This window comes from Cajanus cajan, chromosome 8 (genome assembly GCF_000230855.2).
Source record: "Cajanus cajan strain Asha chromosome 8, NIPB_CcT2T_4, whole genome shotgun sequence".
Lineage (NCBI taxonomy): Eukaryota > Viridiplantae > Streptophyta > Magnoliopsida > Fabales > Fabaceae > Cajanus > Cajanus cajan.
The window spans coordinates 11,598,770-11,670,858 of NC_138524.1; the positions used below are offsets into that span (position 1 = coordinate 11,598,770).

Here is a 72,089-nt window from a genome sequence, read left to right on the forward strand (position 1 = left end):
TAAAATATATAAGATGTATTTAATAATAACCTAAATTAGATAACACTTGATCCAAAGAGGTGTCTTATGACAAATTGAGGACCAATGTTTGACATGAGGTTATATTTTGGTAGAAAGCACAGACCATATTTTCTTTTCATTGCTCTAAATTTTCCAAATTGTGGTGTGATGTATTGGAGTGGTGAGAAGTATATACTGGGTTACATACAAATATTGTTGCTTTCTTTAACTAATTCAATGGCTTGATCTATGTGCTGCACAACAAAAGACAAATGTATGGTTTATTACATGGTATGCTATATTAATATTGGGTAATACCAAAGAGTATGAAAAACTATATATTTGTTGAGATTGCTACATATATACATAAGATGTTAGAAAATATCGAGTTGTTATTGTGACGATGGCTAAAAAGTTGGAATAACTTTTCCGTACTCTTTAGCAAATTGGAATGAAGATACTAAACACGGTATTCATCCAAGAAGGAGTACAGGGAAATACTGTGAAGCAGCTATTCATGCTTATTTTTATAAATGTTAATCATGTTTTTATTAATGTTTTCTTAGCTGGAATTCATAGTTAGATAATGTTTTATGTGATAGGTGGGGTCTTGACATGATGATATGTTGTAAGTGTAATACTGTAATAATGCTATTATCTTTACCCAATAAAATTAGGTTAAAAACTTCTTTTTTATTCCTTATAATATTTTTTTTTTCAATTTAGTCTCACTTTAATTTTAGGTCTCAATTTGATTTTCAATAATTTAAATCATTGCAATTTGGAACTTCCATCTAAATGATTTAAACAAAGTTAACTGGTGGCCACGTGGATGCTAGGTGGATGCCACGTAGATGTCACGTAGGTGGATCCCAAAATACTTTAATACACCTGGAACCAGAATGGTCCGTTCTGGTTATATTATTGGTGTGTAAATTTTGTACCTGGAACGGGCCGTTCCAGATACAAAATTAACACACCAACAATGTAACCAGAACGGGCTGTTCTGGTTCCAGAATTTCGTGCACAAAAAAACCAAAGTACAAACTATTTCAATTGCTAAACATTTGGGCTATACAGTGTATCATTAAGGGCGATGCAGTGTATCACTAAGGACAATGGTAACAAGTTTTATTTCATTGTTAGTCAAATTGGAGTGAACCACTTACTACCAAATTGACACTATACAATCAAGGATGAAATGAAACGGTGTTTCCCCTTGAAGTCATTGACGATGTACCCCAACAATAACAACCTGTTCTTGAGGAGGTACAACCTGAATTTTTGTGGTTTAGGGTTTCCCTTCAGCGTTACGTACCCAGATGATTTCCTTTCTCAATAATTTCTTTGAACTTTTTTAGTATATGTTATGTTCTGAATTTTTGTTTTCAGTTTCTGAACCATGTTTCTATCTTTGAATTTATGATATATTATGAATTTTTATTTTCAATTTTTGAATCACATTGCGGCATTTTAGTCAAGATTTTGAACTGGATAAGTTCAAATCAAAGAAGGATTTTGGAAGGTCTTATCTTATTTGATTCTCTTTTTTTTTTATATAGTTTTATTCATAAATGAATATTAAATTATTGTATTTTTTATTTATTATATTTTTATTAATATAGATATAATAAAAAAATACAATAAAAAGCATGAAGTTGGTTTTCTGGAACGGGCCGTTCTGAATTCAGAACGACCTGTTCTAACAGCAGAACGACCCGTTCTGGTTTCAGAACGTCCCGTTCTGCTGTACTCATGTTGTGTTAAATTTGCATTTGGAACGGTCCGTTCCAGTTGCAAAATTAACACATAACATGTGCATGCATAACGGGTCGTTCTGGTTCCAGGTGTATTCATGACATTTGGCATCCACCTATGCATCTACGTGACATCCACCTGGCATCCACGTCAGCAAGAGTTAACTCCGTTTAAATCATTTGGATGAAAGTTCCAAATTGTAATGATTTAAATTATTGGGGACCAAATTGAGACCTAAAATTAAAGTGGGACTAAATTGAAACAAAAAAAATATTATCAGGGACCAAAAGAAGTTTTTAACCATAAAATTATTATTTTTTTTAAAAAGAAATACATTCTAACTCTTTTGATAAACATATTTTTTTTTTCTGTTAACGATACTTATTTTATCATTATAATTTATATAAAAAAATTTGAATGATAAAAATATAAGATGGAAAGAGCTTAAGAAATGTTGTAGACAGATGAATTTGGTTGCAAATAAGCAGAAGCTGCCTGGTTCATACGCAGACAAATACCAAACCGAACGAATCTCTGAATATGATGAGTGAGGGACAGAAATGAAAGGGTAATGGGAAGCATATGGTTAATTAAGATATTTGGCTGTTACTACTTCCTCCCTTCTCCTTTTTCTTAGATATCTTACTACTCTTCACCTTCACGCACTAAAATCTATCAGATTAATCAAAAACAGTTAGATGGTTTTATTTGAGCTTATATTTTACAGAGTGAGAGTAGCATTCGATATGACTGAATGTGAATTTAAATACACTCTAAGTGCGTGTTTGGTTTCAATGTTGAAACGCAAATTCTTATCTCTTTCCATGTCTAATTATCAATTTACTGAAAAGTTACTATTTTTTCCTTCCGATTAAACGTGAAAAACCACGTTTTGACGCAAATACAAACACATGGTAATAGCGTGTTTGCAGCCATGTCTTTGTCAGTGAATTTTCACGTCCAACTCAAACTACCTATTCTTGCTTTTTGTATATTATACATTCTAGGTATCGTGAGAGAATATAGGATCCGCGTTTTCAAATCTAATCCAAACATGCACTAACACGTTTCACTACATAACAAAATAATGAAAACAAATTATTTCATGAGACAAAATTAACATTTATATGAGTTAAAAACAAGATTTTAGAGAAATTAAAATGAGAGAATTTATATAAGTTTATTTACACATAAAGTAATTTTAATTTATAAAAAAATTATTTCTTTTTTCTTTCTTAGTTTTATTTTTTTAGAAGTACTTTTAGAGAAGGTTCATACCACCTTTGGTACTACATTCCAAGTACCCTATAACTATATATATATATATATATATATATATATATATATATATATATATATATATATATATATATAAATCGAAGATAGTATTATTTTGAATAAATGGAGTGGTACTATTTTAATTCTAAATCTATTGTTTTTTTTTTAAAACATCTATGGGTTACTCTATTTTAAAATCCACTCAAACAGTTTTATAGTATTTTAGACCATGTAGGGTTTAAAAATCCTTAGTTTACATTGACAAGGGAGTTGGACCGGGACTTAACGAAAGTTGAAAATATGATTAATTATACCAAATACCGTTTACATATCAATTAAATATTGAAAATATAATTTATGAACTTAGTTTCTTTAAATCAGATATCAAGTTTGAATTTTATGTCATGGTTGAGAAGGGAGACTTAATTAAATATGGTATATCAAGTTTTATTAGTTATTGATAAAATATGTAGATATTTAGTACCAATTACATGATTACAAAAAATAAATAAGTTAATTTCTGTTAAAAAATACAATAACTCCCTGACTAATGGGTCAGCCCACATTCTAAATGTTTCCTTTTCAATAGCCCATGATCCGTTCGGATCACAGGCTAAATAGACCATTGGCAGGCTATATTCAATGCAAAGAATGTATAACCTAAACTAGCATAGTGTTGAGGTTGAACTGGCAAGCATTAATCTTTTTAATAGTTAAGGGTCCATTTTGCAGTTAGAATATAATAAAATAGGATATAATATAAGAGTATAGTAGAATATTAGTCCAAACTTTAAAATGGTCTATAAGTCTCGTAGCTCTCTTCACTTTTGAACTTTGGGCTCGAAGTGTCAAGTCCATATACAAGTATAGGACACACCATAACTACAGTTAGTATGTTTTACTTGTGAATTGGTAATCTATTATAGGTTTTTGATTTTTCTATATTTGGTTAGTCTTGTGGTGATGGTTGAATGATGGTTACGTTGATGTTCATGCTTATTTCTTGAATTTTGTTTTATTATTGTTCTCATTTCATCGATCAATGTAGGGTGCCATCAGAACCCATTGATAGAAGCAAAATGTAGTTCGAGAATTCTATATTTGTGGTATAAATATTAAGGATAAATGATCCTTCAAAATGTGTCTGTAAGTAATTTTATTTTTTTTATGCTTATGCCATTTTTTATGCATTTGAAAAGTGCACAAAAAACTTCTACACCCTAGACATTTTGTGTGTAATTTTGAAATGCACAAAAAGCATCTATTCTAAGTGTTTTATGTTCATTTAAAAATACACAGAAAACGTTTAGGTATGTGCATTTAAAAGTACACAGAAAACATTTAGGAAATACATACTTTTTTGTGTTTTTTGTACCGTGTCCAAAAACTATTTATTTTGATAAATTGTTTAAAAATTATTTATTTATGATTTTTTAAAATTTAGTATCGTAAAAACGATTCATGCTACCTAAACAATTGAAACTCGCTTATAGAAATTCAAGACACATCAACATGTTTTATTAAGTTCAACAGTTTCGATCAAATTATGGTCTGCTATTCAAAATGGCACACCCTTGTGAAGAGGATTATCGGATGAGCATCATTTAATTACTAAATCCATTTTCACACAAAAACTAAAGACTTTTGAACATGAAAAAGGTTGGAGAGAATACAAAACAAAGACCATTTTCATTACATTAAACACAAAAGGTTCAAAACATAGAAATTATGATTCAACCTTTATTTAATATTGATAACTGCAGTTGTATAATTGTGTCAATTGTTGTAAAAGGAGTGTTCATGGGATTTCTTAAAAACTATGATATAAAAATTTAAAATTGAAGTAATGAAATTATGTTAGTTTCAGGGGTACTTTTATAATTCTACTCCTTTATTTACCCTTTTTTTTAAAATTAGTTTACCAAGTTTTAAGACAAAAAGTTAGAATGAAGTATTACTCTGTATGTTACACTAAATTGATGGTACACTTGTTAAAATCTCAATTGAACATAATGAACTAAATGGTCTTTTTGACCATCCCTACATTTGTGTGGCTGTTCTTAGAGACGAATTGGCCAAAATTAGTATTGGTATAATGGAAATAATTTCCTTTCCCGTTGAATTTTACCTCATAGATCCGTGTTTTTTTTTTTTTTTTTTTTTTTTAATTTTTTTTAGAACAAGGTCCGTGGATTTAATAGCCATTGAAAGTTTGAAACAATCGATTATATGTTATAAAATTTAAATATGCATTTTTGATTATTTTGCCAATAGTCTTATCACTGTAAATTTTCATTTTTTTTATAACTAATAAATTATGTAATAATTACGTGATACAGTGATTTAAATTAAATAAATAACAACATGCTTATCACATTAAAAAATTTTCGTAAGAGTGTGGACCTTTTCATTCCTCGTATTGGCATTTATGACATTAAAATTAAAATAAATCTTATATAATTGTGATTTCATTGTTATTTGTCATTTAATACGTTATATACCCACTATAACTACTTTTTATTAAATACTTTTTAAAAATCTATTAATTAATCAATTCAATTTATTTATTTAATGATAATTAATTAATCACATAATTATATAAATTTTTCGTTTATAATACCAAATAAATAAAATATTTGGGCCTCTCAAACTCCTCTTCCATCTAGCTAGCTTTAAATGGATTGTATGTTTTCAATAAATAAATTTTGTGGACAATTTTCATGTAGAACATAAATAGTAGTTTAAATAAATAACAATTAATTTTTTTAATTTTATGCTTAATCAACCTTTTTTCTCAATTATATACAATTTATTAGCAAGTTATGTCAATTTAAAAAAGTTGGAGGAAGGACCTTTATGTTTGTTGATTTTCTATACTTTGATCACATCTTGGGAAAATGTCACGGGACATTTTTTCTATGAAGGATAGCTTTTAAAAGAACTTCTGCAATTAGTTATTTGTTTGAATTAGTTATATATTAAATTTTTGGTTTAAATTACCAATTTTATGATAATATTTATTCATCATCGATCTATTGTCAATTTCAAGAATTAGTTTAGATATTTGAGAATCAATTTGTATTAATAAATATATCAATAATATTTAATCATAATTGATAAAGAAGGTAAAAAGTTTACATGTGAAATAAGAAGAGACAAGAGAAAAAGAAGTTGATTTGAAAGCTAGTAAAAAAAATATAGTGTGAAAAACAAGTTAAAAAAAGATAGGAAAATTGAAATTGTGTTGTGAACTCAAATTCTCTACTAAATATTAAAGTTAGAATTATGTCTATTTAAGGGATTTGAAGGGCTATTAATTAAATTTTAAAGTTCTAACTTTGTTTTATGGTTATCTTGGAACAATTAAGCAAGTAATTATACCCTTAATTTGAAGTGCAAAATTAGATTAATATGTTTTTTAGGTTATGATTGTATGTTATGAATTACACTTTTCAAAATATGATTATCATATAGTAATATGTTAGGCTTTAAAGTTAGTGGGAGGAAATACAATTTTTTTTTTGTAATTAAAAAGTAACACATTATAAGTTAATGATATAATAATAATATTTTGAGTTGATTAAAAATATGATTATAAGTGAATGCTATCTACAGTCCCTAATCACATAGAGGCTTTTATTTATTTACTTATATAATTATTTATTTCATTATTCTTAATATATTTATTTTATGAATTAAAATTTAGAAAATAAACCAAATTAATTACAAAATTTCGAAATTATAAAAATATTTTTCACCAAAAAATATCATGCAGATAATTTTTCTAGAACTTGTTCAGAATAGTTAGATTTTTATAGTCAAGCAGAAGAATTTTTATTATTTTAAAATATTCCAATTAAATGTTAAGATATTTATAAAGTTATATTTTAATATTTTAGTCACATTTCAAGCTTAAAAATATTATCATTTTCAAATATTTTTATTTTTAGGTTTAAATTAAAAATAGAAATAAAATGGTCATTTTAACATTCTTATAATTTAAATATAAATTAAATATTAAAAATCACTCATTATTCTTGTAACGACCCGTTGTGACCTTTATATTAAATGAAATTATTATAATTAGGAGCGAAAACTAAACTACTAGAATATACATGATTAAAGGAGGAAACGTGTCATAACATGTATAGAACATACATATAAAATCAAAACACTTGAACTAATATAATCAAGTTATATACATGTATATAATAATCCCAAATAATCCTATGTTTTAGTGTCGATCAAGTACAATTATACAAGCTATCACAGTAGTGCCAACACCAACCAAAAAGGCATCACCAACCTCCAAGTAGCAACTGCTCCTTTAGCACAACCCTTATCTGCTATCATACAATATCACTAGTGGAAAATTAGGATATTACGTCACCCCTTTTACGTCAGAAATACGAAAATCCGACGTAAAAAAAATGCGGTGGCATTTTTGTAATTTTTGCGAACTTTTTTACGTCGGACCTGGTAGGGTCCGACGTAAAAAGTCCAATCTACGTTGGAGGTGTGTTGCATCCGACGTAGATTGGACTTTTTACGTCGGACCCTACCAGGTCCGACGTAAAAAAGGACGCAAATTTGAATAAGAGAGCGCGAGGCACACCGCGCCCATTTACTCTTAATCACTTTTCATTTTTTTCTCTCTAAACCCTCTCCCTCTCCTTTGTTACTGAATTGTTTTTTTGTCTTTTGCAGAGGGATGAACTCTTTGTTACTCATTTACACATTGTTGCTGCTTCTCAGGTATGAATCAAGGTTTCGTTAGCACTTTTCTACTGCGCATTGCTACTCTGGCTATCTATTTTATTTGATTTTTTGGTTGTTCTATTTGTATAGGTAGTGGGCGTTTTCTTTTGGGTTGTTATACGAAGCTGAATGGCTTGTTCTGCAAACAGAACGGCCTGTTCTGCTTGGAGAACGGGCTGTTCTGCTTGCAGAACAGGCCGTTCTGCTTGCAGAACAGGCCGTTCTGCTTGCATTTTTATGTTTTTTTTTTAATATTTTTTTCCTACTTTTTTACGTCGGATGTCTTAATGTCCGACGTAAATTTACGTCGGTTTTGAAGATCCGACGTAAAATTTACGTCTCCCGCTTTTACTTCGGTACGTTTTCTGACGTAAAAAGCTGAAAATGTACGACGTAATACACCTCTTTTGTACTAGTGTATATGATCATCGTAGTATAGACCACAATGAAAATATAAGGGTAAGCTAGATTTCAAAAATGTAATTATAGAAAATAATTTTATATCATACAACATCATATTGTAAACATACATGAAAGTTAAACATTCTAATGGTAACATATATCTCATCCAAACCATATCATACAAGACATCCAACAATGGGTAGTCTAAGTGGTTTGTTCCTATCGAATCTACCCAATCATCTCTAGACTAAATAGACTCATCAACATGATCATGTCTAAAATATATAGACCGATCAACAAATTGGATTGCCAATCCCAGGAACATAATTTCTTAGATTTTTCCACTTACATTGAGTAAATTTGATTCTACTATTAGGATTGGTACAACTAGGTATAGACGTATCACAACCTTCATATGTATTACCAAGTCACATGTGGAGTTCACTCACTAGTCATCCTTAAGGAACCATGCAACCTTTTTGGATACTTGGTTAAGGATTGTAGTCCTCGACCTCTTACTTTACTCAACCAATAATTAAGAATCTATAAGAGACTCAACACACTTCAAAACCCACTCTAAGAGATACATTTACTCATAGAGGATTTTTCAAACAGTGGCCTACCCGAGCACCACTCCAATATTCCCTATGTGTGATCTTTATTTTTCAAAATAATTTATTGTCCTCAAGTCCTAAGTTAGTCAATCATGCTATAATATCATACCTATTCACAACATCCACACCTCATGCATACATAAACTATATATATCACATCCAATATATATATATAGAGATCAACAACAATATGCTCATCATCACCCAACACCACACAAACATCTATATATGTTATATGCAATCAACATACATGGAACAATCATCATACATCATACAACATGCAATAGAACTCAAAACATTTATTCATGTTCATCATACAACATTTTAAAACCACACAATCATCCAAACATCCCGTTCTTAATGCAACATACCTCAAATCCAACACCATTGAGGCAGGAAGCTCTCTACCTCACTCATGCCTGATGCCATCCAAACTACGCTCGGTGTAACTGAGGAGATCCCCTAGAACCTCACACTCGACATGACAAAACCTATGTCCGACCTCATATAAGGCAGAGAATCTCTGCTTGACTCACGCCTGACATCACCTCAGTGGCACCTGATGTCACCAAGTCAAAGACTCCCCAACCTCTCACGCTCAATGTCATTCGAACTATGCCTAGCGTCATCCCAATCCGAAATGAATCTCTCTCCTCACGCTTGGCACCACCAATCTTGCGCTCGGCATGACCAAGATAGAGCTCTCTTGTTGGAACTACGTTTGGTGCCACAAAGGAACGTCCTGCATCATATCAGAAATTTGTCATTGCAGACTTCAAAAATTGCCTCAAACACTTGAAAAATAGGAAGTCCTAAGCATGCAAAGCATCCAGAAATCCACACAACTCATGTATGACTCAAAATCAAGCCAAAACAACACATGCAACCATAAGTCAAAGAAATCATCAATTTCACCTCCATGAACCCAACCATTCAGCCCCAAATTCATATAGTTTCACCATACACACACATGTAATTTGCAATTCTTTTTAATGTACTCAACTCAACCATTCATTGAAACATTTCCTAGCTTTTCTTATCTCGACCCCACACTCTCCAAACCGCAAAAGATGAAGAAGGAGAATTTGAACTTCAAAGCTTCGCACCTGGATAAGCCCAACACCATTCCACCACTCCAAGCCTCCCAAGTTTTAATAACACTTCCAAGGACTTCCAACAACAAAACCTTCAGTATGAATGTTGTGGACCTAAGCAAAGAAGAAGTCTCAAATTCTCAACTTTAATTTCTTCCTATCGACAACACCCCTCATAAGGATATCAAATTCCTAGTGTTACGATTCTAGTTACAACCATGAATATATCATAATTTTGAGATTCTCATTTGATTGCTCATAAATCAATATAGAATAATTAATATAACTTACAATAAAATAGTATTAAAAATCAGATAAGAAAATGATAAACAGCTTTGAAATTTTTAAAACGTATTAGTAGAGTGTTTCATCCAATGTTATTAGATCTGTAATATTCGCCATAGACTCGGTTAATATATTGGATTGGTAGATTACTAGTAAAAGTTAGTTACTAACTGAACTACATGAGTTAGTACTTAACTAATGTGTCTAATTGTATATTGATGTTGTATATATAAATTATACTTCTTTTAAAAAAAAAACACCTTTTAACTTTTGATTCAAATGAAATTTACTTGTAATTATATTTAACAAATATAGAAAATATTATCAAATGTATAAATACTACATTTGAGAATGCATATATATAAAATGACAATTTTTTAAAGTATACGTAAATTATTATAAATAAAAAAAAAGAGTGATCTAATTGTTATTTGAAACAAGAACTAATGCTTGGCATCTATAAATAACTGTGATCACCCTACAATCATAAGTGAAGTTCATAGAGCTGAAAATTATTTGATAGCATTTGTAAGTGTGAGGCAACCTTCGAAATATAATGACTCTGGTGAGCCCCACGTGGCTAAAATTTTGTTGCATCTCGCTTGTTAGTTTTGGCAAACATCAAAACCCAGGAGGGCCTAATCTTCTGGTGCGTAAAATTTGCTCCACCTTGTACTGCTCGCCAAGCACAAACGTTCCTCAAAGAAAATCTGCCAATTACCAGCCCAACCTTTGGAATTTTGAGTTTTTGCAGTCTTTTGAACGATGACTTTGCGGTGATTAAATCTTATAGAGACCTTTAATTAATTCAAAGATTGTTTTCTTGCTATCACTATATTTGTAATATATACGTTACTCATGTCATGTATTACAATGAAAGAAAAAATAAATTATGAGAAAAAATACACAATAAGTAGATATTAAAAATAAGATAAAGTAATAGTAAATACATAGACATTATACGAAATTAATTTTCATCATTATTATTTTCAAAACGTTCCTAAATATGTTCAATAAGATCTGCTTGAAATCTAGTAAGGAACGGTTGCTTGAGAAAGCAACTCTCTCTTCTTCAAGCAACTCATGTTCCCATGTCAGAGTTTTCCAATGACAAGAAATCGAGACTTGAGTTACTTCATGGCACAAGCAACTCCCATTAGAGTTGCGTTGCGATCTAACTTCCCCGGTTTACACCACTCTTTTAAAGACTAAGAGTATGAGATGTCTCTCATCAAAGTAACTAAGGTCGGTGGAAATATTTTGTGAAAAATATATAAAAAAAAATTGGATTTTGTAGATAAATTATAATTAAAATTAAAGATAAAAAATTATCATTAAAATAATTATTAAATTTTTTAATAAATCTTATTTACTAATAATTATACTCGATGAGATTATATTGAATAACTAAAAATAAAATATAAAAGATAAAATTGTAATAATAACAAATATTCCTAAAATTTATTTAAAATTCAAAATTTAAATAAAAAATTTTATAAATCTAAAACTCTTCATTGAAATTTGTCATAAACATCACAAATTTTAATTTTATGAACTCCAAAATTTAATTTTTGAAACGCCATATCATCAAGTTAAAATTAGAATCTTGTAAAAAACTAAAATATAAAATAAGTTAGAATCAATTTTTATAAAATCAAGCATAGTTATTTTTACTTTTATATTAATATTAACTTATTATAAAATATTTAAGCAGACTTGAAGTCTAAACTAGACTTTTATATATTGAGACCAATTCATACCTTTTAAAAAGGCTTATAATTGATAATATATGAGACTCAAGTCAAATATTTTCAACTTTTAAATAAGGTTAAATTTAAGTTTAATAAAACTTAGTTTAATCTAACTTATTTACATTCTTATATCTTTTTTCTTACCTATGGATATAATAATAATAATAATTTTTTTTAATTTTAATTTTTATAAAAAAATTACTTTTACCTCTCTAAAATTTTAAACTATTATTTTTAATGTCTACTATTATATCCAATCCTTATTCTAGTGTTCACGAGGAATATATGAACACAACGGGTGAAGTTTCGCTAAGTGTATGTTAATCGTTTGTCCAAAGAAGATAAAACATATTCCAAAAACGAAAACAATCAACGTTCATCTTAATTTAGGTGGAAAAAGAGATGACAAGTGAGATATATGATGGATAAAAAATGAATAAAAAAAGCAAGAAAAAATGAGTTGTCACTAGTACAAAAGAGGTGTACTACGTCGAATATTTTAAGTTTTTTACATCAGAAAACATATCGACGTAAAAGTGGAAGACGTAAATTTTACGTCGGACCTGCAAAACCGACGTAAATTTACGTCAGACATTACGAAATTTGACGTAAAAAAAGTAGTAAAAAAACAAAAAAAAACATAAGAATGCAAGCAGTACAGGCCGTTCTGCTTGTAGAACAGGCCGTTTTGATTGTAGAATAAGTCATTCTGCTTCGTAGAACAACCCAAAAGAAAACGCACACTACCTATACAAATAGAACAACCAAAAAATTGAATAAAACAGATAGCCAGAGTAGCAATGCGAAGTAGAAAAGTGCTAACGAAACCTTGATTCATACCTGAGGAGCAGCAACAATGTGCGAATGAGTAACAAAGAGTTCATCCCTCTGCAAAAGACAAAAAATGATTCAGTAACAAAGGAGAGGGAGAGAGTTTACAAAGAAAAAAATGAAAAGTGATGAAGAGTGAATGCGCGTGGTGTGCCTCGCGCTCTCTTATTAAAATTTACGTCCTTTTTTATGTCGAACCTGGTAGGGTCCGACGTAAAATGTCAAATCTACGTCGGATACAACGTACCTCCGACATAGATTTGACTTTTTACGCCATACCCTACCAGGTCCGACGTAAAAAAATTCGCGAAAATTGCAAAAATATCACCGCATTTTTTTTACGTCGGATTTTCGTATTTCTGACATAAAAGGGGTGACGTAATATGCTGATTTTCCACTAGTGTGTAATAAATGACATCTTCCCTCCATGATTGTCAAGATGATTAGATTTGAATAATTTTTTCTTTAAAAAAATTGAATGAATTATATTTATATAAACTTTTAATAGATTTAAATAAATTAATAAATTATTTTTATTTAATTAATTATGATCCTATAAAATATCATCGGATTCATTTATTTCTGATTATAACCTTTTCCTTCCTCTATCTTCTATCACTTTCCAAACCAGCACGGAAAGTCACTGCTAGCCCTTCCTTGTCTCACATCAGTACATTGAATTACTATTGTTTTGTCCCACATTAATTAATTAATACATTGAAGTGAAAAAGCTAATTTCTTCATGCAATTTTTTTTTTTTTTACTTTAAAAAGGTGATTGTGCTGATATCACTTTTTACCTTGCGAGGGAGTGTTAAAAGTAGTTTAATTGTTAAATATATTATTTAATTTGTTATTAGTTTGTTAGAGAGTTGATATTGTTACATATGAGTTATATAAATAGATGACTCATTGTATATTTCATTCAATCAATTCCAAAACAATTTTGTATGCTACTCTTTTACTTAATTTGTTTCGAACTCTAATATTTTATCTCATTAAGTTGTAGTCACTTGTATTTCATCTTCTCAATTTTCTGATGAGATAAAAGAGAAAGTAAGAATATCAATGAAATTAAATGACACTTAAAAAAAAAAAAAACTAACATGGTTAATTACTTTCTTACTTTTTGTTTAGGGCTGTTGATATATACACCTCCAATTTTTTATACATACACCTCCTTTTTCTAAAAAAAAATTAAATTCTTAAATTATCCTTAATATTATTTGAAATAAAAAAAAATTATCTTAGAAAATTTTTTTCGGAGGTGTATTTGTACATAATTATGGAAAGTTCTTTTCAGAATATTAAAATTACTATTTCGGAAATAACTTCCCGACGGAATAATTTTGGAAAGTACTTTCCATAACACTAAAATTACTATTACGGAAAGTTCTTTCCGGAGTTATGGTAACAAATACACACTGTTAATATTCCGGAAAGAATTTTTCGCAATAGTAATTCTAGTGTTACGGAAAGTATTTTCCATAATTATTTTGACGGAAATTTATTTCCGGAATAGTAATTTTAGTATTCTGGAAAGTACTTTCTATAATTATTCTGACGAAAATTTCTTTTCGAAAGACTCATGATATATACACCTCCTGTTTTTTTTTATAAGTATACCTTCTTTATTTTTTTAAAATAATTATAAAATATTATATATATTTTTTAATTTTATACCTTTAACTTTCAATTTTCTATTTTTTTCTTTTTTTTCACACACTTTTTTTTTTCTCTTTCAATTTTTACATGCTACCAAAATAGGTGGGGTGAAGAAAAGATAACGGGGTGCATGTAAAAATTGAAAAAAGAAAAAAAAAGAAAAAAGAAAGATTTATAAAAAAAAGTACTAAATTAAATGTTGTAAAGGCGCGCAGGGTGAATGTATCACTTCTTGGGAAGTTAGTTTGGGATCTGCTTTCGGCCCCGCAGAAGCCTTGGGTTCAACTTCTCAGCAGCCTCTATCTACATGGAGACTCTATCCTGTGTGCTCAAAATAAACGGGGTGCTTCTCCAATCTGGTCGAGTATTATGAAGGCCCTGCCTTCACTCCGTGAGGGATTCCAGCCTCATCTTGGTTCGGGCGCCTCATCACTTTGGTACACGGATTGGTCAGGTAATGGGCTTTGGTGTGGGAAAGTCCCTTTTGTTCACATTGCGGACACTACCAAAACGGTTGCCGACTGCTGGAGTAGTGGAGAGTGGCGTTTCAATGCCTTGTATACGGTTCTTCCGACCGAACTGATAAACTCGGTCCAACAGTTGAGTGTTGTCCAATCCCCTTTGGGGTTAGATCACTTTGTGTGGGGAAGTGATATCTCAGGTTGCTATACAGCGACATCTGGATATCGTTTTCCAACCCCAGGGTTGGAAGCGGAGGGGGATGCAGTTTGGAAGAAGCTTTGGAGGATAAGGATCCCTGAGAAGATTAAGTTCTTTCTGTGGCAATGCCTTCACTCAGCCCTCCCAACGAATCAGGTTCGGGCAGATAGGAGGTTGGCCGAGTCAGGTGCATGCTCGCGTTGCTCGTGCCCTCATGAGACCATTCTACACGCTCTTCGGGATTGCCTATATTCGCGAGAGGTGCTCACGGCTGGCGGATGCAGTGTGGGGTGGTCCTTCTCTATAATGGATTGTTTTCAGTGGATAAAGGGGATTGTCTTGCACAAGGATGCTATTCCGATATCCATCATATTGTGGTGGATTTGGCGCTTTAGGAATAACATGGTGTTTAATGATGAGCTTTGGCAAATCTCGGCGGTCTGTCGGAAGATGATACTATCTATGGTAGAGAACAGTGTGTATAACGCTAAGAGGCGTTTATGGGTGGAGCAAGCCCTTTGGAGGCCTCCGGAGCACCCATGGGTCAAGTTAAACACAGACGGGAGTTGGTTGAGTGAGACTTCTGCTATGGGGATGGGTGGAGCTATTCGTGATTGGGCAGGTATGTGGCGGGGGGGCTTTTCGCGAAGCGCCTTAACTGGTGATGCGTTACGTGCTGAGTTGTTGGCTCTGGAGGAGGGTCTCTCGATTTGTTGGAAAGGTGGGTTTCGGAAGGTGAACTGCGAATGTGACTGCCTGGGAGCTGTTAAGTTGTTTCAAGATCGGCCAACGGATAGGGATTATCTGCACAAGCACTATGATGTTATTCGGCGTGTTCAGCGATGGCTAGCCAGGGATTGGGTAGTTTACGTAAGTCATATCCCTAGAGAAATAAACTCAGTAGCTCATACGCTTGCTAGTTGGGGTGTAAGGAACCTAGGTTCCAATGTATTTTGGAGGAGTCCTCCAGATTTTGTTTTGTTTCCGTTAGGGAGAGACTCTATGTCTTGAGCTGTGTGCTTTGTTTAGTTTTCCTACTTTACCAAAAAAAAAATTAAATGTTGTAAATGTAAAATTAAAAAAAAAAGTAAAAAATTAAGAATATTTTAAAATTTTAATTATTTTTTTTTGAAAAGGAGGTGTACTTATAGAAAAAAGGAGGTGATAAATTTTTTTTATTCCAAATAATATTAAGAATAATTTAGGAATTTAATATTTTTTTAAAAGGAGGTGTATGTATAAAAAAATGGAGGTGTATATATGATCAACCTTTGTCTAGTTCTTCGTTACTTCTACCTCCACTTTTGCATTGTCACAGCCCAGCACTTCCAAACTCATTGCAAATTGCAACCAGAAAAAACACAATTGACTAGAACCCCACTAATTAAATCATATGCATATATAATAAAAATCCTATTGCACTTATTAATATTATAGAAATCCGATCGTGCAGAGATTAAATACTAATTTCTTTTTTCCTCAAGATTCTGTAATCTAAAGTACTGTCCCACATGTCCCCTTCACTTGAATTAGGACAAGAATCAAACAGTGTCGAATTTCGAACACAATAATCATGTTCGTTTTAAAAATGCAAATTTAACACCTAATAGATGTGCCAAATGCTCTTATTCTTAACACAAGGAGGAACACATAGATTTAGAGAACAGTTACTTAAAGGCCCGCGTTTTGGTGAATTAGCTAGAAAGCATGCGTGGGATCAATTCCTTATAATGTTTTTATTTGTTTGAAATATTTTGCCTCTCTTTAAATTTTATTGGGAAACAACATATGCATGGTCGATACCCTTAGATATTTATTGAGCATCATGGGTGAGATATTTGTTGAATTTTTTTTAATGAAAGATGAACTCCTTAATATATAAATGTGGTAGCAGGTTCTGAAATTGGAGAGATCTTGATCGCACTTAATTTGTAAGTAGAAGAGCACGCGTGGTTGGCTAAGAGGTTCACATGGTGTAGTAAATAGGGACATAGCTAGGGTTGAAAGGACCGAAGGTACCAGATACAGGAACACTATACAATTACAAGTAGGTAGTATCAATTACAAGATGTTTTTTAAAGGGTATCATGTGATTCAAGATCCGGGAAATTAGTTGGGGTAATTGGGAAAGTTCTCTAAATATGAAAAGAGTTATTTAATTTATACATTAACTTCTCTTCTCGACCACTTTTATTTTACTCTTTTCCTATCTCTTCGTCATTTTTTATTCCATTATTTATTGTAAGCTTAATGTCAACTTTAATTCCTCTAATTTAACTAACTTTTTTTACTTTTTTAATCATTATAGTTATCATATAAATTAGATTAATTTTTATATTGTACTAGGAGGAAGAGGCACTTTGGGTCTCTAAATAATTTTAAAAGTAAAATAAACAAAAAAAATATAATAATATGAGTGATTTTTAAAGTTGGTTATTGATAGTTTTTAAAAACATTTAGAGAATTTCTACCGTACCCTCCTATTTTGGGAGGGTTTTGAAACTGTTTGCCACATCATTATTTTTCAGCCACATCATTATTTTGTGTTTGTATATTTTAATTTGATTTTTGATTTATTTTATTAAAAAATCATATTTTTTATTTTATTTTTGAGAACACTAACTTAAACATATACTCCTGGCAAGATCGAGAACGATGACGCTGGTATTGTAACCCATGCCGCCAAGGTTGAAGTTTTTGATGTTGCCCCAAAACTTGTAGCAGTTCATGATCATGGGGAAAAGGGAAGGGGTGGGGTTGAAGAGGTTGTGATTGACGACGAGGATTCGAATGTGTTTGGGTTTGATCGTGGGTGTTGGCAAAGAGGTTAACGGAGAGCACAACCTGCTTGACTTTCTCCTTAACGACGGCCATGGAGTGATGGAGGGGTTGGGGGATGGCGTGGACGGAGGCAGATTTGGGTCGGGTCATGATGCAGATGATGGATATGAAGCTTACCTAAACCCTAAAAATAAATAATATAAAAAAGTTAAATAAAAATATATAATTTATTTAAATGACGTGTATATCTACGTTAAATACAGTATCAAAACCCCTTTATATTGAGGGTACAATAGTAACTCCCTTTAAATAATTAAAAAAATTATAAATGATTTAGATTTACACGTAAGTGACACGTCATCGACAGTACCAGTACCCCTCATTTATCAGGGGTACAGTAGCAACACCCAAACATTTATTTATTTTTCTTAAAAATTAAGGGTATAATCGTCCATAAAAAAATGGTTATGAGAAGAATTCTTTTTTTTTTATCTATTAGTATAGATAATTCATTGATTTTATTTGCTTGTTCTCTCACGTTTGTGAAGATTAAATGCATTTAATAAATTTTCTTAATCTAATTTTTTTAATCTATATGAAATTGATTTTATTTGTTTGTTCTCTCACGTTTGTGAAGATTAAATGCATTTAATAAATTTTATATATATCATAAATGTAGTTAAAGATATTTTATAAAATGTGATGTATATTTTATGTGAAATTGTGAAGATTAAATGCATTTAATAAATTTTCTTAATTTATATGAAATTGATTTTATTTGCTTTTTCTCTCATGTTTGTGAAGATTAAATGCATTTAATAATTTTTCTTAATCTAATTTTCTTAATTTATATGAAATTGATTTTATTTGCTTGTTCTCTCACGTTTGTGAAGATTAAATGCATTTAATAAATTTTATATCTATCATAAATGTGGTTAAAAATATTTTAGAAAATGTGATGTATATTTTATGTGAAATTGTGAAGATTAAATGTATTTAATAAATTTTCTTAATCTATGAAATTGATTTTATTTGCTTGTTCTCTCACGTTTGTGAAGATTAAATGCATTTAATAAATTTTCTTAATCTAATTTTCTTAATCTATATAAAATTGATTTTATTTGCTTGTTCTCTCACGTTTGTGAATATTAAATGCATTTAATAAATTTTATATCTATCATGTGGTTAAAGATATTTTAGAAAATGTGATGTATATTTTATGTGAAATTGTGAAGATTAAATGCATTTAATACATTTTCTTAATCTATATGAAATTGATTTTATTTGCTTGTTTAACTTTGTATTATAGCTTGAAGTCTGAAGAGACTTTATTATAAAAAAAATATTTGGTTGTTGAAGTTTAAAGAGATTTCATTGTGAAAGGATACTTAAGTAATCCCTTATAGAAACAAATAAAAAAATATTTAGATTAAGACATAAATAACTTATAAAAAAATACTTATATTTTTAGAAAATAGTAAAATTTGATCAAATTAATTAAAAATTAGACGTATTCTAGATAATTGAGACAAACTACTGTAATTTGTTTTTATTTATCACCTTATCTACTACCTTAAGATTTAGGTACTACTCGTTAATTCGAAAAGTTGATAAATTTTTTATTGATATAATTTAAACTTTATCTTTTAATACCTGCCTTTTCTCCTCATATAATATGGGCCACTAAATATACAATAAAAAATTTTAGGAGACTAGTATCACACAATCACAAAACTATAGGAACAAAAGTGATTTTAATCCAATAATTAATGGCACATCAAATATTTATGTGACATAAATTGTCCAACTTACCAAGAAAATTTAGTTTACTTAATTGAATAATGTGTAAAGGACTTTTGTTTCGTACAGATGCTATAGTATAAATATTGCTCGGTGGGTGCTCAACACCAAGAGGATACCAGGCAAAAATAGACGAGTCCTTCTTTGCTCGCTTCTCAACCACTAAATGTGAATGTGACCACCATCCGTACTTGGAAGCTCCATATTTTTTGTTGGATGGGTTGTATTTGTATCCAAGAGTCAGCATATTAGGATTGTAGAAAATGGAAAGAAAGGTATGAAACCCATAAGAAGAAGCAGATCTAAACTATGCTTTACTCTTCAATTCAGAACCTCAAACCATCATTGGTTTCTACTCACTCTTGGTTGCCACCAAGATACCGTACTACAAAATTTATATAAGGAAGTATATTGTTAATATTTTTTATTAAATAAAATTATTCACAAATTTTAAATTTAAGATTTTATATATATTATTTTAGAGAGAATGACACTGGGTCCGTGAGCTCCTTTCTCTCCCAAATTTCTCTAGTTAATTCTTCTTCTTCTCTAGATCACTAACTTCTTCTGTCTTTTCTTGAAATTCAGGCTAGAAAGCTGGTTTTCGGAGGATTGAATTTCGCGGGTAGAGCTTTGGGAAAAATTCTTCTTCTTCTCAAATTCTTGGTTGTTCGGAGCCAATCTTCAGGTGAGGAAAACTAAAATGAAGGTTGTTTGATTGCATGAGTTTAGGAACTCCATTGATGCATGAAATTCGAGAAGAAGTGGTTGAATTGGGTGATTTCTCATTTTTGGAGTTTCGGGAAATAATGAGATTTTTGGGTGATTTTGATGCTTGAAGGGTTGCATGTTGAATCTAAGCTCATTTTTTAGTTGTATGGAGTTTATGTGTTGCATTTCTTGGATTGCATGTGGTGGTAATCTTCTGATTTTCAGGTTTTTGATGAAACTTTTGAAGTTGGGAGGTTGCTGTTTGAACTTGCGCGGGCGTGCTTTCATCAGGGACCTCCATTATCAAATCACGCCAGGCACGAGGTTAGTCACGCCGGGCACAATTTCAAATGAGAATCTCTGATGGTGGCTCATTGTGGTGTTTTACTGATATAGAGCTAGGCGCGTGAAAGGTGCGTCCGGCGCAGGGTGATTGCGCCGGGCGTGGAGACTCCTATGAGTCTTTGTCTCAATGATGTCGGGCGTGGGGATTCTACGCCGGGCGTGGAGGAGTTTTAGAACTCTCTGCTTGAGCTTAGGCCGGGCGCAAGATGGTTGCCCCGGGCGTGAGTACGTTGAATTATTTGGTTAAGTTGTGGAGTTGCCTAATGAAGATGAGTTGAGTAGTTGTTGATCTAAGTTGTTTATATGTTGTTATTGATGAAATTTGTATAAGTTGAAGTAGTCTATTGATGTAAAGTTGTAAGTTGCTCTAAAGTTGTTGAAGTTGAGATTTTGATGACTATAGTTGCTTAAATTATTTACTCAAGATGTTATTATGTTGCTTATTGTTGTAAAGATGACTATTGTTGTAAAGTTGTTAAGATGCCTATTGTTGTAAAGTTGTAAAGTTGGGGACATATGGTGAAGATATATGACATGTGTTGAGATACATCGTACTAAGGTGCTAAGTTGAAAGTTGTTTTAAAACACTACAAAAAAAGTCAATTTAGCCACCGAAATTAGTGACCAATTTTTTTCGTCGCTAATAGCGACATAATTAGCAACCGAATCTGATTTGGTTACAAATTTTATTTAGCGACTGAATTTTTTAGTGAAATATAATCGGTCGCTAAAATAATAATTGTTGGTTAAAATAGCAAAGAAACCGTTTCGATCGCTAAAAAAATAAAAAAAATATTAATATTTATAATAATTTTAGCAACCAAATTAAAATTGGTCGCTAAAAAATAAAAGAAATATTATTATTTATAATAACTTTAGCGACTAAATTAAAATCGGTCGCTAAAAAAATAAAAATACTATTATTTATAATAATTTTAGCGACCAAATTAAAATTGATCGCTAAAAAAATAAAAAAAAATATTATTATTTATAATAATTTTAGAAACCAAATTAAAATCGGTCGCTAAAGAAATAAAAATATTATTATTTATAATAATTTTAGCGACCAAATTAAAATCGATCGCTAAAAAAATAAAAAATATTATTATTTATAATAATTTTAGCGACTAAATTAAAATCGGTCGCTAAAAAAATAAAAATAGTACTATTGATAAAATAGTACTATTGATAATAATTTTAACGACCAAATTAAAATCGGTTACTAAAAAAATAAAAATATTATTATTTATAATAATTTTAGCGACCAAATTAAAATCGATCGCTAAATATAAATTTTTTAAAAATTTAGAAATATATTTCTTTAAATGAAAGCAAATATAAAAATATATAATATTATTTTTATAATGATAAAATATTAATGATAAGAAATAAAAATCATTACCCTGCCAATAAAATTAATTTGTTTTTTAAAATATTACAAATTATATAATTTAAAATAGATAATTAATATATCATGATGTATTAAAAAATGAGAAACATAATGCTATAAAAGAAAATTAAATAATAATCTTTTTAATTGAGTTTTTTTTTAAAAAAATTAAACTAATTTAAATAATAATTTATCTAAAAAATTTATTTATTTTTCTCTTGAGAAATTTATTTCTCTTTTACCATGTTTAATATTTTATTACATTATCAGATAATATGAAAATACATAATTTATTATGCTTTCCAATTTTGTTAAGATAAATAAACTTCTTTTCATAAATCTTATTTTATTTTTATTATTATTTTAAAAATTGACTTAAACATCTTGTTCAATTGATATAAACACGTTAGTTCCATTAAATTAAAAATAATTGACTTATATAACGATTAATAAAAATTTATCAAACAAATCTAAAATGATAAAATCTAATTAATGTTACATTAGTTTAATAAAGAAAAATTATAAAATAAATTATATATATAAATATATACACCAATAACACATGAGATCAATTACTTAAAATATGTTATATCATCTATCTTCGATTATGCTCGTACTACTTTGAGGTAGATATCACTTTTTTGAGGAGACATAATTCTATTATTATATATGAATATGATCTCACCATGGGAAACTGATTTAAAACAACCACATTTTTAAATATTTTTATTTTGTTTAATGATAAATTAATTTTTAATATAAAAATATTTCTTTAAAATATATATAATTATACATATATATTTTAAAATTATATTAATTAAATATGTATATAATAGTTCGTCTTAAAAATTAATTCATTTAGATATTATAAAATATTTTATTTTAAACATCAATTAAATAATACCTTGCTACTTATAATTTATTTAAATATTTATAAATGAATATTATATTAACTCCATTGATTATTTTAATCCTTGTCTTTAATTTTATTATATATAAAAATTATTTACCTAATATATTTTGAAATTATTTTCATGAATCTTATTTTATTTCAATTGTTATTTTAAAAGTTAGGCTTAACCGTTCAATTCAATTGATACAATCGTGCTAGTTTCATTGTTTAAAAGCAATTGACTTATACAAAAATTAGTAAGAATTTGTGAAACAATTATAAAATGAAATATTTTTTAGTAATTTAAAAAAATTATTATCTTTTGATTTTAATTTACTCAAAGATGTTCATAGTATTTAACTTATGATATATACACCTCCTTTTTATTACAATTACACCTCCTTTGTTTAAAAAGGCTAAAATTGTTGACAGTAGAGCTCGAATCCATACACATACTTACGTGGAAAAAATCTTAAGTCATCCCCCTTAACTAATTCGGCAAAACCACCCGCTTGTTCTTTTTGATCAGCTTTTAATACATCACAATGCGTTTCGTTGCTTTTTTCTCTATCAAATAGAATACGTGACTGTTTTAAAGGAGTTTTTTTATTCGCACATTTATTTTAAAGTTTCATGTTGAAATAAAATTCCAACACAAATTAACATATTTTATAACTAATATCTGGTTTTAAACTTGATATGAAAGTATTATGATATAACTTGATAAGATTTTAAATTAATATTTTATTAATGGTTGATAATTAGAAAATAAAACAAGGATAAATATATTTTTTGAATTTTATATCTTAGATTTAAGATGAATAAATATATTGTTAATTAATAATTTATTTAAAATGTTAAAATTTAATTTATAAAAATAATATTTTAAAAGAGAAGTGTTATAATAACACAAGTGTAACTTTTATTAAATATTACATCGCTTAATAACTTTATATTAAATGTTTTATAAATTCAACCGTTAGATTGAAAGTTTTTTACTCTTAGATCATATATACAAAATTTTATATATGAATTCAAGATGATTTGATACTTCATTCTTGTAAAATAAAATTGACGTAATATGTACATTATAAAATATATTAAAATATGAGCACTTTGATTACCTTCAAGTTGTTGTTCAATTTTAACAAAACTTGATACAAACATATAAAGTGATATGAACTTTCAATCTAATGGTTAGATTTATAAAATTCATATTTAATATAAAGTTATTGAACAATGTAATACTTAGTAAAAGTTATACCAGTGTTATTATAACCCTTCTCATTTTAAAATATAAAAATTATTATTTAAACTTTTAAATTTATAATAGATAATTTAAATTGTATCATAATATTAATTTTAAATAGAAATAAGTAGATTGTTAATTATAAAAATAAGTATATATATAAATAAATATTAATTAAATATAATATAATTATTATTATTAGTAATATAATTATTATATATATTATTATATATTATAACGGTCTAGACACATCAAAATGAGAAAGATCCAAAGATAGTATAAGTTGAGATTGTATAATTGAGGATGACTTAAATAAATTAATTTGTGCTACCTAAACTAACAACATGTATCTGCTTTTCCGTAGCTTATCTCATCAGAACTCCATAGTTAAGCGTGCTTGACTTGAAGTAATATAGGGATGGGTGACCTTCTGGGAAATTTCCCAAAAATTGTGTAATTAAGGACAAAACATGCTAAAAAGTGAAGTATTGTGAAATAGAATCCTTGAGGCCAAATATGAGTGTTTCGTAGCGACCGAATTTGCGACGTCTATAAAATTTAATAAAATAAAAAATAAATCTTTAGCGACCGATTTATTCGGTCGCTAATTTGGTCCCCATACACATCAGCAACCAAAATCATTGTAGCCATTTTGCGACCAAAATTTTCGGTCGCTATATAGCTTTGCAACTAGGGTTTTTGCGACTACTTAAATTCAGTCGCTAAGGTAAATAGTGACCGATTTTGGTGGTCGCTAAATGCAATTTTTTTGTAGTGAAAGTTGAATCCCTTAGTACGGTGTGGGCGATATGGAAGTAGTTGATCCATGTCATGGTTGAATGATCAATTTGAGTAAGGTATCTAGTTAGAAATGTAGTCTTTGACTAGGTACTGGAGGGTGCGTGGTACTTGGAGGGCAGTGGGTGGGCTAATTCCATATGTAGATTGGTGATGCAAGCCAAGGCCGTGGTAGGCCCATACCCAAATCCTTCTGTCCTGACAGTAATATTGAACCTCCGAGTCTAAGTGGCACACTTGAGCAATCGCCTATTATTTTCTATTCCTGATTCTCTTTGGAGTTCCTAACGTTGCCCTATACCTAACCTGGTTAAGATAGGTCAAACGTTGGATTCCGTAGGGTTTATGCCACCTAGACTGCTCAACCTCAGTTGTTGGAGATCTCCTAGTTGTATATGCATGACGACGCACTAGTTGATGTTGTGTTGTTACATTCAAGTTGCATATTAAGTTGTATGAATGAGTTGATAGTTGAGCTTTTATGATGAACTTTGTGATTGTGTTGTGATGATGATTGGATGAATAAGTAGTATAGATTATTGTTCTATACTTGTATGGTTGTTTATTGAACTCTAGCTTACCCTTTTGTTTTCATGTGGATGGATTGCAATGATCATATTGTGTATAGGAGCATATCAGGGTTAGGTTGGAGATGGTTGTTGTGACCATTGTGAGACGAGGCGTTTGTCTTCGTGTCAGAGTTACCATCTTGGATAATTATCTGTTGGTGCTTGACCAGCACTAGGATAATATAATTATTTTAGATGACTGTATATGCATAGTATGATATTTTGTTTATAAATATTTATTATTCTTATCTCTTCTTATATATGTATATTCTGTCATCCAGTCTAATATTTTACTTTAGTTCACTAGTATATTAGTGCGATTCCACTAAGTGGGTCGTTACAATATATAATTAAAATTTTAAATAAATTATGTATATAAAAAAATATTATATTTGAATATATAAACTATATTTAAAATTTGAATAAATATAATTTTTAAATATATAAACCATATTTAATATTTATAATAAATAATTTATATTATAGTACAATATTATTTTTATTTATTAATAATTTATTTTAAAATATTAAAATTTAATTTATAAATAATTATAATAAATAAAAATTAAATTAAATCTTAAACCTTAAATCTCTAAATATTAAATTCTTAATTCTGAATAATTTATATTGTAGTCTAATATTATTTTTATTTATTAATAATTCATTTTTAAAATATTAAAATTTAATTTATAAATAATTATAATAAATAAAAAAACAAAATTAGATATAAAATTAAAAGAATTATTAAAAAAATCTCTTGTCAAAAAAAATTCTTAAAAATAAATAATCGTTCGTATTTTATTTATATTTTATATATAAAAGTTGCCATTAAATTTTTTTTCACTATTCATTGAGATTGATTAACCGACATGATCAACATTATAAGTTGATCTGTCAATTTTAAAGTGGACTTCACATGCTGTGCAAAGCTCAATTATTTTTTTTGGTCCGGTACAAAATTGCCACGTATAATTTAATAAATATTTTAAATTTTTTTCAAAAAGCTGTCACATTAATTCTAATTCACTTTATGAATTACTTAAATTTTAGTAAAATTACTTTTAAATGTAGCACAAAAAAATTGCTTATAAGCAATTCTATTAAAGATGCTCTTAATTTTTTCCGACATGTTGTCAGTTGCATAATCCTTAATTATTATCCCACGTTTCAATTTTGTGGAATCTAGGAAACCCGAAAGGCAACTGCGAATTCTAAAGTCATATTCATGATGCTAGCATGAAAAACGTGACCAAGTTATTATTACTTTATTGCCAAATGCCAATAGCTCTGCATTGCAGTGCCTAGCTAATGCCTATATATTTAAATGTCATCAACCCAACATTGAATTAACATTCGCAGTCGCAAGCGTAATTAAGCCAATAACCAAACATAAAATGACCCTTCTAACTCCCACGTTTCATAGTTCCTTCTTCTTTTCACCTCTTACTTTTCGCAAACCACAAGGCCCTAATCTTCCCCACCAAACAATTATTTTCCCTCTCCGATGCAACGCAACCACAAACGTTGCCGTTTCTGAAAGAAAATCGGCCAAATACCAGCCAAACCTCTGGAATTACGATTTTCTGCAGTCCTTGAAGCATGACTATGTGGTGATTAATCAAACCATACTAAAAACTTGTTTGTTTGGATACATGTTTAGAAAACTTGGCAAAGGTTCTTCTATTATATATCCAAACATGTTCTAATTATAGTGTCTCATCAGTTCTTTTCTTTGTTTTTGATTAACTTTACTCACGTGATTTTGCATGCTCTTAATTTGTTTAGATATATATGTATTTATATTATAGGATACAAGATATGAGGAGAGGGCAAGGAAGCTGGAAGAGGAAGTGAGGAGAATGATAAAGGATGAAAATAGAAACATATGGGTGAAACTTGAACTGATTGATGAAGTGAAACGCTTAGGCATCGGATACCACTTTGACAAGGAGATAGGAGAAGCCCTTCATAGGTGGGTCTCTTCTCAAAGATTCAGTGGTGCAATCACTGATCACAGAAGCTTGCATGAAATTGCTTTAAGCTTCAGGCTCCTCAGAGAATATGGCTATGATGTCACAGCAGGTAAATACAATGGAAAACGATTCATTCACATACAACATGGCATAGAGATAAGAATGGAAGAAAGATAAGTAATTAATCAATGAGAAAAGAAATACACAGATAGAGATAAAAGATTTTATAAAATCGAGTTTAAGAATAAAGGTTATCACTCCAATTATATATATTAATTATATGTTAATTTTATCTTTAATTGATGTTAAACTTAATATTTTTTTTCTAATGAAAAGTGTCAACCGTTAAAGGTTGTGCATTGTTTGGCTGTCAAAGAATATATAAGAACTATATCCAAAAAGAAATATTCATGGGAATCTTAAAAGGCATGTAGACACACTCAAATAGAAATAAAAGATTAGTGGTTGATAAAATTAATTATTTAATGTGATAAAAAGAAGAAAATAGAATAAATAAATAAAGGTGTCAAGTGACTGTGAATACACAACTCACTAATTCCGAAGAAAAAAAATAATTCATAAACACTTAAGGAGTGTTGATAATCAGAAAAGATAACAAAAAATAGATAGGTAATTAATAAAATTAAATTAGTGGTATATATTGTGATAAAAAAAAATTAGGAGAGTCTACTCATTGTTTAGATGAGTTAATCACTTATACACCGTTAGTGTAAAAAAAATTTTATACTAACAACTAAGGAGAAGAAGAAAGCATATATATGTGTCTAAAGATAAATTCTATAAGTTGCTGCAGTCAGTGGTGAACCTCCAACATGACAGCCACGGCACCTCCAAACTTTTTTAACTTTTTTTATATATATATTAATATATATATATATTAATATTATTTTTATATATTATCATATTATTAATTGTAATAAAAATAAAAAAATGAAGTATAAAAAAGAAAAAAATTTATTATTTTTTAACTAATTTATAATTATATATATATATATAAATAATTTGGCACCCAATTTTTTATTTTCAAGTTTCGCCACTTTACAGTGGCCAAGATCTGTTAGCTGCAACTTAGGTGGCCATATGATTGTTGTTGTTTAAAGCTTCATTTACCAAATACAGCATTAAGCTAGATTGAAGAGCAGAAACCTGAAGAAAATCTCGGTGCAAACGGTTGGGTAGCCAGAATTTGGTGTGAGCAACGACAGAGAAAAGGGTCTTGAGTTCCGTAACAGTGGTTGGCAGCAATATCTCCAAACACGAGTCATAGCCAGCACCTTCCACTGCCCTCAGAACCATGTTCTCTATTAAACCCACAACGGAGACAGAAACCACAACACCATCAACAAGCTCAACGTACATCTCAGCCATCTTCAAAGCCACGTACCCACCATAACTGAACCCAACCACCACGCACTTCTCCACTCCCTGCTTCCCAAACCCCGCCGCCACACACTCCGCTCGAAACCGTATTAGAATTGGTTACATTTTTTTAAAATAAAATTAAAAATAATGATGTGACAATTTGTGATTAGAAAAACTAGATTTAGAGATAAAAGATTTTGATCTTATTGTCACCTAAGCAAAGCAAACACCGAACTTTAAAATAAGAGCCCGTTAACAAATGTATTTAAAAAGTAAATAAATTTTATTAAAATTTGCTGTAAGTAAATATATGAAAAATATAATATTTTTATAAAAACTTTATATTTAAAATCTTCTTCTTATTATTTTTATTTTTTATTTATAATATTGACAATTGAGAAATTACAATATTATTACATCACATATTGTTATGTATATATAATTGTTAGCTGAACATGAAAAACTGCCTGGAGAACGTGGAATCAAACACACTATTAGTTACACTCACTTTAATTAATCACGTTAATTTTAATTGTTCACATTGTGTATCTAAACGGTGATTTATCCGAATGTACCCGTGTCACGTGTGCACCTTTTAGCCGCAAGCTGGGTAAAAAAAATGACTTTTCTATTTGTCCTTTAATCATGCAGATACATTTGAGAAGTTTAAGGACCAGAACGGTAATTTCAAGGCAAGTCTTGGCAGAGATGTGAAGGGAATGTTGAGTTTATACGAGGCATCGTATCTGGGTTATGAAGGAGAACAGATTCTTGATGAGGCAAGGGCTTTCAGTAGCTTCCATCTAAGGGGTGCCCTAGATGAAGGTAGAATCAGTAGCATGGTCTTAGAAGAAGTGAATCACGCATTGGAACTTCCACTGCATCGTACAATCCAAAGGCTTGAAGCCCGTTGGTATATTGAATCTTATGCTAAAAGAAAAGACGCTAACCAAGTGCTGCTTCAAGCAGCAAAACTTGATTTTAACATCGTACAGTCAAGACTGCAAAATGATCTCCAAGAAATGTCAAGGTGACTTTGTGTTCGAATTAAGTATTTAATTAAAGGAATTTTCATAATTTTACAACAAACTCTGATTTTTTAATATAATTAATTTATTGTTACATATTATGATGAAGGTGGTGGAAAGGGATGGGTCTAGCCTCAAAGTTGAGCTTCAGCAGAGATAGGCTAATGGAATGCTTCTTTTGGACGGTTGGAATGGCCTTCCAGCCTCAGTTTAGTGATCTCCGCAAAGGTATAACGAAAGTGACATCCTTAATAACTACAATCGATGACGTGTACGATGTTTACGGCACCTTGGATGAATTACAACTTTTCACATCAGCTGTTGAAAGGTAACTTAATTTATTTCCCTTTAAATAAATTCTATATTATATTCTATACTCTGGTAACAGTTAATAGAGAGCTGAAATAATTAATTAGTGGACTAATTTTGTCGCAGTTGGGATGTAAAAGCTGTTCAAGTTCTACCGGATTACATGAAGATATGCTTTTTAGCACTGTACAACACTGTCAACGAATTTGCTTATGATGTTCTTAAAGAACAAGGACAAGATATCCTTCCCTACCTCACCAAAGCAGTATGTTCATAAAATTAGAGCCAACACCAATTCATTATTAATATACAATTATTTTCATAACATGTTAGCACCATATATGTTAATTAAGTTTACTTATTTTTTAAAATTCAATTATAGTGGTCTGATATGTTGAAAGCATTCCTACAAGAAGCAAAGTGGTGTCGCGACAAACACGTGCCAAAATTCGAGGAGTACCTCAACAATGCATGGGTGTCAGTCTCTGGCGTAGTGATACTCACCCATGCCTATTTCTTGCTGAATCATAGCATAACAAAGGAGGCACTTGAGTCCTTGGACAATTACCACTCCCTGTTGCAAACACCATCCACTATTTTTCGACTTTGCAATGATTTGGGTACTTCAAAGGTAATTGATTTGCCTAACTAAACCCTAAATCCTAAACCCTACCACTTTCCACGTATATGATATGTATAGTATTTTGATGTGCATACTTCATAAATAATCAGAAATTAGAAGAAGATATTATGAGAGCATCTAATTATGTAATTAATTGGCATTCATTTTTGTTGTAATATTTTGCAGGCGGAGTTAGAGAGAGGTGAAGCAGCAAGCTCGATTGTGTGTTACATGCGTGAAAGTGGTGCTAGTGAAGAGGGTGCTTACAAAAACATTCACAATTTGCTTAATGAAACGTGGAAGAAGATGAACAAAGATGGAATCAAGCATTCTCCTTTTCCAAAACCTTTTGTAGAAACTGCTATGAACCTTGCAAGAATTTCTCAGTGTACATACCAGTACGGAGACGCACATGGAGCCCCAGATAACACAGCCAAGAATCGCGTACGATCCTTGATAATTGAACCCATTGCCCTCTAAAGATAACACTCAAAACTTTATTGTACATGATTCCAAAGAGGACATTAATTTGACATCGATGGGGACGGAAGTAGAAAGTGTCTAATATATTTTTATAACCTTTTTCTTCATCTATGTTTATCAGTTGTATTATATATTTTTACTTTTTATTGTGTATATTACAACGTGCTCACAGCTACCAGTTTCAGTTTTTCTTAAGTTTATGAAGGGAAGTTATAGTTGGGCCTTCATCATACAATCTATACTCTTTGTTTCATTTAATTTGTGTAACGTTTAAATTTTAACATAAAATTTTAAAAATATAATTAATATATTTGATTTAATAAAATAAATTATGTAACTTTTTAATATATACGGACTATTCTTTATCCTTTTGTATTTTTAATTGACAATTAAAGAATGTATTAGTAATAGTTAAAAATATATTTAATATTATTATATTAATACTGTAAAATTACAATAATGCATAAGAATTGTCAAAATATCTAACAAAGTACGGCTGAAAGTTTCTCACTTTTCGATGTTGAATAAGATATTTTTCTTTGCAAATTCTTTTAACTTTAATATGGTATCACGTACGAGACTTTAATAATTGTTGTACATATTTTTACAATTCATCACAAACTACAATCTATCTTCTTATTTAAAACTTTTACAATTACAAAAGTAATTAACATGAAAAGTGTGATAACATTATTTGACTTATTGGTATGATGTACAAGTCCTTTATGATATGGCAGGTCATTTTTAATAATAATTAAAAGTAATAAAATAAATAAATTTTTAAATGAAAATGACCCATAAAATCTATAAAATGATAAAATAAAAAATGTGTGAGAGAGACGTTCAAAATCTTTTATATATTATATTTATAATAAAGAAAAATTATTTGTTAAAATCACTTTTGACTATGTCTTTGAATAAAATATGATTAATTTTTAAAGAGAAAATCAAAATATAAGATAAAATTTAATATATTAATTTATTAAATAAAACTAATTTAAAATATTTTTTAAAATTATAATTAAATAAATATATTAATTTTTTGAAATATCACTAAAAAATACAACAAATAATACGCCTATGATTGAGTTCTTTCATGCTGCATTCTCTCTGTCATTGATTTTGTTTCTTGGATCCAGCTATTCGCCATGGAAGATCAATGCAATCCTCTGTGTTCTTTCTTCCTTCGGAAGTCTTCTTATTAGGGATAGCTATAACTAATGGGAATGCGCCATGAGAATGGCTCTCATTGACAGGAACAAACCGGGTTCCGTCGATGACGCCATTACAACACTGCTATAAATTGATTCTACCTATCTTTGGCTTCACAACAACATAGTCGCATAATGACTATTGAATTCTATTTTCAAAGATATTATTTCCGGCGTATATAAGACTTGTTTAAATAAATTTTCTTAGAAGTATCTATAAGAAGGAAAAATAAAATATTTTTGTAATTTGTAAAAGTTCTTTTATATTAGTTTCTTGAAAATAAATAAATAAATAAATTATACATGCATGAGTTAGTTGTAAACCAAGAAAAAGTTTTTTTTTTTCTTCTTAAAAGTACTTATGGAACAATTTAATAGACCGATATTCTTTTGCTAGCTATATATAGTTCAGATTTGGTGATCTCAAACAACAATTCAATTCTAGCAACTCAAGGATCTTAATTACATCATAAAGTGCAGCCACCGGGATGCATGAGTCTTAGGATGTTGAGGTCCCAGGTTAATAAACAATATAACTTAAATAGTGTTTATACCGGTTAACTAATCCTTATTTTAGGCTGATTCTTAGGAATTAAATTAGAGTGTTAGATCAATTAAATCCAACTTTTAAAATGGTATTACAATTTATTGTTGCAGTTTAATAAAATATCTGAATACTTTCCCTTCACAAAACCCCTTTTCTCACTTTGAGTCGTGCTTTTTAGATTTGATGATTTTTATCATTTAAGAACCCTTATTTAGTTTTATATATATATATATATATATATATATATATATATATATATATATGATAGTTATGTCTCATGTGAGAAATATGTGATGCATAAAAGGACTAATAATTAAATAATTAAAGACTAAATCATAAATAGACTTAATGGAGCAGTTTTGAGAATAATTGTTATTTAATGGGAATAACAATCTTTAGAAATTATAAATAGAGTTAATCACCTATACATTGTCCGTGTAAAGTTTTTTTACACTGCCAACAAATTATATTCTTTAATTGTGTCATGTCACTGTAAACACATTTACTTTTAACAGTGACATGGAGCAATTAAAGAATATAATTGGTTGCCAGTGTAAAAAAAAACCTTACACTGACAGTGTATAGATGATTAACTCTTATAAATATCTATTAATGTGAAACAAGATTCACACCCATGACAGAAAGTATTCTTTCAAAAAGATCAAAGGAGAATTCCATTATAGAACAAGGTACATACTATTTTTTATTATTATGTTAGTATCGTGAATTTGAAATATTCTTTAATTTTCTATAATTGATATATTAGAAAATCATAGAACTTACAATGTAAGACCCACTTCTTTTCCCTTTCCCGCTGAACCTTTTTCTCCCTCACTCGCATTCTCTCAAACTCTCTCATTTCTCTTATCTCACTCTCAATCTTCACCCTTTTCACTTGGACCTTCCTTTTGGCTGCTACTAGGTGGTGGAACTGAGTGAAGTGGGTTGCTAACTGGTGTTGAAGTTCTCTATTCTCCTTTCTCGTGTTCAAGCTTCCTTCGTTTTCTCTTTGGGTTCTCCTCGGAAGCTCGGAAATCTTCACCCGAGGTAAGGGAAGTTAGTTTTCGGGTTGTGGTTTGGTTGAAATGAGTCTGAGAACTCAGGTAGTTGGTGTTGATTTTCAAATTTCTGGTTGTTGGGTGTGGCATTTGAGTTTTGGGGACTTTGGGGATTTTTGGGGAAACTTTTGATTTCTATGATTTTGTGGATGCATGTATGAGGAGAGAGCGTTTTTGAACTCTTGGATGGAAATGTGATACTTTGGCTGGATTGCATGTACTTGAAAGCGACTTTTGCAGGTGTTTGGGGAAATTTTCGAACTTGGTAGGGTCGCAGATGAGCTTCGCCCTGAACGTTGTTCATCACGCTGAGCGCGTGACCGCCAGGGGACCTCATTTAGCCAAGCTCGCTGAGCGCCTTGATGAGTGCGCTGGGCGCGCTTGAGAATGTGGTCTTTGGTTGGCCCTCGCTGGGCGCGACTTGAACTGCGCTAAGCGCGATACCCATTGTAACTTGCTGTTGGGCTCTAGAGGCTGCGCTGAGCACGGCCCTTGTCGCGCTGGGCGTGAGACTCCTTGGGAGTCTCTGCCTCGTGGGCGCTAGGCGCAATTCTGAATTGCGCTGGGCGCGAGACCAAGGGATGGTCTCTGCCTACCCCGCGCCGAGCGCTGGGTTAGGTACGCCGGGCGCGGGAGACTCCTTGAAGTCTCTGCCTGGCCTGCGCTGGGCGCAATGGATATTGCGCCAAGCGCGGGAGAGCCTTGTGCTCTCTGGCTAAGTCCCGCTGAGCGCAAGCATGCTTGCGCTGGGCGCGCTGGCCCTGGGGCTGTCTGGTTGTACTGCGCTGGGCGCAACTACGAGGGCGCCGGGCGCGGAGATGAGACATTTCTTTATATGTATTGAATTATGTTGTTCTATATTGAGTAGAGTTGCAGTGGATAACTATCGATGATAACTAGTAGATAAATGTTGATTGATTTATGTTGAGTAGCAAGGTTGTGTTGTGTTGCAAGTTGATGTTGAATGGTGCAGTTGTGTAGTGTTGCAAGTTGATATGTTGAGTCGTATAGTTGTGCAGTGTTGTTATTGACTGAGTTGTTGTATGCCTTAATGGCTGAGTTGTTGTAGGTCATAATGGCTGAGTTGTTGTAGGCCAAAACGGCTGAGTTGTTGTAGGAGATCTCCGAGGTGATAAGCGTGACGACGCATTACTATCTAATTTGCTGGTTGGTAGTATAAATTGATGGGTAGTAGAATGTTATTGTGTTGGCGGTTGAAGTTGTTCTAATTACTTGAATTTTGTTGTACGTTGTTTCTTTCTATACTAGCTTACCCTTTTCTGTTTCCTTGTGGTTGGACTGCTATGATCGTATTATGTACGGGAGCAGAACAGGAATAGGTGTTTTGGTTCGTGGTGAGTCGGCAGCTGGTAGGGATGGCAAATATATCTGTACCCGCGGGTAATACCCGAACCCGTCCCGACTTTGATGGGGAATACCCGGTTTGACCGGGTACGGGTACAGGTACGGGTAAAATATGATATATTAAATCGGGTACGGGTACGGGGTACGGGTATGTACTTACCCACCCCGTACCCGTACCCGTCCCCGTTTCCATTTTTAATTTAATACTCACTTTTAATTTAATTATATTAAAAAAGATTTAATATTTTTTATGTGTGATTATTTATTATAATATGAGATAGAAAAATAACTTAATTATAATTATAATATAATAAAAAAAATAATTTAAAAATATTATTTTTTTTACATAAAATAAAAAATAAAAAAATTGACGGGTACGGGTATACCCGATACCCGACGGGGACGGGGATGGGGATGAAAACCACATACCCGGCGGGTACGGGGACGGGGATGGGGATGGATTTGACTCGCGGGGACGGGGACGGGTATCATAAAACCCGTACCTGCCCCGCCCCGTTGCCATCCCTAGCAGCTGGTAGGCGGAGCTGGCCCTATTTTTTTGATGTCTTGTTGTAGTAGCTACTAGATGTAGCGATTGACGATGTATTTCGTTTTGATTGAATGTTTTTGATACACTCTAACTCTAGTCGGATTGAGGCTTTGTATATTTTTATATTCTAGACCCTATAATTATATACTTGTTCTTTCTGCTTAGTGTTTCCGGTGTTCAGTACGTTGTGTAGGACTTGTCGGGTCGTTACATACAATATATATATATAATAAAAATAATATATTTAAATCTAAGAACATTTTTAAAGATTTAAAATTGGAATAATATACTTAAAGATAATATATTTAATAATTTTTTCTCAATTTAAATTTTCATATTTTATCTTCAACTTTCTTCTTATGAATATTCATCATCATAATCAACTTTAATTATGTTCTAGTTCCACAAACTTTGATGTATTTACTACCTCTACTTTACAAGTATTGAATGGTGACATTTATTGTGTCACTGTTAACTATCGTTTGATTTTTATATAATAAAAAAAAATTTGACACAAGGATTTGAATTGTCATTAATTACCAAGAATGTCTTTCATTATTAAGAAGATATCTCATTTTCTAACCACATTTTTTATTACATAATTCAAACCTAAAACTTTACTAAGGTATTCAAGTTTAGTTTCTCTTAAACTAATAATTTGTTATTTTTAGTTTCATTAATTTAAATTAACGGATAATTATAAAGCATTCTATACGCTAATTTGAATTTATATAACAAAATATCAAATAGTTTTCAAATCTTTTAACAAAATTTAGAAACTTATGCATTAAAAAATTTTAATTTAATAATTGGATCATTGAAATTTGATATAAAATATAAGTTATTAAATTGAATAAATCTAAATAGACTTACTCTTTGAATAAATGAATCTTTCTCATAGATCAAATTTAAAAGTTTTTAAAAAAATTAAAAATTATTTAATATTTTAATTCGTTAATTTAAATAAACATATAAAATATTTTTATAATTATTTTTTAATTTGAATTAATGAATCAAAATATCAAATAATTTTCAAATATAAAAAAAAAAAACTCAAGCTTGAGTATATTAAAAAAAAATTTAATTTAATAATTAAATTGTTAAAATTTGATATATAATATGAATAAAATAAATATTTTAAATTAATTATAATAGTTAATTTTAGTACCAATTGTAGTTTTGCTTTAATATTGTGTTATGCACTAACCAAAAATTTGAAAAATGAAAATGATAGGTACGCGAAGGATAAAATCATTCGACCAAAATAGGAAAACGGGAGAGAAAGTAAATAATGTACATCTCAATACTAAAATTCGTAGATGGTATTTTAGTTGCTTTCATTATGAGTTTGTGTAGTTTAGATTTCTACTAAAAATAATAAAAATACTCTTCATTTTTAATTATAAACTCCAAAAAAATGTTTTTCTCTTATATTCAAAGACACATTGTCATAAATATTTTGCTTTTAGACAGCATCATCGTACCACTTTTTTGTCACCCAAAAGTTTTTGTCTTTTACATAAAATGTTTGTTACAATAGAACATACAATTAGTAGTTGGTACTAGATTGTCAAGCTATTGTCCTATATATTTTTCATTTAAGACGGCATCTTCTTCCACAAACTTAGCTTTCAACTTATCTATTTTTGCCACCTTAAAATGTTTATCTTATTTATTTGTTTCTCTACTTTTATTTTATTTTCTGACAATATTGTTAATTCTATATATAATTTTTTAATTATTTAATTAATAATATTTATTTTAAAAGTATTATTAATATTTTATAACTTAAATTATTTTAGTATTTGTAAAAAAATATATTTTTCATCCTATAAATTTAAAACTATTATTTTTAGTTCTTGTTATTATATAATCAAGTTAAGGAATCATCTAAGATGTTATTCGTAACTTTTAGTGATATCATGTTAGCGTGTGATGCTTTTAATTTTTTTTTTTTTTTTTACAGATTCTTAAAATGAATGTTAATTATTTATCTAAAATTATCATTAGAGATTAAAAATAGTTATTTCAAATTTTAGAATGATGAAAATAATATATATATATATATATATATATATATTAATATTAATTTTTACAAAGACCAAAATCAAATTTACTAATTTTACATGACAAAAATGATGCTTATAAATTTTTTTAAAAATATATATTCTAGTTTTTACAAGGACCAAAATCAAACTTATTAATTTTACAAGATAAAAATGATGTTTATAAAGTTTTAAAAAATATTTTTTTAAAATTTTTACAAAGACCAAAATCAAATTTACTAAATTTACAAGATAAAACTGATATTTATAAAGTTTAGAAGGATGAAAAATGAAAGAGAAAAAAATTATAGGATTGAAAGTTAAAACTAACTCATTTTATAAAGATTAAAAATATATTTAATTAATAATTTATTTATAACTAATAGATAAATTATAACTAAACACTAAATGCATCTTATTATTTTTTTAAAATTTTCCAATGATTATAAAAATCGAAGATATATTATGAATTTTTTATATACTATTACTCTATAGATTATCGTAAAAAAAAATAGCTATAATTTTTTAAGTAATTATAAATTATAAAATTAACAATTTTATTATATATATTAGCTTATAATTAGATAATAACTATAAAACATTTACACTTGATACATTTTAATTAAATTCAAATATTACTCATTTAAGTATTAAAAAATGAATACAATAATCACAAAATTATAAGGAGTTGCAATTCATGGTCCTCTGAGAGGAACAAACATCTAAAAAAAACAAAAATAAAAATAAACAAACGAAATTAAATATTGAACTTGTGAATTACATAAGATCATAAATATTTGTTATTATATAATTAAAAATCTTAATTTTATTTTTAGTCTTCCTGGTATTAAAATTAACTATTTTGGTTTCCCATATTTTAATATGTATTAACGAATTGAATTCTCTGATTTTTGTTTTTGATTTCATTTTAATATTTGTTATTAATTTGCTCAAAATGAAAAGTATTATTTTATTGATCGTGGTTTTATGATATACATATTAATTTGTCCCATGAAATCTTTTAAAAAAATACTGCTAACAATATAATGTCCTCAAAAAAAATTCTAACAATATATTATTAGGTTGGATTTTTATATATTAACTTGAAATTATCACTGGGCTTATCTCTATATATGGGCCGATAAATATAATTATATCTATGCAATCTATTTTTTTTAATTTATTTTCATCATATTTTTTCTTTCTCTATTATTCCATTATTTATTATATTAGTTACTTTCTTTTTCATTCTATTTATCTCTTGTTCTCTTTTTTCCATCATCACATCACATGAAAAACATAATTAAACATGGACGAAACAAGAAATGGTTGGAAAATATTTTGAATAAGAAAAGCATGTGTAGGCATTCAGAATACATCCAGTGGATAGTGATTGATGGAAGGAATGGACCCTACGCAGCCAACTATCTCTACCTTGTCCACAGGTCAAACAAATAAAGTAATAAACCTCATTATAATACCTCAAGTCAAACTCAAATATTTCTATTAAACTTTTCATGTGCAGAATTTTTTCTATTTAACTATGTAAAAACATGTTTTTTTTAGACTTTTTTTTAAATATATTATTTTTTATTTATTTAAATAACCTGAGCCCAAATTATTTATCTAAATAACCCACTTTTAAGGGCCAGGTGAGAAATCGGTTACTGGGTAACCGATTTCTCAAAGGGTCTTTTTAAAAAAATTTCAAAGACCTTTAAGAAATCGATTACCCAGTAACCGATTTCTCTATTGAGCCTTTTTTTTTCTTTTTTTTTTCATTTTTTTTCAGATTTTTATATTTCTTTTTTTGTTTTTCAATTTTTAAAAAAATTATATTATTTAAAAAAATATTTAGTTTAGTTTATTTATTAAAATACTTAAAATATATATTTTATTTAAATTCAAATATTTTTTTAAAAATATTGTTTTGATTAAAAAAGAAATATAATTAAAAAATAGAGAAAATTTAATTAAAAATTGTCAAATAAAATATGTATTAAAATATATATTTTAATAATGAAATTAAAATTTTTAAATATATAAAAATTAATATTATAATTTAATAAATCAATTATTAAAATTATAAATATGTTAATTAAGAATGACATTAATTTACGTGTGTTAGAAATTAAATGTTTTAGTAATGAGTGTCATTGATGCAGTGTGTCATTAATGCAGTACTTAGGGTTTCAGAGTGTCATTGATGCAATGTTTAGGGTTGTTGAGTATAATTGATTGAAGTCTATCTCCACCTTCTATTTAAATGAGTCCATTCTTGGGTTCAAATACAGAGTGCAATTGAGTCAAGTTTTCTTGTTTCTTTGTGTTAGTCTTTGTCTACAACAATATCTTCCTCTTCTTTTCGTGTGTTAGTCTTCTTCAATGGTGAAATCACTCAAACAAACGAAGGGGATACTTTTGTATCCTCTAACCTAATGTTTTTATCAGTTAGTTCACGTATCACACTTGATGCTTTGAAAACTAAGATCCAAAGAAGACTTAACTTACGACAACCACATTCAGTTGATCAACTTTACTTTCAATATCCACAAGTGGTAGGCGGAGGAATGCTTAATTTCTGAGCTGTGAAGCTTAACGACGATGAAGACGTTCATGGTATGATTCAAATGGTTCGTTCCCTTAAACATCTTACTTCTGCTCAACTATATGTAGATCTCACACTAATAAATTCTTCCTATGAAAACCAACCTTCTTCCTATCACAACCTACCTTCTTCCCATGAAAACCAACCTTCTTCATATGAAAACCAACTCTTTTATTATGAAAACCAACCTTCGTTAGACGATTTTCATACACATGGATCCTTTACCAACCTTCTTACATTTGGAGTCCCACAAGAAGAACAAGAACAAGGAGTCCTTGAAGTTCGAGTTCCTGAAGAAGAAGTTGGTCCTTTCAGTGAGGGGGAAGACAATGCAAGATTCCAACAAGACGATGAACAAGACAAACAAGATTGTCTTCTACAAAAATCTCAGCATGTAAGCACATTCAATTTCCCAACACACATGCATAATGTTGATTTACAAACAGATTTCATCGACCCAGAGTATAGACATGCACTTGACCATGTTGATGTCGGGTACTCTCCTAACAGCCTATTTCAAGGCATGACTTTCAACATAAAGGAGGAAGTCCAACATGTGTTAAATGCATACCATATAAAGAAAGGTTTGTATTACATGGTGGAGAAATCGTCACCAACATTAATTGTTGCACGCTGTGTTAACATTACATGTGATTGGAGGTGCAGAGCGACTTTTATTACTAGAAGCCAAAAATGGGAGCTTCGTAAGGTATCAGGTGAACATTCTTGTTCATCCCCTATTATCACACAAGATCATGTTAACGTTGGCTATGTATATATCAACAAAAGTATTCTTGCTTTGGTGGAGAGTGATACATCTATTTCAATTCCAACAATAATAACACACATCAAAAGTGTTGAAGGGCACACAATCTCATACTGCAAAGCGTGGATGACAAAACAAAAGGCAATTGAAGACTTACATGGCAACTGGGAACAATCTTACCATGATTTACCCAAGTTGCTCAATGCCATGAGTGGATTTCTTAATGGATTTGTTGTTGAGAAGCAAACAAGGCCACTATGCAACCAACAAGGTGAGATGGTTCATCATTATGTTCAATTCCATAGAGTATTTTGGACATTTAAACCTTGTATCGATGGGTTCAAATACTACAAGCCCATTGTTCAAGTTGATGGCACATTCTTGTATGGCAAATACAAAGGAACTCTCCTTGTGGCTGTGGCTCAAGATGGTAACAACAAAATCTTTCCAATTGCCTTTGCAATTGTTGAGGGTGAAACAACAGATGTATGATTTTTCTTTCTGCATTATCTCAAAAGACATGTTTGTCCTTAAGATGGCCTTTGCTTAATTTCGGACAGGTACGAGTCCATCAAAGCAGCCTACGCTAGACAAGGCAGTGGTTGGACACCCGACAACTCAGTGCATGTGTTATGTATTCGCCATATTGCCCAAAATTTCATGAGGCATTTCAAGAACACAAAACGAAAAAAATTAATCATCAATATGGGTATGTACTTCTTATCATTAATTACTTTAAATTGTTTGACCATATTTCAACAATACTAAATTGTTCATTTTTTGCTAATCTCGTTTCACAGCTTATGGGATGACTGAGCCAAGATTTAATTACTACTATAACACACTAACGAGCGAACTAGAAACCAAAGGTGTAATTGAATGGGTCAACACCATACCAAAAGAACAATGGACTCTTGCATGGGACGGTGGCCGACAATGGGGACACATGACTACCAACTTGGCTGAGGCAATTAACTCCATTCTCAAAAAAATAAGAAATTTTCCAATTTCTGCAATTATCATGTCGACTTACAAGAGATGTAATGCCTTATTCATCCAAAGGGGGAAGGAAGTTGATGCTAAACTTAGGGCTGGCCAAATTTATACTGAAATAATCGATAGGGCCATGAGAGATGCAGAATTAAAAGTTAATAGTCATCATGTCCTCGAATTTGATCGTCACAGTACACGTTTTCTGGTGCAAGATACCATTAACCCAAGGGAAACACGACCTACTGAAACTTTCACGGTTAGGCTACATGACAATTGGTATGACTGTGGGAAATTCCAAAAGCTACACATGCCATGCTCCCATGTTGTTGTTGCATGTAAGCATGTTCACCACGATTACAAATCTTACATAGATCAGGTATACACATTGCAATATGTTTCAAATGTGTATAACGAATTATTTGGTGAACTGTCCAATGAATCTTATTGGCCGGATTGTGAAGAACCGCAAATCATACCAAATTCGAAAAAGATTAGAAATAAAAAAGGTCGTCCAAAGTCATCAAGAATACACACTGAAATGGATATGGTTGAACCAGGACAACTAAAAAGATGTTCTCTCTGCAGGAATGTAGGTCACTCAAAGAAAAAATGTCCTTACTGTCAAGGGAGTTCAAGTTATCAAGCTTAAAATATGATGAAACATTCCAAATATTGTACTTTATTTTCTATTATTTTATATTATTTTATATAAAATAGTCTTTTTAAAAAAAATTTATATTTATTTCATTATTTAATCTTATTCTAAAAACTTAAATAAATAATTTTTTTAAAATAATATAATTATTTTAAAATCTGAAAATTAAAAATTGAAAAACAAAAAAAAGAAATATAAAAATCTGGAAAAAAAATGAAAAAGAAAACCAAAAAACGAAAAAAAAAAAAAGAAAAAAAAAAGACCAATAGAGAAATCGATTATTAAGTAACCGATTTCTCAAAAGGCTTTTGAAAATTTTTTTAAAAAGCCCTTTGAGAAATCGGTTACCCAGTAACCGATTTCTCACCTAAGCCCCAAAAGTGGGTTATTTAGATAAATAATTTGGGACTCAGGTTATTTAAATAAATTAAAAAAAACAATATATTTAAAAAAAATTTGCTTTTTTATAAAGAAATTACGTGTATTTTTTTATGAGAAAAAACCTTATTAAAGTCAATTGATCTATGTATTCTTTGGATAATGAAATACAATAACCAAATTTTGTTCTCTCAATGAACGGTAGAAATTACTTTATAATTTTTTAAAAATATATATTTTTTGCTTTTAGGTTGGAAGTTAGAACTCTCATTCTCGTCATAAAATATTAAAATTAAGAAGAAGAAAAATATTAAAGGTCTAATATCAAAATTGGAAGAAAAAAATATTATAAGCCTAGTATCAAAATTGGAATTAGGATCATGTTAGATTAATTTTAATTATGAAAGGGCAAAATATAAAATAATGATAATTACATTTATTATTATATTTTAAAGTGCATATCAATTTAATACTTGTATATTTCTATTAAGAGGAATGTTGTTGCCGTGAATAATCTTCCAAGTTCATAAAGCGCTTTCTAATTCCTTAGACACGAAATATAAAACGCCATTGTTACATCATTACAATAAATTCATTAAATAGAGACTGATTTAGAGATCAAATTTATATAGTTATTTTAGCAACTTACTTAAATATTATTTTAGAGATTGATTATAGTTGGTCTCTAATTCAATCTCTATTGTCATTAATATTTTTAATGTAATTAGAAATCACTTTTAGTAGTTAATAGTTTAAAAAGTATTATTTATTTAATTAGATACAACTTTTTTAGTCTCTAATTAAAATATAATTTGAGACAAAAATTTTAATCACTATTAAAACACTTTAGAAACCAATATTTTAGTCTTAAGATGCACTAAAATTAGAGACTAAATTTTCTAGTTTCTAATTTAAATATTACTAGAGACTAATTTTTTTAGTTACATTTGACTCAATTTAGATACCATTTTTTTAGTATCTAATTGTTCTATATTAGAAACCAATATATTAGTCTCTAATAAAAATATAACAAGAAACTAATATTCCAGTCATTGTTAAATTTTTTTGGTCACATTTGACTCAATTTAGATATCATTTTTTTAGTATCTAATTGTTCTATATTAGAAACCAATATATTAGTCTCTAATAAAAATATAACAAGAAACTAATATTCCAGTTCACCAATTAGTCTCAATATGTTTTCGGGGGTTTGAAACCGCCACAATCTTTCGTGGCCAACTTAATTAAAAAAAATTATTATTATTTTTAAAAGAATAAAAATCAATAGGCACGCACGCTTCTCTTCGCTTCTCTTCTCTTCTCCGGTACCAACACCGCCAAAGATGATGTCGTTGCAAAGAAGAAGGTCGAGAACGAAGATTTGGTGAATCCAAAAGCCTCCCTTCAAATTTTCTCTCGTTCTAAACTGCAAATTTCTACTCTGTTTTCTCTTGCAACAAAATAAAAATCAATTGTGGTAATTTGTGCAATTCGATGAGGATTTGGTGTTGAAGAGGTAAACCTAGTTGTATGCTCGAACGAAACAAATTTTGATTTGAATGAGGATTTTTAGCTTTCTTTGATATTTAATTTTATGTGTTTGAAATTGGGATGTGTTATTGTGTTTTGTTGACAAGAAATTTGAACTTATGACTTCAGTTCCTAAGCCGTTGAAATTTCTTCGCCCTCATTATGGCACTCTTAAGGCGTATTAAAAAACTATGAGGGAGTTTGATTTGAAGGTATTGTTATTCGTGTGCTATGGTGTTGCTACTACCTTTATAGAAGATATTAGTTTGGTGTTTTGTTGGATAACTTATTTGTCTTTCCTCAATGCAGAAGCACCTGGCGGACATTTTGTCGGTGTTGGCCCTCACAATGTCTGCTGAAAGAGAACGAATAAGTTTGTCGTGTTAGAAATTAAATTTTTTTTGGTAATTTAATCTGCTTATGAAAGTAAGATACCTCCCATCAAATAGATCTATGTAAGGAGAGGTAGGTCTTAGGTGAGTAATAGGGGATCATAATCTCTGAGAGATAGTATACTAACTAAACTAACTAACTGTAATAATTAGTTAGTTATGACAACAATAGAGAATATAAAAGGAGATAAAGAGGGTGGGTTAGGGGTAGGTATGGAGTCCTATTTAGTGGGTTTAGGATTTGGTGGTGTAGGGAAGACTATCCATGGAAGTGGTGGTATCTTTTCATGAGGGAAAGTTTAAGAGGTGGCAGTGATTAGAGGAGAAAAAACTCTGGGTACTGAACTAAACATATTTTCTACCTTATGTAATAGCTACTAGGTTTGATAGTGTGAAATTGTGCTTTGTGGGTTCTTCTTTTCCTTTTATATATTTTATATTTTTTCACACAGGAGGTACTGAAGTTATATTTTGTCTTGCTGTTATTATGAGTTATGAACTTATGAAAGTAAGCATGACTTTTTGATAAGTGTCTAATTAGTTTGATGAAATTTAAATTTGAGACACTTATCTAGCACACTTTTTGTATATATTGATATAATTTTGGAAAATACATTAAAAATCAAAGAGGGGATCTTAATTTACATTATTACATGGAGTGATGAGTTTTTGATCAGATTTTCCTCTTATTTTGTAGTTTTTGAAATCTAGAGGCAAACGGCCGAGCGCCTTGAAACGGCTGAGCGCTTTCAAGCCAGAGAGCTCAACAAATGCAGCAAAGGAGAGGCGCTCAGCCACTCTAAGGCGCTAAGTGAATTTGTCCCTGGAAGAAGGAGTGCTCTCTGCCTCCTAGGCGCTCAGCGGATATGAAGCACCCAACCCCTTGTGCTTGCTTAACAGTGAAGAATCTCCAAGGCGCTCAGCGGATTTGAACGGCTCAGCCCTTTAGATTACTTCATGGTGAAGAATTCTTCAAATCGCTCAGCCGTTTCAAGGCGCTGAGTGAATTCTTCTCTTTCCTGCTACTCTGTTTAATTCTAGCACTTATAAAAGGGTAGAGGAGAGAGAAAAGGGGGCTATCACAATCTCTACGAAGAGAAGAACAGATGTAGACCCCTAAAATTGTCCGGGTCGGAAATAAGACTCAAAGACTCTCGAAGACCGAAGGAAAGTCAGCCGAAAGGACTCCTGGAAGACCCTAGGATGATTCTTTGTAGGTCTAGAAGTCTTAGAGTAGCTTAGAATAAGGGTGTGTGAGGATTGGAGCTCAATACGCCCTCCTAGAGGTTTAGTACGGCCGTACTGAGCCATTTGAACTACAATACGGCCATAATGAAATCAATACGGCCGTACTGAAGTTTTTGAACTTCAGTACGGCTGTACTGAATTCAGTACGGCCGTACTGTAGTTCAAAAACTCAGTACGGGCCGTATTGACTCCTTAGGCCGTACTGCGCCTCAATCCTATAAATAGGACATCATTGGCTCGTCATTCCACACATTTGGAGCATTTCTCCACCCTCTGGCTGAGTATTTTTGGGTTTTTGAGCTATTCTCTGCCCTAAAAATCTCTCCGAGAGCTGATCCGACTAAGTTCTTGAGTTCACGAGCCTTTAGCTTGAGACTCGAACAAGTCGAAGGGAAATCTCTTTGATTTCCATAGTTAATATTTATTTTTAGGGAAAGGAGCGAGCGAACGTGTAGTGGGAAGGAGCGCCAAAAAGCCTCCTAACTCCTTTTTGAATATATAAAAGCCCGCTTCGAAGGTTTCTTTCCAAATCCTTTCTTTTACCACTTTCATTTATCACTTTTTGATTGTTGCATTGCACGTTTAAAGCTTTCATCATGTAGATAGTTTACTTATAATCGTTCTAATAAATAGGGGTAGTTTAGTAATTTTACGCTATTATTTATGAAATAATCCGTCATAGGGAACCCGAAAGGGGCGTTGTGGGGTGCTAACACCTTCCCCACACGTAATCGACTCTCTTACCCAACTCTGGTTGTAATGGCCAAAGTTGATTTGCGAAAATCAATTGCCTTATGTCTTTTTCCAATGTTTTGAGTAAAACATTGGTGGCGACTCCAAGAACCCCTTTTTGCGAAAACCACTAATCCATGGAGGGTCCCGTTTGGGATTAACATGGATTGGTGAGAATCATTTAACAAAATTGTTAGTTCGATGAGGTCTCAGTTTGAGAATAAGTCGTTCTAACAATCCATCATTTTTCAAAACTAAAAAAGAGTCCAACCATCGTCGCGAATGCCAATGTCCGTTTCGGCGGGTGGCGACAACAGAGAGGAACCAGGAACAGAGCACTTTGGAGCTCGTGGGGACACGATTCTTCAGAGGATCTCTTTCTTCTACCTTTCATCTTGTTGTTTTGTGATTTCTTGTACCATGGAGAGCTAAAGCTCTAGGTTTGGGATTAATGTAGTCATCAAACTCTTGTGTATTCCTCTTTGATTCATATATATATCTCATCTATTACTCAATGTCAATGATTTATATTCTGTTCTTAATGCTTTGATAAACTGATCATTTATCTTTGATCTTGGATTTAGAATTTGGTTGGAAAACGTTTTCTGAATCTAGACTTGAAACAAATCACCTATTAGTTTTGAGAGTCAGGGATGGTCTTGAAATTAATAGTTGCAACCAGTTCTGATTCTTAATGCGGGATATTGAACTGAATGAAGTGAAGAATCATTCATTGAGTTAAATATCTCATAATTTCTTATGCCAAGGGATTGGGTTTGAATGAAAATAGAGAACTCAATGGCAATGAGTAATGGAATCATTTGATAAATCATTAGGAATACATATGAGGGAGATTGATGCATTTAATCCCAAATTGTTTCTCATATCTGTTTTATTAAATCTAATCTTTTGGTTACTTAAGTTTGCATTATCATTCACATCAAATTTGACCATGTGTAATTACTCAAGTTTTAAATTTACAAGTATCAATTAGTATAATAGAAATCAAAGCTTACTTCACAAGTCCTTGAGGATTGACAACCTTTTAACTATACTACAGAGAGTTGGGTGCGCTTGCCCAGAACACCAACAAGTTTCTTGGCGCAGTTGCCAGGGACTTGTGTCAAGACAGTTTGTGATTTCTATTATTCTTGTTGTAGCTTGTTGTATATATTGTTCTGTTTTCTTTTTGTTAAATATATTTTTTACCTGGTTGTTCTAACCTTTCTGTTTAAGTCAGTCTTTGTAGCTTGTTGTTTAAGGCAGGAACAGGAAGGTACTTCCACCTTAGTTCAGCTCAACATTCTACTCCTGAACCAATGGCTGAAGAAGGACCGGGTGGTGATAGACCACCTCATCATCCTCCAAGGAGACTCCTAGGAGAATATAATCATCAGTTGGGTCCTAGGCACTTCTCTAGTATTGTCAGGCCAACCAAGGGGGTGGAGATGAAACCAACACTATTATCTCTCATAACTGCCAATCAATTTGCAGGGATGGACCATGAAGATCCCTACACACACCTATTTTCTTTCTATGAGCTTATTGACACTATGGGCGTGCCTGAAGAAGATGAAAAAGCAGTATATCTGCGATTATTTCCTTTCTCTTTGACAGGTAAGGCCAAGATATGGCTGCAGGCCCACCCAAATCAGAGTTTGACCAGATGGGAAGATGTAGAGCGGAAGTTTCTGGCTAGATTCTTTCCTCCTTCCAGATATATAAGTGCCAAATCAGCAATTGCAACTTTCTCTCAAGGCATTGATGAGCCTTTATTGAGAAAATTCCCAAATCATGGGTTTGATGATGTTGCACAGCTCAACATGTTTTGTAATGGGTTAAGGCCTCAGACAAAGATGTTATTGGATGCTTCTACAGGTGGTTCTATGATGATGAAGGATTCCGAGGAAGCAATCACTATTATTGATGTTTTGGCAGCCAGTGATTACCAAGCTCACCATGATAGGAGCTAGCCCACAAAAAGGGGAATTCTGGAACTGGATACTCAAAATGCAATTCTAGCTCAGAATAAGCTTCTTTCTCAGCAGATAGAAGAGTTAAAGAAACAGATGTTCAAGCTTCAAGTAGGATCATCTTCACGCTCTCAACAGGTAATGAGATGTGATTTTTGTGCAGGTGATCATCCAAATGGACATTGCACCATCTTTGAACCAGATCAGGAGGAGGAAGTGAATTACATGAACAATCCAGGAAGGCAAGGGAATTTCTCTGGCAATTATAATCAGAATCAAGGCTGGAGGAATAATCAAAATCAGTATTCTGGGTGGAAGCAAGAAGCAGGGCCCTCACAAAGACCTCCACAGAAACCATATCAAAATCAGTCTTCTTATCAACCAGACAGGTTATCAAAAATGGAGGATGCTCTTACACAGTTTATGCATGTTTCCACAACCAATCAGAAAAATACTGAAGCCTCTATCAGAAATCTGGAAGTACAAATAGGGCAGTTGGCTAAGCAATTAGCAGAGCAGCAAAGCAATAATTTTTCAGCCAATACACAGGTCAATCCTAAAGAATATTGTCAATCAATTACAACCAGGAGAGGCACTGTAATAGGAAATGAGATAGGTGATAATTTGAGAGAAAATAAATATGGAGTGGATAAAGATAAGAGTGAAGTTGAGTTGGAAAGTGAGAAAGAGGTGGAGTTGAATAAAGAGGCAGAAAAAAAAATGAGAAAAATAAAAAAGAGAGTGAGAAAAATGAGAATAGAGATGGAGATGTGAGGGAGAAGAGCAAGAAGAAAGGGAGAGAAGTTAGTAGGCCTCCTCCTGTGAAGAATTTACCTTATCCACATGCTCCATCAAAGAAAGACAAGGAACGATAGTTTGTAAGGTTCCTTGATATAATCAAGAGGTTACAGATCAACATGCCCTTTGTAGAAGCCCTAGAACAGATGCCATCTTATGCAAAATTCATGAAGGAGCTGTTGACAAAAAAGAGAAAACTGAGTGAGGATGAAACAGTGGAGTTAGAGGCAGGTTGCAGTGCTATAATTCAAAGGTCACTTATCTATGTTACAGAGGATAGGTGATGTGGAGGTGAAACCTACTAAGATGACTCTGCAGCTGGCTGACAGATCTATTAAGTACCCACATGGTATTGTTGAATATCTCTTGGTTAAGGTTGATAAATTTCTTTCCAGTTGATTTTATTGTCATGGACATGGAAGAGGATTCTGAGGTTCCTCTCATTCTGGGTCGGCCATTCATGAAGACAGCTAAGGTCATTATAGATGTTGATGATGGCAAACTCAAGGTCAGGGTGCTTGGTGATGAGGTGAATTTTAATATTTTTGAAGCTATGAAACACCCAAATGACAAGAAAGATTGTTTTAGAGTGGATGTGATTGATGAAGTATGTTTGGAAGCTCGAAGAAAATTTTCATTAGCCACACCATTAGAGAAGGCATTAAATTTTGATATGACAGCTGTAGGTGAAAAGAGGAAGCTGCAACTTCATGAACTTGAAGAAATGCGTTTGCAGGCTTATGAATCCTAAAAAATTTACAAGAATAAAGGGAAGTCCTACCATGACAGGAAAATTGTGTGGAGAAACTTCCAACCAAGCCAACAAGTATTGTTATTCAATTCTAGGTTGAGATTATTCCCTGGAAAGCTCAAGTCCAAATGGTCAGGTCCCTTTGTGATTAAATCAGCCAAACCTTCTGAGGCAGTGGAGTTGGAAGAACCAAATTCTAGAAGATCTTGGATGATGAATGGTCAGAGAATTATGCCATATCTGGGTAGTGAGGTTGAGAAATTCACCACTGTCATTCATCTCAATGATTCATGACTGAGTGAACTGTCAAGCTAATGACAATAAAGAAGCGCTTACTGGGAGGCAACCCAACCATTTTGGTTTGAATTCTCATTTTCATTTTAGTTTAATCCTTTACATATGTAGTTATGCTTGTGAAGAGTTGAGTTTGTGATTTGATATTTTGATGGTGCATTCTATCAAATGTTTTGTTCCTTCAACATTCTCTTCTCTTGTGTTATGCTTTTTATAGTTTATTGAAGGTAACTAGAAGTGGGAGCGTGAAAGGAGAACAAAATGTGCTTCTTCCAGGTAAGTTTACAAAAATGACAAAATGGCTCAGCCATTAAAAATGGCTCAGCCGTTTGGCTGCAGTATTTAATCTTTAGCAAAATTTTCCTCCCAGGGGGAAAACGGCTCAGCCATTTTTAAGGGCTCAGCCCCTCATATCAGCAAAACATTTTGGTTGAGAATTCTGCATCAAACGGCTGAGCGCTTTCAAAGCGCTCAGGGCTTTTCTTTATATTACTCTCTGCACCCAAACGGCTGAGCGCCTAGAAAGGGCTGAGCGCCTAAAAAAAATGAGAAAGATCAATCCAAGAACAGAAAAGAAGTTGTCCCTTTATTTGTCTTTAATTCCCAACACTTTTAAACCTGGTCTTCTCATTTTCTCTCGCTTTCTTCTGTTCCACACATACCATCATTCTCTTTGATTCAAGGTAAGTTTCAAGCTCTCTCTTTTGATTTCTGTTGTGCCTTCATGTAAATATCTTATTAGTATCTGATGTGTTTTGTGTCCACTTGTGGTGATGATAAAATTCTTTTTGGGAATCAAATTGATAATCTTTCTGGAATGAGCACTTTCATGGTTCAAGTTTTCAATGAGCATTGTTTGCTAATCTGGAAATCTACATTGTTGCACAAGTGGTTTTACATTATTGACTTAAAATGTGTGCTTCAAGCATGTTCAAGTGAAATTGAAATGAGTCTGAAGTTGTTGATGTCTAGGGCACTTAACCAAACCGTGTGAGTGAGTGGGCCAAACAGTTAAAATTCAATTATTGAGAGTCATCACTGATTCATGTGGTCAGTTTTGTTTGAGTCTCCCATGAGTTACAGTTAAGCTATGCATGGAATTTACTAAGGTAATTTTTTATTATACTTAGCCAGTAGCCAAAAAGCCAACCCATGAATTACATTGACCCTTGAGCAGACAAATCTGACCCTAAACAGAACCCTTAAGCTTATAAAGAAAAACCATGATTGTCCTTGAGCCTTGATGGTAAGAGACATTCTCATGAAACAAGTGGGTTTGAGCCAAGTTGGGGGTAAATGTATGGAGTGTTCATGTGGTTAGAGATACATAAGCAAAGTATTGTTCCCTGTATATATATGTAGTATTCAGTGTCAAAAAAAAAAGGATTTATAATCAAGGTTCCTTGTTACCATTCCATCAATTATTGTAATATTCTAAAAGAGAAGGAACCAGTAAATACCATCAAAAGAGGGATGAGACATAAGAGTCAAGAGAATTCAAGCAAGTGCAAAGAATTTGGTATTAACCCATATGAGTGAGAATGTCTCTTGTCAAACATGCCTTTAAATTCCCAAAGAAAAACCAAATCTCTGATAACCAGGCCACTTTACAACCCTCTTTAAGTCCTTAGTGATTCCTGTTTAGTTCTAACAATAGACTTGTGGGAGATGAATAACAAAGTAGACTTAGCGTGTTTTGGTGCATGAAAAGAGAGAAACACTTACCCTTCACAACATATTATTGAGAGATACACAATTGTGAGGAAAATCTTAGTGCCTTGATTGAAAACAATGGAAGATGAGTGGATATTTCCCTTGAGTATGCTTGATGTTCATGATTTTTGTTATTATGTGGGCACCATTTGTAGTAACATGTACTCACTGGATTTTGTAAACAAGTTTTCATTAGACTCCTTGAAATCATGTAAGTGCATTAACATATATTTTTTGGGTGAAACTTGTAGTGTTTCACTGGGTATATAAGTTAGTTATATTATTCTCCCAATTAAGATCTTTTGTTTGAGGACAAACAAATTTCTAAGTTAGGGGTAGCTTGATAAGTGTCTAATTAGTTTGATGAAATTTAAATTTGAGACACTTATCTAGCACACTTTTTGTATATATTGATATAATTTTGGCAAATACATTAAGAATCAAAGAGGGGCTATTAATTTACATTATTACATGGAGTGATGAGTTTTTGATAAGATTTTCCTCTTATTTTATAGTTTTTGAAATCTGGAGGCAAACGGCTGAGCGCCTTGAAACGGCTGAGCGCTTTCAAGCCAGAGAGCTCAACAAATGCAGCAAAGGAGAGGCGCTCAGCCACTCTAAGGCGCTGAGCGGATTTGGCCCTGGAAGAAGGAGTTCTCTCTACCTCCTAGGCGCTCAGCCCCTTGTGCTTGCTTAAAAGTGAAGAATCTCCAAGGCGCTCAGCGGATTTGAATGGCTCAGCCCTTTAGATTACTTCATGGTGAAGAATTCTTCAAACCGCTCAACCGTTTCAAGGCGCTGAGCGGATTCTTCTCTTTCCTGCTACTATGTTTTAATTCTAGCACTTATAAAAGGGTAGAGGAGAGAGAAAAGAGGGCTATCACAATCTGTACGAAGAGAAGAACAGAGAGGAACCAGGAACATAGCACTTTGGAGCTCGTGGGGACGCGATTCTTCAGAGGATCACTTTCTTCTACCTTTCATCTTGTTGTTTTGTGATTTCTTGTACCATGGAGAGCTAAAGCTCTAGGTTTGGGATTAATGTAGTCATCAAACTCCTGTGTATTCCTCTTTGATTCATATATATATCTCATCTATTACTCAATGTCAGTGATTTGTATTCTGTTCTTAATGCTTTGATAAACTGATCATTTATCTTTGATCTTGGATTTAGAATTTGGTTGGAAAATGTTTTCTGAATCTAGACTTGAAACAAATCACCTATTAGTTTTGAGAGCCAGGGATGGTCTTGAAATTAATAGTTGCAACCAGTTCTGATTCTTAATGCGGGATATTGAACTGAATGAAGTGAGGAATCATTCATTGAGTTAAATATCTCATAATTTCTTATGCCAAGGGATTGGGTTTCAATGAAAATAGAGAACTCAATGGCAATGAGTAATGGAATCATTTGACAGAATCATTAGGAATACATATGAGGGAGATTGATGAATTTAATCCCAAACTGTTTCTCATATCTATTTTATTAAATCTAATCTTTTGGTTACTTAAGTTTGCATTATCATTCACATCAAATTTGACCATGTGTAATTACTCAAGTTTTAAATTTACAAGTATCAATTAGTATAATAGAAATCAAAGATTACTTCACAAGTCCCTGAGGATCGACAACCTTTTAACTATACTATAGAGACTTGGGTGCGCTTGCCCAGAACACCAACACTTTCTCATTTAAGTTGTTGACTATTTGTAGTTTCATATTTCAGATTCTCATTCATGTTGGTCTTCTCAAAAAGGGTTTTTGTTCAGTTCAGGATGAGAGTGCAGGTCAGCTTGTCATCTTCTCTCATAGAATGGTTATAGTTGTTAAACCAAATAGCATTTATCATAGTTGAAAATATTATGATGTTATTAACTTAGTTGAAAAGTATCTACCTAGGTAATTGTGATTTTATTAGGAAGAATTTCACCCTTTCTTGTCAAATTATAATCATTCATTTAAACTAATATATAATTATTAAAGTTGGTGAATGAAGGTAGTATGTACTACATATGTTTTGTATAGTATTCCAATTTTATATAGCATTTTTTTTGGATCAATTATATATTTATTTATTTTGTACTTTTTTGTGTAGATGACTATTTTAGAAGAAACAAAAGAATGTGATGTACAAGAAGAGTTCCAGGCACAAGATAAAGGACATGTTACTTTCATGATATATATGTTAAGTTTTTGAATCAGTCATTTTTTTCACAGGTATTTTTTATTTTCTTGAGACAGTTTTATGAACTTCACGCACTTTGTTATTGAAAGTGTTCTAAATTTTTGTGTTTTTCTTAAATTGTTCTTATCTTTGAGAGAAAGAAAGACACTTGGTTGATTGATGTTCACTAGAAGTGTTAAAGACAATTTGTTGCTATATTAAAACTAAGTATTTTCAAATGAAATTTTGTAGAAAGTGATTGAAAGTGATTGTTTGAGTATTATAAATACAAACAATGAGGATGTGTAATTTTAAAAAATTAAAAAAAATTAATTACTTAATTTTCATGTTATTATATAGCGTATGTTGACTTTTTGCATAATAGTTTAATATAGAATAAATATGTGAAGTAAATAAATAATTAATATTATACTTAAATAATTATTATGTTTTAGTAGAAAAATAATTGAAGTTAGGTATGTGGTGTATTTGAATAGAGAAGATAATAAATATGAAAGAAAATGGCATAAATAAGAAAGATGAATAAGAAAAAATTTTAGTAACTACTTTTTTTTATATTATATTAGTCACTTTAAGTCATTAAAAAATGGGTCACTAAATCAGTTATTTTAAAATTTGGTCACTAAACAATATTATTGACATAATTTAGACGGATTACACGCACCTAGATAGAAACTATCACTTTCTTCTCTATCTATTACTTTCTTGACTATGCTTACCAACCCACTCTTTAACACATCTTTCTTATAAATAAATAAATAAATATATATATATATATATATATAATTAAAATTAATAAACTATAAAATTAGAAAAGAGTACTATTATTTAATAAGAGTGAGATCATGCATCTACAAAATTTACAATTTTTAATAAATTTTAATCAATAAAAAATATATTAAAAATATGTCAAATAGTGCATCATTGATAGTATTATATCTATTTCTTTGTCTCATTTTTAGTTTCAATCACAAGACAGTTTTTTTTTTTTTGTTCTTTAATTTCTGATAAATTTTTACAACACTTGGTAAGATATATTCCCTTTTTTTTTCTAATAGGTAATTACAAAAATTGTTTTAAAATAAAGTAGGAAAATATATAAAATTTGACAAAATTTGAATCTCCTTAAAATTTTAGCTAAGATTGTAGAAGTGGAAAATTAACATATTAAATTATAATAACAAATTTTACATATTATGGTCAAGGAAAAGACCAAAAAATTATTTATATACATTTATAATTAAATGATAACTTTATCATTTTAATTATATAAAAATATTGTGATATCAAAAGTATGATTTTAATCATACTAGTGTTTGGATACACATTCCAAGTTAACTCATGTTCTTTATTATTTATCATGCCAAATTCATAAAAGGTACAATGTCTGAATTATTAAACTACTGTGACTAGACGCGGATTAACTAGTTATTTAATGGCGGAGATTTAAGCATGCATTTCATAATTTTCTTTTTGTTCGATAAAGCATGCATTTCAATGATGGTGAAGAGGTCAAGTACTTTGACATCTTCAACTTTGTATTATCGTGGTTGCACTTATCTATTGTGGTATGATGCCCTCATACCCATCACATTGGTGTCTCAAGTGTTTTGGCTAGAGATTCCATGCAACAGATGGAGGAGGAAGTCTCCATTGATGAGAATTGGCTATTTTACTTGGATTTAAATTAGAACTCACTAAAAACTAATTATTTATGCAAAATCTTCACTCCAAGTCTGAGAGGTACATGTAATCGCCCTATTGCAAGGTCACACGCTCATACCACAATGTTAAAGTATTCTTGGTTGGTAGATTGTTATACCTTTAGAATCATAAATGTCAACTAACCTTACACTAGTGCAAAAAGAATATTTTATGACAAATTTTGTGTTAGGTGTAACTCAAGCCACGTAAAAAGTGAGATTATGAAAAATTTGTAAATATGACAAAACTTTTATGACAAGTGTAGTTTCACCCATCGTAAAAAGTTTTTTTTTATGTTGAATGTTATTATACTTGACACAAAATATGTTAGGAATGGTCAACTTTATAATTAACCCCGACCTTTCTATGACGAGTGTAATGACATTTAATATAGAAAGAACTTTCTACGGTGAAACAACACCCAAAGTAAAAAGTGCTTTAAAATTTTAATTTGAAAATGCAGTTCATGTTCCAAACTCTTGTTTATGGTTTTCTTTTCTTTTCTTTGTCGTTCTCTTTTTCGCACATATAGGTAAATCATTTTCTTCTTTTGCTTTCTTTTTTTTGTGTATTCAGTTGTTATTGTTTTATTATTGATAGTGTGGTGGTTTGAAAGTAAACATGGTAGTGTCGAAACACAAAATGCGGTGGCTGCAAAAGAAGATGTGAGAATGAGAGGGAAAAAGGGAAATGTGAAGAGATGCGACGAGAAAGAAAAAATTATGGTGGCGAAATGCAAAGAGATGCAACAAGAGAAAAAGAACACGAAGACAAAATGTGAAGAGATGCAACATGAGAAAAAGAGCGTGACGACAAAAATACAAAGAGATGAAACAACAAGAAAAGAGCAACGTGACAACGAAATATGAAGAGATGCGATAAAAGAGAAAAATTTTATTAGAGAAGCATTTATTAAATTAAAAAATAATTTTTTTATGCTAGTTATTTTTATAACCAATATAGAAAGTCAAGAAATTTTATGTCAATTATTCTTATAACCAACATAAAAAAGTCAAGATTTTTTATGTCGTCAAGATCTATGACAAATTAAAATTGAGATAAAAATTCATTTTTACCCGCTATAAAATGTGTTGTGCACATTAGTAATACCATAATAATGGAAGATAATCAGGTAGTTGATACTCTCTCTTTATTCTCTATTATAAGTAAAAAAAATGTTTTCACTCATATTAAAGAAATTAATTATATGTATCAAATTTACTAATCCCATAATAATTTATTTAGAAAAAATAATGCATTAAAGGAAAGATATTTTAGAAAAAATATCATTAAATGAGAAAATTAATAAAATTTATTTATATTTAAGAATATATTTTTTTGTTATAATAGGGAAAAAAGGAAGTGTATATTTATGAAACTAAAATATAACTTGAATGTTCCAAATTGTTGAAGAATTACCTCAAAAGTGCCCTAGTTAAGCCCAAATGGAGTGGCGTTTTGTATGCGTCTATAACAGCCATTCTAATAAGGGTGATGATATATACACCTCTTATTTTTTATAAATACACCTCCAATCTTATTTTTTAAAATAAAATTCCTAAAATATTCTTCTAACTAAATATGATTATGTTGATGGAAACGTTAATTTTAGCATTCCGAAAAGTATTTTCCGGAATAGTAAAATTATTATTCTGGAAAGCATTTTCTGGAAGTATGTTTCTTATATAATTCTGGGAAGTTCTTTCCGGAACATTAAATTTAGTATTCCGAAAAATATTTTCCGGAATTATGTAACAAGCACACTTCCGAAAAATACTTTCCGGAATAAAAAATTTACTATTCCTAAATATACTTTCTGGAACAAAAACTTTATTATTCTGGAAAACACTTTCCAGAACAAATAGTGAGAATAATTACTTAGAAGAAAAAATGCATATGGTTTGACACATTTTCCTTCGATATTGAACCCACTTACAACTTATAACAAAACTAAAAAGGGAATAGGATAATGCAGAAATTGAAAAGGGAAGAAGGGGAGGTATGGAGATGCGGAGAAAAAAGTAAAGAAGAAGAAACAGAGTGCACAAAGAAGAAAGAAGAACGGTGAGAAGGGAGGTGTGAATCTGAAAAATTATAAGTTAGAAAAATAATAAATCCGGAAGTGAGCTTGTTACATAATTATGGAAAATATTTTTCGAAATACTAAATTTAATGTTCCGGAAAGAACTTTCCGAAATTATATAAGAAACACACTTCCGGAAAATGCTTTCCGAAATAATAATTTTACTATTCCGGAAAATACTTTTCAAAATGCTAAAATTAACGTTTCCATAAATATAATTGTATTTAGTTAAAAGAATATTTTAGGAATTTTATTTATAAAAAAAAAAAATACTTTTCAAAATGCTAAAATTAACGTTTCCATAAATATAATTGTATTTAGTTAAAAGAATATTTTAGGAATTTTATTTATAAAAAAAAAAAAAAAAAAAGAGATTAGAAGTGTATTTATAAAAAATAGGAGGTGTATATATCATCACCCTTCCAATAATGATAGATAAATGGGCCTAATGGGTATTTTAATACCTTGGTTATGTGGCCCAAATGGACCAAGTTATGAGAACAATAATGGGTTGGTCTACAGAAGCAGAAGTAGTCCATGTCCATGGGGCTCCTTTGACCTTAGTATTAACTGACCAAACAAAAAATTTCCTAACTAAATTCCATCAAAAGCACTCGTAATACTCTCCCTTCGTACCTTATTACAAGTTACGGTTTGGAAAGAATTGATTGTTCTTTTTACAAAGGATTTTACAATTTTTATAAAGTAATGTTGTTTTTATTTTTATTAAACATTGTGAGAATATTAGTTAATGTTTGTCATCTTTTAAATTTTTCGATTATCATTTATTTTTGAATTGATATTCGAACATGAACTTTAGTATAGAATAATATTTTGACCTTTTTCACAAAAATTTAATGATAAATAAAAAAGATAAAATTATTAAATCATGATTTTATTTTATAGATTTAATAAAATTAATTAACAATTTTTTATATTGGTGTTTATTAGTGTTTGTGATTCGATTAATGATTTCTTATAACAAAAGAGAAGAGTAATTAGTTAATAAGTCAAAGATAGATGCTTTATTCTGTTCGATTGTATCTTCCAAATTAATCCAGCTTTTACAGTTGGTTAATTTTGCATTGTTCTTTCAAAAGTTAGATCCAACAAAAGATTAAAACATTACTAGAAAATCGTGATCACATCTTAAAAATCTATCATTCAAAGTTATATTGTAAAAAGAAAAAAAAAATTGAATTGGGCACGCATTACTTAAAACGAATATGTATATTCTTCTTAGTTCTTCCTTTATAATTTTAATTTACTCCGTGCTTATCACATTTTATATTAATCATTCTTGCTCTGATTTTTTAGTTTGAAGACCTCCTGGACTATACATACCTTTACAATTTTTTTGTTCTATTAATAAGGGTTTATATCTTTTTTATGATTTTTTTTCATTCATTTTTTAGATTGTATACTTCGGTCTTCTGATCCTTCTTTTATTCATTTTTTTTTTTTTTTTGTCTTTTGAGGTACTGACATGCCTTTCTCCTGTTGAAATGAAACATTTTAAACATTTTTACTACAATGCTATTACTATATATGTTTTTGGTTTGACAAGGTGAGTTAATATCATATTTGCAAATTTATTGCAACTAATTCCATGTGTTTTATATTCATGTTAATAAGGCTTACTTTTTCATGAACATTGTCTACTACTTTTAGAGTTCGTGTGCAATATTGATTATTCTCTTAGTACCTATGGACTCAATAAAGTCATTAAAATTACAACTACTTATGTAAAGGTTTGTGGTTTTGTTAGATAGTGCTTTGCGTGTTAATACTTTTACTTTTAACGTGGAAGCGAAAAGTTTTAAATAAATAATCTTGAATAAATAAATATCTACTACTTATTTGAAGTGAAAGAACAAGATAGTTAATAACAAACTAATGGGTAGTCTCATTGCTCTTTTTCAACCAAACCTATGTAGCTTTTCAATGGGACTGTAAACTCTTTCAAAATAAGGAGAAAAAAATACAACAATGTAATTTAATATATTGAGGACCATATAACCGAGAATAATTATTTAATTTATTGACCTACTAGGCTTCATATTAATCTCTGATGAGTTAATATTAAGATATACTTATGCCACATTATTATACATTTTATTTAATAAATTTATGGTTAAAAGTAAATGAACTTAATTTATATAATATTGTCGATATATGATGATCAATTAGAACATGTGGTTAATTACATGTGTATTAATTTCAATAATTACATGCTATAATCGATCATAAAGTTCAAGCGGTTAGTAATAAACATTGGGTGGACATTACCGCAATGGGACATTGCACTTTTTCTAAAAATTTCTTATTTATAATGTAAACAAAAAAATTCTTATTTATTATACTTGAAAATACTGTACAAAGCACTTCACTTAATCTGTTGTAAAAATCACTTGAAAGATTCTATTTTTAAATACCTATTTTTCATTATTGAAATAATTGTAATAATTTAATTGACATTTAAAAAAAAATGAAAGACAAACTTTAAATAAAATTATAATATACTATATAACTTAATTTAATTAAAATAAACTCTTCCTAATAACTTTTGCTTATTCCCCGTGATCCATGCATTTTATAGTTTTGATTTTTGTGAGTTTTGAAATTAGAGCATGCTTAGTAGTGACCTACGACGTACCACGGGATTTATGTGAGACTTTGTGGAGAGTCAACAACATAATAAGCCTTTCTTGTTGAATTCCAAACTTTTTGGTCAACAAATCAATGTACAAAAACAAATAGCAGATACCTCGAAAGAATGAGAAGAGTGGCGTCTAAGGGAAACATAACACAAGATACGATCGACTCATATATATATCTTCGCCAAGGTTTCTTGATATTGCCACAACAATATATATCGAGTTTCATACTATGATAACAGATATATATTTTCATGATACGTGTAAATACGCAATTGCTCAAAAAAGATAAAAGAAAACAACAACTACATATACATAATTAATGAAGAGGGTTTACTACATTTAAACTACCAACTTGGTTTTCTTAATTAGTGCATGTCTTCTTCGTCACGGCACGTAGAGATGACTTTTAGGACGTTGATACAATGGCACTGCAGAGAGGGGAACCAACCCGAATGTTACGCTAGCTATAACAATCTTCATTATACTGTATATTATAAGGTCAAGGGGACATGGTGACCACAAAATAACACAGCTAGCATCTTCCTCAGTGCCACTGCCAAGTAGCAACACTAGCTAGGACATCCTTTAATTTGATTGTAAATTTTTTTGACAAAGATGTCATAACAGTACTGTAAGTTTTTATTTTATTTATTTATTTATGATTTTGTTTGTTCTGTGACGGGTATTTTTATCTTACTATGTTATAGATTAATCTCGCGTATTGTGATCGAAATTGACAGAAATTTTTTTGTACACATGAATAAAAATTAAATACGAGATTTTTTTTTATTAAATAGATTGTTTTATTATATGGGAGTGTAAAATGTTTGACTATTATGTCAACTTAGTGGGCTATTTATTTATTTATCATTATATATAATTTCTAATTTTTTTATAAGTGACAATCGAAGGATTTGGCATTTAGTAACATATATGAGGGACTTAGCTCGAAATATAGGCAGAATCGCATAAATAGTTTAATTATGTATGTATTTTATAAATGAAATTTTATTATATGAAAACTTACGTCAACATAAAACACATTGATCATTAATTTAGATTGGTGCGAATGATCGCATTGTTTAACTAAGTGATTGTGATTCAAATTTTAACTCTTATAAATATAAAAAAAAATTAATTAAAAGAAAATGTTTATTTATTTAGTTAAACACTTGAGAGAAATTATTTTTATATTCAACAAAGAATATTTCTTGATAATGAGAAAAAAATAATATTAGTCATTACAAATAATAACTAGTTTTTATAAACGATACCATGAAATATAATATTTGATTGAGCTCAAGAAAACTTCACAGTAGTTTTTTGTGAATATCTCCTTACTCGTTATCGCATCTGGCTCACAGAATATTTTATTCAAGGTTGATACGCAGAGAATGGTATATACATATATTAGCTTTTCTAGAAAATTTGACCCCATTGTAGTTCATCATGCACCCAACATGCATGATTATAATTGGATTTCCATGGAACTGTGACATGAATTATTGCATGCAAAAGAAGAGCGTGGTAATCATATGGTGATGGATGCGAGAGCCACCAACACAAATGATAACCTAAGGAAGGTTGTTTACTTGTGTTCCTTTATCTCCCACGCGGGGCATAAAAGCTCTACTCTCTCATTTAAGCTATGCTTTTTTAACTATAATATGTTGTGTAGTAATTTTGAAGGTGTCATCTTCTATAACCATCCCATTAACAGTTTATAATAAAAATATGAAAAAAAAAAAGAAAAAAAAAAGTATAAAACACAAAAAAGTCGATAAATTTTTCCGTGTGATATAAGGTCTCATTTGGACATCTAAGTACATGTGGCAAACTAAACCCAATTCAATGGGTCAAACCAAATAATCCATAAACAATGTCACACTAGATTCTCGAATTTCAGACTATAAAAAAGAAAGAAAAAATGGCCAATTTGATTCGGTTGAGTAGGCCTAATAGGTTGACCAAGTCCAAATTAACTCAAGGTTACTTATTATTTTATTTTCTTGTAAAATTTCTTTAAATTTGTATAAAATAAAATGGTAAAAAAATCCAACCTGACTTAAAACATCCAAAACATGATTTAAAGTAAAAATCACGTTTAAAACGCAAGAATTATAATTGATAACTTTCATTTTGACGTGATTTATTATGTTCAAAATTTTATCCAAACACACACACAAAATAAAAGATTTGAGTTAGCTTAATCTGATATGTATTTTACACCTTAGCCCTTTACGGACGGACCAAATTTCCTAATTATCACGTGTACATCTACCTTAATTATATTAAAACTATAACACTTAATCTATTTAAAAAAATGCAATTGTTATATGAAGATAAGATAAAAACAATAAAATTATAATTAAAAATAAAACACAAATTTTATTTAATTCCATCACATAAATTTTAAATAAAAAATGATAATACTACGCCCTATTAAATATAAAAATAAATAAATTTAAGCAAACATTCACAACTGGTTCAGTAGATTAAATGAGATTCGAGTTGCTTCTATTGGTGGCCGCCAAAGAAACATGTGCTGTTTTTGAGACTTTGACCTGGGCATGGCCATGGCCCCTATGTACGAATATTCCAACGGTAGATGAAAGGACATTGTTACATATTCATTTTTAATTATTTGTTCAGACAATTTTCCGCATCAAACCAAACACCATGATACACTTGCTGCTACATAATAAGCTAAATACAACTTACTGTGCCTAGTGCGTATTTGGACAAAAATAATTATCTTTTTTATCTTGATTAATTCTTTTATAAAAATGTTGATGAACCAAATGTGAAATTGTTTATATTTAGATTTTAAATCTCACGTGCATTTGTGAATTGTGATTGCAGCAATTACATTGAACTCTCGTGTCACTTCTCGTATCACGTTACATGCATAGACATTTTTTTTTTTACTATGCAATAAGTTTGGGTTAGATTTATTTACACATTGATTCAATTTAATCTCAGTTTTGGTAATCTCTTTGCCACCTCTACAAAGGAGTTAAGGTATTTTCGAGAATACATAAATAAATAAATAAATGTATTTTCTCATATTCTTTTACAAGATTATAAATTTTATTTATGAATATGAAATATTTTTTAAATGAGATAACTTTCATGTTTTCATGTCGATCAAAATTTATCTAACCGATCATAATTATTGTGTATTATTAAAAAAGATACTTGTATTAATTGAAAATGATAATTAATCTTTTTTACATAGTCATATTTTGAACTCTCTTGTCTTTTAGATTTAGTACAAATTCTTTTTTTTTTTTTCATATTAAGAATATCTCCAATGATAATTAAAGATTAATCTCTTTTTAAGTATATAAATAATTGCCAAGAGTCAAATAATTGACCATGTGTTAAAAAAATTCCAACTATCTCACTATTTCTTTTTGCAATTCTTTTTGCACCTTTATTTCTTTCACTAATTTCTCCTCTCCAAGTTACAGGGACGCATCCATATTTACTATAGAGGCAAATGTCCTGACTAACTTTTTTTATTCAGTTATATCATATGGATATTATAATAAAGTGGCTCCATTTACCATATAAAAAATAAAGTGCCTTCACTATTCTAGTGTTTTAATTTTGTAAAGAAAAAGTCAAAATTAATATATTAATTTTTTAAATTATATATAACAACTTTCAATCTAACGGTTGGATTTACAAAATTCACAATTAATATAAATTTATTGAGCGGTGTAATACTTAGTAAAAGTTATACCGATGTAATTATAACCCATATATATATATATATATTTGAGGAGGGATCCGTTTACTTCACAAGTAAGTCTATCTGAATATACTCCGTTCAATAACTCATGTTCTACATCAAATTTCAACAATCCAACTCAAATTAATGGATAATCATAAACTCACTACAAAAAATATGCAATTTAGCGACCACCAAAATCGGTCGCTAAATTGCAAAAATCGGTCGCTATTTACCTTAGCGACCGAATTTAATCAGTCGCTAAAACCCTGGTCGCTAAGCTATTTAGCGACTGAAAAATTTTCGGTCGCTAAATGGTTGAAATGATTGAAGTGTATGAGACCAAATTAGTGACCAAATAAATCGGTCGCTAAATATTTATTTTTTATTTTATTAAATTTTATAGACGTCGCAAATTTGGTCGCTATGAACCACTCATATTTGGCCTCTTAAGGATTTTATTTCACAATACTTAAGTTTTTAGCATGTTTTGTCCTTAATTACACAATTTTTGGAAACTTCCCAGAAGGTCACCCATCCCTACATTACTCTAAGTCAAGCACGCTTAACTGTGAAGTTCTTATAAGATAAGCTACCGAAAAGCAAATGCATGTTGTTAGTATAAGAAGTACAAATTAATTCATTTAAGTCATCCTCAACTATCCAATCTCATACTTATATTATTTTTGGATCCTTATCATTTTGGTATATCCGGACCGTTATAAATATATAATAATATATATAATAATTATATTACTAATAATAATAATTATTATATTATATTTAATTAATCTTTATTTATATATATACTTACTTTTATAATTAACAATCTACTTATTTCTATTTAAAATTAATTTTATGATACAATTTAAATTATTTATTATAAATTTAAAATTTTAAGTAATAATTTATATATTTTAAAATGAGAAGGGTTATAATAACACTGGTATAACTTTTATACTAAGTATTACACCGCTCAATAAATTTATATTAAATGTGAATTTTGTAAATCCAACCGATAGATTGAAAGTTCATATCACTTTATATGTTTATATCAATTTTTGTTAAAATTAAACAACAACTTAAAAGTAATCAAAGTGCTCATATTTTATTTAAAATGAATATATTACGTCAATTTTGTTTTACAAAAATGAAGTATCAAATCATCTTGAATTCATATAAGATTTTGTATATATGATCTAAGAGTAAAAAACTTTCAATCTAACGGTTGAATTTATAAAATTCACATTTAATATAAAGTTATTGAGCGATGTAATACTTAGTAAAAGTTACACCGATTTTATTATAACCCTTCTCTTTTAAAATATCATTTTTATAAATTAAATTTTAACATTTTAAATAAATTATTAATTAACTTAATACATTTATTCATCTTAAATCTAAGATATAAAATTCAAAAAATGTATTTATCCTTGTTTTATTTTCTAATTATCAACCATTAATAAAATACTAATTTAAAATTTAAATATAAAAATTCATTTAAAAATAAAGTTATCATAAGTTAGAAATATATATTATAAATATGGATCAAAATAAATAAGAAATTTTAAAATTCATATACTCTAATTAAAAAATTGCCTAAAAATCCAATCATAAAAAAAAAAACCTCTAAATATTTTTTTACATAAATAACTATTGGTATTAATTATGTAGGAGTGCATATAAATATTTTTTTAATATAAATTAATGTCTTGCTCTTACAAAAAAAAAGAAAATGGGATTGATACTCAACAAAAATATTATCATCACTTTTAAGCAATTTATAAATTTTTTTAAGTTTTACTTAGTGACCGAATAGAATTTCATAGCTAACTTTAACTAATATTTAGCTACCGAATAGAATTTTGTTTCTAATTTTAACTAATATTTAGCAACCGATATTCGCTAATTGTAACTAATATTTAGCGATTGAATTTAATTATGTCGCTGAAAAAATCAAAATTTCTTATTTAGAGACCGAATTCAATTCCGTCACTAATTTTAACTAATATTTAATTTAGTGACCGAATTTAATTCCGTCGCTAAAAAAATCAAAATTTTTTATTTAGCGATCAAATTAAATTCCGTCGCTAAAAAATCAAAACTTCTAAGTTAGCGATCGAATTCAATTCCGTTGCTAAAAAATCAAAATTTCTAATTTAGCGACCGAATTTAATTCGGTCGCTAATTTTAACTATTACTTAGCAACCAAATTGAATTCTGTCGCTAAATTTAACTACTATTTAGCGACCGAATTCAATTTTGTCGCTAATTTTAACTATTATTTAGCGACTGAATTCAATTCCGTGGCTAAAATAAATTTATAATTTAGCGACCGAATTTAATTCCGTCACTAAATTTAACTACTTTTTAGCGATCGAATACAATTTCGTTGCTAATTTTAACTATTATTTAGCGACCGAATTCAATTCTGTCGCTAAATTTATCTACTATTTAGCGACCAAATTCAATTCCATAGCTAATTTTAACTAATATTTAGCGACCGAATTAAATTCCGTCGCTAAAAAAAATTAAAATTTAGCGACTGAAATAGAGACCGAATTTAATTCAGTTGCTAAAAAAATCAAAATTTATAATTTAGCGACCGAAATAGCAACCGAATTTAATTCCGTCGCTAAAAAATCAAAAAAAAATTATTTATTGACTGAAATAGCGACCGCTTTTCTAGCGACGACTTATTTGGTCGCTAAATCGGTCGCTATTTTAATTTTTCATAATCGGTCGCTAAATCAGTCGCTAAATAGCTACTGGTAAATTTCGATCGCTAATTTCGGTCGCTATTTTGCAATTTTCTAGTAGTGTCATTTTATACATTGATTTGAATTAATGAAATGAAGTATCAAATGATTTTCAAATTTTTTAAAAATTTACAAAACTGATCTATGCATTAAGAACTTTAAATTCAACGGTTGGAGCAACTAGAGGTAAGGGAAGCTTTGTGGTTTGAATCATTTGATGTTAAACACTTGTTGCTATGGTCTGAATTCATCAATTGCATGTTTGAATTGGTGAAGATTATGAATTGAATCTATTGTGAAGGAGTAACCTTGAATGGTGTTTTTGGGTTGATTGGTTGAATCTAGATGTTGGGATGGTTGCATGTGTTGTTTTAGCCTATTTTGGTGTTGCCTATATGGTATGTATTATATATATTAGATTGTATGTTGGGTTCTTGTTGTATTTCAAGTAGATTGGACAAAAATAGGTTATACACAAGTGCAAAAATTGATATCACATCAGGTGCACCTTCATGCCATTACACGTGATTCGAATTTAAAGGTTCTCATTCTCTTGACTACGAGAGCAAGATTGGTAGCCTTGGACGTGAGGAGAGAGAGTTGTCTTTGACTTGGTCATGCCGAGCATGAGTTTGAATGGCACTAGGCATGAGGAGTCTTGGGATACAAACGTCAAACAAATCTCACATCAATAAAATAAGAGAAGAAATAACAACTTATAAAACATACTCATACTCCAATGAAAGAGAGACCTTTTGGATGATAACCAAAAGCAAAATCGTGAGGGCTTAGGCCCAAAGCGGATAATATCTCATTATTGTGCAGTTGTGTGTAAAATAACCTTATAAAAAATAATACTTATAAAATATCACCTCAAATAAATACCATAAAATAACCCCAACAGTGGTATCAGAGCCGCTAGGTTGGATTCGAAAACAACCCTCATAACTTATAACTCATAATTGATAATGTGATATATAAAGATAAATTCCGTTGCATGAAAGGTTAGGTCCCTTGTTTGAGGGGAGGATTGTTGAGATACAAAAAAGTCTCACATCAATAAAATAAGAGAATAAATAAAAACTTATAAAACACACATACTCCAATATTTGAGAGGCCTTTTAGGTGATGACCAAAAGCAAAATTATGAGGGCTTAGGCTCAAAGCGGATAATATCTCATCATTGTGGAGTTATGTATGAAATAACCTTATAAAAATAACCATCATAAAATATTCCCTCAAATAAATACCATAAAATAACCCCAACAAGGAGAGAGAATCATTTTTGCCTAAATCCACATCGGGCACTAATGAAGTGGCGTCGAACGTGAGCCAAACAGAAACTCTCTACCTAATTGGGGTTGGGTGTAGATTTTGCCACGCCAAGCATGAGAGAGTGGGAGACTCTCTATCTCAGCCACACCAGGCTCGAGTAGTTATCAAGATAGAAAGCCCCTTGTCCTAATGGCACTGGGTGTCTAGGGGATGGTGTGTGAGTTGCTTGATTTAAAACATGATAAGTTGAATGAATGGTTGATGGATGATGAATTGTTGTATGATGAATGTTGTATGATGATAGTTCATTATGCATTGGTTTGAGATAATGTATAATAATGTTTATGTTGTTGAGATGTAAGTTAATAGATGTTTAAGTTGTGAAGTTGTATAGTGTTATAGTTGATTAAGATGTTAAGGTTTTGAGCATATGGTATTGATACATGTCTTTGTTCAGATACATAAAAATTAGAAAAAAGTAAAAAAAAATGTTTTAGAAATTGAAATATTTCATTGTGCGGATATAAATTGTGGTGCTCCAATAGCTCAATTGAAACCCTTCAATAATTAAATTGGCTTTTGAATTTGTTTTTAAAGTTGACTCCTCTAGGTTTTATATTGTATCCTTATGTAGGCAAGGTCGATGCATATGTGTATAAAGTGACTAATTGAGTAAAGCACAAAGTCGAGGACTTAATTAGTCCCTAACCGAGTATTAGAGGGGTGTAGTATTTGGAGGGTAGTCAGTAGACTAATCCCATAGATGACTTAGTGTTGCAAACTAAGGTCATGATAGGCTCATACCTAAATTATTCTACCTTGACATAGTACTAGACTTTCTTGTTTAAGTGGTGAAATCTGAGAAATCAAAACAAGTTATTAAGTAAGTTCTTTAAAAGGCTTGAAGCTGCCTATACCTGACATGATTATGACAAGTTAAACGTTGTAATTTGGTAGGGTCTAACTATTTAAACTACTCACCTCTATTATAGGAGACTTATGTAACTGATATGTGTGACGAAACATTAGTTACTTTTTGTTGTCTATCTTGATGATGTTGTAATGTTGAAGTTGTTAAAGATGTGTTGTATTATAAGTTGTATGTGGTGAATTGGATGATAAATTAAAACTGTGTTGTTTAAGTTGCTTATGTTAATACTTTATGTTGTGTATATGTTGAATTGTTTCACAAGCTTACCTTGTGTTTTTCTTGTGGTTGGAATTACAATGGTCATACTTTGTATAGGAGTAGAACAAGATTAATAAGATGACTTGATTAGTTGGTGGAGGGTCATGTTGATGGTGATATGGTTTTGACATTGTTACTCTTTGTGTGCAACAATTATTGTATAGATATTTGGTTGGCAAGTAAAGTTTATTTTGTATATAGTTATGTATTCGATATAAATTGTATATGTGTACAAAGTATGTGTATAACCCCGTTGCGGGGATTTATATCTTTAATTATTTTATATTTTCTACCCTATACATGTATTATATGATTGCCTATATAATTATTGTATGATAATCTTATGTTAGTTGTATGTTATTTAGTCTTTTTACTACGTAATAATTAAATTATGTTAAGTATAGTAACTTGTTGGATCATTAAATAAACAAAATATTTTAAAAAAATAATTAAAAGTTTGTTTTAATATAAGTTTATACGAATTTTTTTAAAAAAAATTCTACTAAAAATAAAAAGTTTTTCCTAATAGATAAGCTTTCAATACTACTTTTAGCCTAGGTAACTAGTCTCCGAAACAAATAAGTTCCTACTTATTTTAAATTCCTTAAAATTTCCAAATTTTCAATCCAAACACTACCTTTATTCACAAAATTGCAGGTTTAGTAAATTAGTAGCTTTAGTTCGTGGGAATGAACGTACTTTGGCTAGTCGATGTGGGCCATTTTTGTTACGTCTAATAGAGACAAGCGTGAAAATGGAGCTGGAGAAACAAGGGCGCGACCAACTCCACCTCTCTACTTCACTATCAATTTCATTATTACTAATTTGCAACGTACGGGTCCTCCATTACTCCATGCACTTTTTACAACTAATCTTCTTCGTGATTGGTTAGGAATTTGAGTCAACACTAAGAAATAATCCTTAATACTAGGTCTACACAATAATTCATTTCTCTCATCCTCAAATATACTACTATATATAATCAGAGTGTATTCAAGTATATCATAATGTTTAACCAATCAGTTCATGACATTTTTCTGAATTCATCTCGCACGATTGCATTGCATGTTCAGGTAGTGGTGGCTGGTAATAACAGTAACTACGTGGGGCCATATAGTAATAACAGTAACCACTTTGTATCTTGTGCGTGTCAACTACTACATTGTCTTCATCTAGGGGCAACCGAACAAACCATAATTTTATTGGTTGAAACTTGATGTGAAACCATATTGCTGGCCATGCTTCTATTTGCAGGTAAAGGGTCAACTTTGATTTACGTGTTACAACGAATCAAAGCCGAATGAATAGTGATCAATTCAAAGATCAATGTTTCTAAATTGAGGGGGTTACTTGGAAGTTGAATTATGAGAAATGTGGTTAGTACTTAGTAGTTAGTACATGGTTCATGTAATATGCAAGTACGTGGTTCATCACTTTTTCATACTATTATTATAAGACTTTT

General features: G+C 30.4%; 1 protein-coding gene and 1 long non-coding RNA gene across 2 annotated transcripts; both read left to right on the plus strand.

The window, feature by feature from the left end:
• Positions 1-19,722: 19,722 nt before the first annotated feature.
• Positions 19,723-22,252, plus strand: LOC109812751 (uncharacterized). Its single transcript, XR_002240946.3, has 3 exons — positions 19,723-19,951; positions 20,265-20,364; positions 20,613-22,252. It is a non-coding gene; the product is annotated as an uncharacterized LOC109812751 (long non-coding RNA).
• Positions 22,253-26,963: 4,711 nt separating this feature from the next.
• Positions 26,964-31,655, plus strand: LOC109812765 (tricyclene synthase EBOS, chloroplastic). The gene is made up of 7 exons (XM_020376808.3): positions 26,964-27,240; positions 27,439-27,712; positions 29,638-30,016; positions 30,124-30,342; positions 30,450-30,588; positions 30,706-30,954; positions 31,132-31,655. Exons 1-7 carry the CDS (start codon positions 27,025-27,027, stop codon positions 31,423-31,425), a joined length of 1,770 nt encoding a protein of 589 aa, XP_020232397.1. The 5' UTR covers positions 26,964-27,024; the 3' UTR covers positions 31,426-31,655.
• The last annotated feature ends 40,434 nt before the right edge of the window (positions 31,656-72,089 follow it).

Bases quoted from the DNA above. Each gene is read 5' to 3' on its own strand.
- LOC109812765 (XM_020376808.3), top strand. From the start codon at position 27,025: ATGACCCTTCTAACTCCCACGTTTCATAGTTCCTTCTTCTTTTCACCT. The intron at 30,017-30,123 runs GTGACTTTGTGT...ATTATGATGAAG, and splicing joins GATCTCCAAGAAATGTCAAG to GTGGTGGAAAGGGATGGGTC. The intron at 30,343-30,449 runs GTAACTTAATTT...ATTTTGTCGCAG, and splicing joins TTCACATCAGCTGTTGAAAG to TTGGGATGTAAAAGCTGTTC.